Genomic DNA, 72,089 nt, shown 5'->3' with positions numbered 1-72,089 from the left:
GCCATTCAAATAATGCAGGACTTAGTGTCTTCCTTAATTGGCTACGACCTCTCTTTCATTAAGCCAATAGCTGCCTCTTGTGCTTTTATTGCTTTGATCATTGTAGCAGTTTTCCATCTGATTGTCTCATGTTGTCTCATTGATTGAGCCAGGGAAGAATTACTGTTCCCACTGAGCCAAAAGAAAAACAGATGCAAAGAGAAACTGGCAGCTCAAAGTCAGAACCCGGTTAAGCCAACATACTTGGATTTTTAAGTTGATTTGGTCTCATTCAACTTAAATGGGACCAAATCAGCTCAAATCCAATTACTATGGCTGTAACGGATTGTGAACAAGAGATTCTAAAAGTGATTTCAGCATAGTCTCCCTGGATAGCTGTAGCAAAGCAGAAGACAGGGTTTGGTTTAGCATACAGCATGTTAAATCAACAGCCAATCTTCTTGGCCTGGCTCTTTTGGATTTAACTTAGAATCTATATGATCCGGGTGACCTCTGCTTTTCATAATTAAATCCAGGCAAGTACAGCCTGTGTGCTTTGAAGGGATTCTGTAAAGGAATGATAAGGATGCTTATTTATTAGCTTTGGACTGGGACATTTTTCCAGCTGTCAGCTGCATACAAATGGTCTATTTAGCTGGCAAACAAAGGCCAACAAATGAAAGTAGAAAAATCCTTTGGGTAAACACTTTCTCATGAATGACTTTTACAACATAACTGTTAACATTGTGAATCAGTGACACAGTCTATTTGCTTTAGATAGCTAACTCTTCATGTGTACATTAGTCACTTTCAAGCCCATTGATCTGTTAGAAGCTTTGTGAATGTGTCCAACTTAAGCAATAGGAGCCACAGCCTTCATGTTGAACCATCCTCTACTAGTATGTGATTGTGCTTAGAAGGTATATCATCTCTGTTTCCAGAACAAGAAACCAAATCCAACCTGGAATGAAAAGGGCAGCCAACCAAATGAATTCATGAGACCAGAGCTGGCTGCCTGGAGGAGTGTGTTCCTTCTCTTGTCATCCACTGAGAATTATACTGAACATTTTGCAGCCAGAGCAAAGGCAGACAACATTTATAAATTAGGCTACTGGACTCCTGTGGTACAAATGCAAAAGCTGAGCCCTGTGCCCTATATAAACTTCCTGGCTTAAGGGATATTCAGATGACAAGGAGAAAAAAGATTTCTTAAGTTCTTACCATGCTTTTGTCCCAGTTACTTTGGGCAAATCCACACTCACTCATCTTCCGCTTATCTTGCGCTGTCGCGGCAATCGCCTTCATTCTGCTACCAGGCTGTGCATCCTCACATCCACCCTTCTGGTGCGTCTTCATGGCACAATCAGTTCTCCACATGCCACTGAGTAAAGGCGGTTCCTTTGGTGGTTCCATCCTCCACCGTCAGTGGGCGGTTCCATCCTCCACCGTCAGAATTGACGGCGCTTGTCACTTCACGGTTTTTTTTTTTAAAGGGTCAATTATCCGGTATACTGATATCTTGACTCCGGTGACCGTTTCTTCCCGCGCAAACTGCTGCTCACTACGGTTGGTTTACCAGTATACCGACCTTTATGCACTGTGAAAAAAAAGGGGGAAACGGATTTCTGCGAATATCACGTGGTTTGGAGGGAAGGCGCAATAGTGGCACGGTGATGGCAGGGAACACGCGGAATGGGAAAGCGTGTGAGTATCTGCATGAATAGCGCGCCAATTGCGAAAAAGCCGCAGAAACAAATAGGTAGTGTGGATTCGGCCTTTGTCAAAAATTAATTGTGTTTATTGTGGCCACCACAAAAAAAATTGATCAAACCTGGTCAGGGAGTTCCCAGCGTACAGGAGAAGGCCCCATGCAGCTCAGGATCACAGCATGCATCCATTTTCCTGACAGGTAACAACCCCAGGGATCCACTATTTGCCACCACTGAGGAAACTTCTATCAATGGCTACGTGCAAGTTTCTCCAAACAGCAACTCCAGGTGCCTTTTCAGGTTGGGGAAATGGTGCAGAGAGAAAGGCTCAAGCTTCTTCTGCCTGTGTGCCATGATTCCAGTCTGACATGGACCTACAGGGAATGGAGTTCTGAGTGGGGAACTCCCAGACCGTAGATGGGATCCTATGGCTCCTTACCGTTAGGCTGGAATAACTCTCTTTCACCAAGTTTCCCTCCGGCAGAGAAAGACAGCCTTCGACAAACTGAGTTTTCTTCATATAGCAAACCTTTGCCCATCAGAAAAAGCCACCCTCCATCAGAAGAAGTCTATGACTGTTGACAGAAGACTTAGCAGGAGGAGTTACTGAATCCAGCTTCCTGTTTTCCAAGTCTTTGTGGCCACCACAAGTACTTCTTAATGTGCGAATAATGGGGGAGATTTTGTTAAAGTACTTATTCAGCCATGAAGGGCCATTTAATGTATTTCAGTCTAACATCGCCCCCCCCCCCTCAGACGCAAGGATAAATTGGAGAGAAACCAACCAAGCTTGCCATCCATAGCTCCTTGGGAAGGCAAAGATAAAAAATTTTATAAAATGATTTTAGCGCGGCCATGTAGTTCAGCTCTTCTATGAAAGGGTATGTAAACATTGCTCAACATTTAACAGGTCCAGAAAAGGCTCTCATTGCTATGTCCCCTTCCCTACAAGATTCCAGGCAGAAAGAAACCAACTGAGGAGGCAAAATCAAAAAGAGTCCAGTAGCACCTTTAAGACTAACCAATTTTATTTTAGCATAAGCTTTCGAGAATCAAGTTCAGAAGCCTTAGCAGTCGTGGCTGTGAATGGCTCCCACCGTTGGTTTTCTCATTCCCAGGAAGGAATGCTCTCTTTCCCTCTCGTGCCCTGAAAGACTAGTGAAGAAGGGTGTGCATGAGCACTGGGGTCTGATAAAGAACTGCTTTGTTACTAGCCTGGGACAAATGGTTAACTACAAGGCCAATTTAGCCAAGAATTACAGCTGATTTGAGCAAATGAGTCAAGCCGTATGTTTCAGGAGGGAAACAAAACCAATCTGAGGATGACAGCCGGTTAGAGCTGGTGAAAAGTGTATCTTGCCTCCAAGAGACAATTGGCTTCTCTTGTGGTTGTATGAATTTGTGCTGTGTTTTTTCTCTCTCATTTGCAGGGACACTGAATACATTGCCCTATGTACTTCAATAAAAAGTGTTATTTTTAAAAAACAGGAAGAGAAGAAACCACACGAGCTTCATCTCAGTACATTGAGAGGTCTCTGTAAATGGATGTTTGCTTAAAACCTTATGGTTCTCAAACAGCACTAATTATATCTTTGTATTAATTTGCACATTTTCTGTCAAGCACAAGTGAACTGGGAGGAAAAAAAACTGAAAAGAAAAACTTTGCTGGCACTTGCACCTTTCTGTTCTACACGTTAACTTATCCTTGTTTTGTGCTCCTAAAAATCTTCTAAATCATAGAAATGTCAATGGAGACATGTTAGCTGAATGTATGCCCTTGTGATATTCAGGGCTTTTGTGAGGGGCTGGTTACAGATGCTGCTCAAAAACACAGAGTAGTGTGTCCATTAAGACACTTGTGGCATTACCTCCTCTGGGCCTTCCGACTGTGTGTGTAACAGTATAAACAGATAGGTAGGTAGAGTTTTATGTTGTCTGTTTCCTTGAGTTGCCACAATAGTTTCCTACAATTCTCTTTCCCTTTGGAGGAGGAAACTCTGAACATGTATGGTGGTTTCTTTTGTTATAAACTGATTTATTTACAAATGTACTGGCTGAGTATGTAGCTGGTAGCAAGCAAGGAGACATCCAGGCAGTACCTATCCTAAAACAACATGGGTCTACCCACAAAAAGCTCAGATCTCTCTCTCTCTCTCTCTCTCTCTCTCTCTCTCTCTCTCTCTCTCTCTCTCTCTCTCACACACACACACACACACACACACACAAATCCCCCCTCCCATTTCTCCACCCTGCAAGTAGGGTTTGCCAACTTTCAGACTGGTCCCTCTAGCTATAGCTTTAACCTCAGTTTGATTTGCAGGAGGTATTTCAGGTAATGTTATTTAGCTCTGTGAAAAGCTTCAACTTCCCATTTCCACATATTAAAGGGACAAGATGTCCCCGCCCCCCTGGCCAGTTGGCATCCTTACCTGTAAGTTAATGTGGCTTTGGGTTGATTCTACAATGGCTCGATAAAGGTGGCTTATTTGCCATCTCAACAGGAACAAAATGTTCTGCCTCTTTAACAAAGCAGGGGTGCAATGAGTGGAAAGTGGCAGTTGAAGCTTTTTATGACATGAAGTTAAATAACATCAACTGGTCATTGCTTGTGGGTCACACTGATATTAAAGGGACAGCTAGACAGCCCAGTTTAGAAGTTGGCCACAAAAAAAAACCTTTAAAAAGGCATCCATGGTTCACCACTAGCAGAGTTGCTAATTGATTCACATGGCACAACAGAAGGACGTGACTGAAACAATACACACATACCACCCCTTAATGGATCATGCCTGATCATTCTGAAACAACACACACACACACACACACACACATTAATAGCTCAGAGCTCACATCTGATCATGCTTCTCCAAGTCTAATGGTCAGACACAAGGATATAATTCTGTTGCCTACTGCAGAGCATAAAGGATAGCTGTTTAAGGAGACTTACAGTGTTTTAATGTTTATTTATAATGTTTTTATTGTTTTTAAACTGTATGTTACAAATTGTATGCTGTTACACTGCCCTGAGCCCATCTGATGGGGAGGGCAATCTAGAAATGCAATAAATAAATAAATAATAAAATTCTAAGAATACTTTCCTGGGAACAAGCCCTGCTGAACAGACCTGGCTAATATTATTTTCTCTTTAGAGACAGAGTGTACTTACCTTGAATGCTTGAGCGCAAGTTTTCCTTTTTATTAATAAAAAAAAGTTCCTCCTGAGCAAGGATTAAACTAACAAGTGTATAGCCTTAGAATTTTGATTTTTTTTTAGTTCCTTGATTTCACATTTATGATAATAATAACTACTAGACTAACTGGGTTAACTTACAAGGACTGCTAGCCAAGAGTATAAATCAGCCAAACACCACAAAAGACAGAAGCATGTGATGGAGCAACTGTCCGTTTAGAAACAAAGAGGTCTTCAGAGGAGGTAAAGACTTCATTATAGTAACTGACAAACTAAAGATTGTGTTGTGTTAGCACATCTGACTGGGGTCTATAAATCCTACAAACACTTTTGCCTCACATTTCAAATTCCCAAGTTAACACAGCTAGTAAATGTCTGTGGTAAAAAGACCTTTCTTAGGGCTGAAGTCTGACTTAAGAAATTCCTGGATATTTAAACATTGTGTCCGTAGAAGGGTGATGACATAATGAGGAGGTGATGTCATGTCCTGTGATGTCAAAAGGTCAGTTCTTCCAACTCATTCCCTTCCTGTGAGCTCACTGCCTTCCATCATAACATTCAAAGTTTGAATTTTCTGTTTCATATTACTCAATTTAAAAAATCTCTCAAAATTATATTCCAGTTTTTCTTAGTTATTAAGGAGAAAAACCCAGTCTCAACAAGATTGCTAGCCAGCCAGCCCATTCCTCTCTCAACTATCAACCAGTCTCTAGCCATTAGTGTCTTTAAAGAAGATTATCAATTAGTTTCTCCTGGTATGCATGGTATACCATAGAAGAAACAGAAATACTCACTCAAGGACTTCCATTTCTCTTAGACTCTGTGGTTCCTCCAAAGGAACTGATCTCTGGAGATTAATTATAAATCTGGGATAACCCCAGGTCTCAGCTGGAGGTTGGCAACCCTATCTCTACTTCAGATTTTGAAAAGCCGATGCCATTCAGAGTAGATGGTATTGATATTGGTCCCAACCTTTTTGGTATTTTGACCCACAAATCCAAATTAACTTTGTATGATGACCTGTCATCCAGGACTGGTCCAAGAGACCGAGAAAGAGCTGGGAGGGGGGATTTGAGGAACATGTAGGAAGATGGCAGAGGTTAGCAAAGAGGTGGGTGGCAAGTGGTACAGTGCAGTGTATCTCCCACAGCAGTTAGAGGGCAGAGAAGCACTGCAGGGGGGTGAGCAAGAGGTTGGGCTGCTAATAAGCAACATCAAGGCAGAGCTTATGCTCACATGTGCCACTTCTCACTTTTCCATATGATAAACAGTTCCCACTGGCCTTTTTTCCTCTTCTTCCATCTACGATCATAGTGTTAATAGTTGCCAGACAGTTCCCCGCCCCCCTCATTATTGTTGAAAAGGAGAAGGGCAAGGTGAGAATGAAAGGCAGGAGAAGAGAGATTGAGAGAAGGCTGCAAAAGACTGGAGATGTCAGTTTGGATGGTGAACTTACAACCCACCTTCAGAGATTTCATAACCCACTTTTGCATCCCGAGTCCGACCCACAGGCTGGGAAACTCTGAGATAGACCAATATAAGGTGGCTTCTTGTGTTTACAGAAGAATTTCAGGAATTTTTAAAAATTCATGTCCTTCTGTAAGGCTGCCAGCTGGCCAAGAAAAAAAAGTCTTAATCCTTTCGTGAAGGTAGTGAGTGCTTTCCAGTTGTACCTGACTTATGGCAACCTGCTAACCGAGGGTTAATATTCCGAAATGGGCTGTTTAAGCTTTCATGGCATAGAACTAAATAACATCACCTGATAATTGCTGCAGACCAAACTGATGTTAAAGGTACAGCTAGAGGTCCCAGTTTAAAAGCTGGCAAACCCAGCCTTTTGATATTGCCAGAAAATACTATGAAAGCTAGTTCTGTGGAGGTACCATGTGATCTAACATGATACAATATTTCACAAATGTTGAAACTGTATTGTGGCAGTTAAATTTGTCACTAGTAATCACTATGTATTCCTGCTCACTTCTGAAAAGGACTAATGACTTCCTGTCCCCATAATTCAGAATATCTCACTCTTCGCCGCTCTTGAACACTGACAGTTGTATTGGAGTTATAATGACATAATTCACAGCCAAAGCCAGGAAAAGAATAATTTTGGTTTGAAAAAATGAGTGTAGTGAATGGTTTAGCTTTGAAGATTTCCTCACTGATGTGAACATACTCATTTCAGACAATTTGTGACTTTATAAAAAATTTTCTGCTATGTAGGCCCTTCCTTCCTCTTAGCCTTAAGGCCCCTCCAGAGCCTTATGCCAGCCTTGCCTCTGAGCAAAACCATCCCACCACAGCAATAGTGGTCACAGGAAGCTGAGTATTTCTTGGAGAAAGGTGAGTGAATTGGCCACAGGAAAGATTTCCATGAATCATTGCAGTGTCAGACCTTTAGCGAGTTCTGTGACCCAAACTGGAAGCCAAGGAGAATCAAATAATGTTAACCACCATGAAGACAAAATGACAAGAACCAAAAAGGACACACACATTTGTATGTTGTACTATTATATAGCCTCTCTTCCCTCTGCTTCACTTGTTACTGTGAAATTTGTGCATCTCATCTTCTCTTTGATAATAATTCTGCATGATATGTTCAAAAACTGGAGCATAATTTTCCAGGCAGAGCATAAAGCCGGATGCTGGGCATTTATACTGATAGTTGAAAAAGCATTTTCTGCCCATTACAATTCAGGCACCCGACAAGCTCAAAATTCTGAGAGGAAATCACATTATTTCAATTGACATTATTATTAAACTTTAATCACCTTCATTGTCTAATACCCTGATGTTTCTTTAGCTCACATAAAGAGGTTTGAAAGAAAAAAAAATCCCAAACAATTGACTAGATTCTTTAATTCAGCATCTAAAAGTACAACAAAATTAAAGTATGCTGCCAGCAAAGAATTTACAGGAAGAGGCACAGATGGTTATGGAAGATTTCAAAATGTTGTTTAACACCCAAGCAAGTGTTCTGAGCCAACAAGAAATATTTTAGGTGGGGGGGGGGCTAATAGCATAGGAGTCATGTCTCTTCACTGTCACTAGTAGTGCCCGAATTACTTCAGAGAGGAGATGGGAGGCCCACAGCAACTGGTAGTTCCCCCATCAAGAATTCATTCCTATGCCACTGGAAATTTCAGGGCCAATTTATATGTTACACATTACACAAGATGGGTTTAGTATCCCTACCCTGGCTAACTGTCAGACATGAGTTGTGGGTTTTTCCTCAGCTCCTGGGCACATGGTACCTGATTTTGATTGAGAACACAGCACATGTGCAGAAGGGGCTACAGCTTCCCCCTTTGTGCCATTTCCCTGACCTGAAATAGTTCCCAGGAGGTGCTTGTTGGCTGGCTGGGGAAACCCACGGCGTACACATGGGTCCCCTAATGAGCCAAATAATGGTCCCTGGATTATTTTAAGTCAGAAAGGGCCATGGGGTAAAGGCCGAAGCCCCTTTTCCATGCATGCTATGGTTCTACTCAGAATCAGACACCACGCATGCAAAAATTAAGGAGAACCTGCAACACATGTTTGGCTGTTACACAGGACAGGGACCATAATCCATAACGTATTAATCATCTCTAAGACTTGTACATTATGTACATCTGCCCTGGGTGAGAGGAAGTCCCCACTTTCTTTGGACACAAACTTCTAGTGTTACCCAGACCTGATGCTCAGTAACACTGCTTCCAGGGGCAATTCCCCCATGGCTCCTGCAGGTAAAACAGCACCAACAATAAGAAAACTGGGGTAGAATTTTAATTAAGAACCTCGAAGGTTAAATGAATCCAAATTAAAGGGCCCAGTATTAAAATTGATAAATATAGGATATAAATATATATCAACATACAACCCCCACCCCCATGTATTTGTTATAAAGTAGTTTAAAACCAATTACAAGCCCAAATATAGCCTCAATTCAGATTAAAATCATACGGAAATCTCAAAGACCTTATGTGACCCTGACCAATGAGAAATGTCCTGTTCAAGGAAAGGGAGAGGGGGAGGAATTATAGTGATGCTTTGATTGTTGCCCATTTTTTACTATGTAAACCACTTTTTTGCTGAAAAGTGCTACATAAATAGTCAATAAATAGAAGATGTATGAATGGCAATTCCATCCACTCTACTGGAAATGAAACTCATAGCAATTAACTCCACCACACAGTGTTGGATATTGTCCTGTTTTCACTATAGCAATCATTTGGAGCTAGACAGGCATGTCCACACATGAAAATCCATTTGATTGTTGCACTGCCCAGCAATGTGTGAATGTAGCCATTGTACTGCTTTAATGTTATTTCTCTTCTTTCAAATATATTGATTGGTTAGGCAATTTATAATCCATCTAGCTTTTAGACTCTTAAAGGTGTTTCCTGATGACTCCTGAGGTTCACAATCTGCTGTCATTTTCTGAGGCAGTTAGTAACTTACAACTTCTGCATGTTATGCCCTGGTTAGATCCCACCTGCATTCTGTGAATGGAAGCTTGTCTTTCTTGCCTCCTCTTCCCATCCACTGAAGACAAAATTACCCTGGGATCCCCTCTGGAGCAGCAGGAAAAGGGAGCAGAAAGACTTCCATGGCAGGCAGAGAATTAACAAAAACCATCTCCCCCTTGTATTCATGTATTCATGTAACTTTTTCACAGGATCCAGCCCATTGTGTATAAAGACAAGCACACAAATAGACCTACCATGCCTAGCACAGCGCCTCATAGGCACATTAGGATTCAGGGAAAAAATGTTCTGACTCTTTAACAGAAGATTAATGGGATATTGTTTATTATGTGAGGCTATTTACCTTCATGCTCCCAAAAGCTTCTACTGCCCTTTCCCACACATTAAGCCTCTATAAAAGGGGCAATACTTTTTTCCCCTCCAAGTTGCTGGCAACTCTAGGGCACATATGAGCTGAATATATAGGTCATCTCTAAACATGTTTACTATTACCCCACTACTGAAAAACAGCTACCCTACCCTACCTTTTAGGGGCTGAGAATCACAGAAAACTTGTTTGAACTTTCACTCTTGAGGGCCTGATCCAATGTGAGTTGAACTCAGTGAGGAAAATGCCTGCTGCCTTCAGTGGTTACAAAATTAGGCTTGCAATGCCAGAGTTTATGTCAGAATCCATAACAGAGAAGCACAGTTCAAAGTCAAGAAGAGTATTAGAAGTTGATTAAAATCAATAGTTGTGAAATTTCTGTGCTGTCAGGGACTTTTTGATCTTCAAAGTCTGCAGAAACAAGCCCCTGTTTCAAACTTTTCTATTATTTCACAGTAGAGAGATCAAAGTTCAATGCCCATCACGAACATACAACACACACAATTAAAAATGTTCACATCAGTCAAGGTGCCTACCTAGCCTGTGCTGGCAGCAGATTACAAGCAAGCTAATGTGACAAAAAGCAGAACAAAATAACTGTCTGTTTCAATGCTTCACATGTTGTCCTAAATAATTTTCTTGTCCTAGGTTTGCATTCATCAAGTGCACACATTCATTGTGCCATTGTTTAGATTGATTAGGCAAATAATTATTCTCCTTATGGTTACAAATTTGGTTTTCTAGCAAGGGCCCTGTGCCTTTAAGAGCTGTGTGACTGCATGGTCATGGGTGGAGGGACTTTATCTGCTGGATTTTTTCTTGTGGCAGTGCTCTTAAAAGCATAGGAGCCCTACCAAAAAGGTCAGCAACCCCGTTGTTACTTGAATTTGTGTGATATATGCAAATGTGGTGTGAGTTACAGGTGATAGGACAAGATAGCCAGTCAAAGGCTGTTTTTTCCTTTCTTCTGTTCTTATCAGAGCCACTGTAAATTAGTGGCTTTTAAGCTTTCTTTTTCCTAGGTTGACATGCTTGCCATGGAACTTCTGTATGTCAGCTCCACGACTCTGTCATGTATGCTCCCTCCCCCTGCTCAACCCCCACCCCCTCTAATTTGTATGCCAAACTGGAGCAAAAGGTCCATGGGTAAGTAACCCCAGAACATGAAAACTACAGTTCTAAACAATACCAAATTAACATTTCCATGGACTACAAATAATTTTTATCTGTGTGCCCATAATATATCAGGTCTCCCTGCCTCAGGTCTTCCAGCCTTTCCAATTTCCTTTGAACAATTGTTTCTTGTATGTTATATCACAACCTGTTTTCATACTTCTCCATTTTAAAAGTCTTTTGTCACATGGCACATGGGTAGGGGGAGGACTGCTGTTTGAGAAACACAAGCCCAACATTTCCTTGGGAACATGAAATTAGCTGCACAGTTATTTGAGCCACCAGGTTCTCAATCACTAACTCTGAGTTAAAGGAAACTCCTAAGGAATATCTGCACTTTACCAAGAACTACACTCTACTATTTCTAAATTCTAACACATTTTTTAAAATATATGAATAAAAGCAAAGTTCTAATGCGGTAGGAAATGAAATCAGACAACAACGGACTGTGAGCTAGTTTAGAAACCTTTGTTTTTCTGCTCAGTATTGCAATTTGCATTTGCAATTAATCTCTCTCCATGGCCAAACCTAGCTTGTGTACCATATTTTCAATGGAAAAATCAATAAAGGCCCTTAACTGTATTCTCAGTACATTTGAACATTTTTGTTATTATGTGCTTGGTTGGCCAGACACATTAATACCTAGAAGTTCTCTATATTCTATATGCCAGAAGCAACCTGACAGGTCCTGCATTAGTAAACAGGTCCTGCATTAGTAAAGTAAACATTAACAGGTCCTGCATTAGTAAAGGAATTGTGCCTCTCTGATAATAATAAAAGTCAGAGTTTTGTAGAATATGCTGGTGCATATATTTGCTTATGTAATAAATGCTTTGGCAGCTAGGGGAGCTTGCTTTGTGAAATTAGATGGCTCACCAAAAATGTTTGATTTGTGTGTGTGCGCGCGCGCGCGTGTGTGTGTGCATGTGTGTGCGCGCGCGTGCGCCACAAGTTCAGGATGAGGCACAAAATCAACATTTTAGATTTTGCAGCCATCCTTTAAAATGTACAGTATGAAGATTACATGTGGTACACACGGTACTTTATATTTATGATATTAAGTGCTTTGTGTGACTTCCTCTAAGCGATTAGCCATAGGACCATTGATAACAAAAAAGCTTGGGTGAATAAGATAGGTAACAAAGGTGATCATGCTGAAGGAAAGGGGCCTCTACTGCAGGCCACATTTTGGCTGTTTTTTCTGATCAATATGCAAATCAATATGAGTCCATGAAGATGGAGGTCCTGTACTTGGGTCATGGGACATTGGGGTCAGGAATCTGGATTCCGGCCTTCGATGGGGCACCACTTATGCCTGTAACATTGGTCAGGAGTCCGGAGGTGATGTTGGATACCTCCTTACAAATGGAGGCCCAGATCATAGCAGTTGCTCAGTCTGCTTTTTTCCATCTTCGGCAGGCCAGGCAGTTTGCTTCCTACCTTTTGACCCATGACCTAATGTCAGTGATCCATGCAACAGTCATCTGGTTAGACTACTGTAACTTGCTCTATGCTGGGCTTCCCTTGGGTCTGACCTGGAAATTACAGTGGATCTAAAACACTGCTGCATGTTTCCTCACGGGTACACTGTACCCTTCTTCCTTCTTCTCAGCCTATGCAGTGGGTTTAGAATGAGGATGACTTTGAATTCCCTGGATAAGGAGAGGTGTATCAACCCCCAAATCCTCATTTCTATTTCCTTTTCCTTGGTGTGAATTGAATCACTGGCTATTTTTGCTCCATTTTGTTTTCTTACACCAAATTTCCCCCATAAATGTACAATGTACAAAATTATTTGTGCATCAGTAAATCAGCATTATCCATTATGATACACATTGTACTTATAAATATTGTACAACCTGTCCATAAATATATTGTATATATAAATAATACAAATAAACCACACAATCAATAGCAAAAAGCATAGAAGCCGCTGACAAAAATATAAAGAAATATGACAAGGAATGAAACAGAGGGCATTGGCTCATCCAGTTTAGAATTGCTTCTGGAATTCTGGTTAATGGTAGCACATCAAAACTCCTCATCCTCAGTCTCAGAAAATATTGGCAGACTGCATATATTGTCCCCCAAGGCAAAAACATCTCTTGTCTGCAAACACACCTGAACAAACAGAATCTTTCGTAACTTGTATAAGATCATAATAATTAGCCAATAAAACCCCAGAGTTTTTCTCTCCACTCCCATTAGTGCAGTACATTCCTCCATGCTTTGGTCATATTAGGTATGATCCACAGGTTTAATCATTGCTTTCAGACAAGATGGCCTGTTTGAATATTACGGTCTCAGCATGAGCGCTACTGAAAAGAAAATGTTCCCAGGAGCCTGCTGTTGCTTTCTGAATGCTGCATGCATTTAGGTGGACAGCTTTTAGATCAACGTGGTGCCCATGGGTACCATTGTGCCTGCTGATGTGTTTCTTGGCATCCACTTACTTCTTGGCAATGAAATTCAAAGAGCCTTGAGTGGAACACAAGCCAGAGTGCTTTGGGTGGCTCCCTAGCAATGTACTTACTAGCAAAGCATTAAGCTAGTCCTCCTGAGCCAGCCAGGCACTTCACAGCTCTGCTCCTGTAGCTTGGGCATAAACATGGAGTAGCTTGTTCTCCAAGCTTGGAAACCTTTACCTGGATGTAACAGGATTAATCCCTCCTAATTCTTTTGACATTGAAAAGCACTGAGGTCATCCCCCTGTGACAGCCATTTTTTAAATAGACTTTGCCCCCCTCTGTCCCAGAAACCATTTTGTGGTGGCATCTTTCCCAAAATTCCACAAGTGCCTACTGGCGCAATAAGACTGGGGATCCCTGTATAAGATATTACTTATTGCATGTGGAGTAGTGTCATAGGAAAGAGCTATTTAAATGGCATATACATGAGAACAGCAACATTTGAAATGGTCCTGAAGTTTAAATTGTAAAGAAGCCCAGGGTTTGTGCTTTCCCCTCTTGTGTTATAGCAAAACAATGGACTAGAAAAATGATTCAAACACATTTCAGTCACATCTAGAGTGGAAAAGTTAGCATCTTGATTTCAGAAGTTCTTCTGCTGGTCTGCTTAATATAAATCAACAAGGAATCTCATCTTCACTGGCATCTAATGAAAAAAAATTAGCAGAACAAGTAGCATTTTTCATGATACTTAATGCTGCCCCTAATTGTTTGTTATAGAGCAAAAATGGCTTGACACAATTTATGTGTTCTGGGACACTGAGCTGTCTGAAATAGTGTCTGATAAATTGATTCTAATCTCCTCAATAAATTTTGCCTGAAGGAGAGAGGGGGACAGAGTGAGAGAGATAATTCAACTTGCTTCAGTGTAGATTGGTTAGCTCAATATAGCAGTCATTGAAAAAAATACTGTGAAAAGAAACCTATTAAGGGTTCATCTTCACAGAGATTTTGAAAGAACTGCCTATACTGGACATTCAGATCTCCTCCTGAGAACTTTAACAAAATGAAGGTTTATTTGCCTACAACAAATCATGTTTTTGTTTTCAGCTGTCACTAAACAAAGGATGGACCTGCTGGTATAATTTAGAAGTACTCAGGGCTTTTTTTCTGGGAAAAGAGGTGGTGGAACTCAGTGGGTTGCCCTCAGAGAAAATGGTCACATGGCTAGTGGCCCCACCCCCTGATCTCCAGAAAGAGGGGAATTTAGATTGCCCTCCGCGGAGTGGAGGGCAATCTAAACTCCCCTCTGTCTGGAGATCAGGGGGCAGGGCCACCAGCCATGTGACCATTTTCAAGAGGTTCCGGAACTCCGTTCCACTGTGTTCCCACTGAAAAAAAGCCCTGGAAGTACTGAACTGATTTTTTAGAATGTATAACAACAGTCTACATTGTAACATACTAAAGGGTCTAGTTGGAGTGCTGGCTGGCAATGCAACAACAACAACATTTGATTTATATACCACCCTTCAGGACAACTTCATGCCACACTCAGAGCAGTTTACAAAGTGTGCTATTATTATCCTCAGAACAATCACCCTGTGAGGTGGGTGAGACTGAGAGAGCTCTGAGAGAGCTGTGATTGGTTAGCTCAATATAGCAGTCCAATTTCACCCCAAGTACCATTGACTGAATCGCTCATATGCCATAAAAGGGTAGGCTAGGAGAAAAGTAGGAAAGGCCTAAGAAAAGAGGGGGCCGGTGCCCGAAAATGAGTTAGGCAAAGGGGCTTAGAGACACAAGGTAGTGGGATTGGAAAAGCAGTAGTCTAGACAAGGAAGGGAAGAAAAAATGGGACAGAATATACTTTGAAAGGAAACAGTCTTATCATGGACAACCAAATAAGGGAAAGCTGAAGTTCACATACCTGTTTGAAATACTGGGCCAAAATAGGAGTGCATATTTCTTCTCAGGGCTTTTTTTCTGGGAAAAGAGGTGGTGGAACTCAGTGGGTTGCCCTTGGAGAAAATGGTCACATGGCTGGTGGCCCCATCCCCTGATCTCGAGACAGAGGAGAGTTTAGATTGCCCTCGTGGAGGGCAATCTAAACTCCCCTCTGTCTGGAGATCAGGGGGTGGGGCCACCAGCCATGTGACCATTTTCAAGAGGTTCTGGAACTCCGTTCCCCTGCATTCCTGCTGAAAAAAAGCCCTGTTTCTTCTTATGTATTATTACCAATGGATACTAGTTGCATGCTGTCATCACTACTAGTACCCCATAACTATAGATGCATAGTAGGGGACACAAATTATTTTTATCTGTGTACTAAATCGGTATATTTTCATCTTCATTTAGTAGTTGCTGTAGCCCCAGTCTCTGACTCAGTCCCTTCTAGTTGTTTGCATACATTTTCCTGAACAGTTACCGTTAACAGCCTGATGTCCTAACCTAAAAAATGTTATGACCAATTTTTCCTGCAACCATAGAAGCAGAGACTTGAAAGAGAACAGGCAGATTTTTAAAAAAATTTAAAACATTCATTAAAATTGATTTTAACTTCTTATAAATAATGATAACATTAAAGATAAACAACAATAACATTGAAGATAACAATAGAACCAGCTGTTGCAAGGTACCATATTGATATTCCTATGTTATATGTCTGTTGAGTCAATAACTCAGGTTATCTGCATGGATTCTTTCAATGTTACCTGAGACTGAAAGCTTTATTTTGTCATTCAAGAGGATAAGATGTATCATTCATGATGAACCAAACAACTGAATAAGTTGTTTGCGCATGTCATTTGTTGTTGCGTGGGGTCTGATTAAGGATGAGTATTCATAGATTTGAAATTTTCATAATATCCTGGTTTGGTATACTGGATTTTTTTTTGTTGTATGTCGTTCTTGGCTATATGTTCAATGAAGAGGAACCATTTTTCTGTAAAATTCATTGTTCTGGGGTATATTTCAGCTTGAAGCCATCTGTGATTTTCTCTATAATATAGTGGTCCCACAGAGTACCAATTTGCTAGTATAGGTGTGTGATTTCCACTTTGAAGCTATTTCAGTTTTCGCTGCCACCCAGAAGATCCTTATGAGATTGCACCTGGTATGTGAGAACAGGCAGATTATGAATGATGTAAAAGAATCGAAGTTTCATGCACAATCCAGCCCAAATTAAGTCCTCTTGATTTCATGAGAAAATTAAAAATACCTGCTTCAACTGAAATCAGAGGAAGTCTTTTAAAATGCTCGGTATTATTTATTTTTGGGCTGGCTTATGCTCAATATCCAGAAGTTTCCTGGTAAATTCTTATGCATTTTGTTTAGAATGCTACCTTCACTAAAATATATTTGGGATCCAGCCACCTTATCAAATTCTGATGTCTATTTTTCTTTGCCTCAGAGGTAAAGAGATTGCCACTAATATTTAACATTAGCAAATGTAATATCCAGGAACACATTAGCAGAATTATATTTATTTACTGATTTATGAATATTATACTTGAACCAGTAACACAGACCTGGATACTCTCATGTTTTGTTACAAATGCACATCAATATTTATAAAGCCAAGCTTTCTAGCCACAGTTGTCCTAGTGTTATAGAAATCATAAAAACTTTTTAGATTGGTATTTTAATATGCTTTTGGTAACCAATCTAAAAAGTTTGTAAGATCCATACTCTAAGTAATCCAGTGAAATAAATGAATTGTAATTTTACCTCATGAAGGGCATTTTAAAAAATTTGTTCCTGGTCTCTCATGAATGACACAATGCTTGCCTGAATGCTAGTGGCAAACAGTAATAATTGTCTAGTTCACATGGATACTACAAGGCTTGGCTTGCTCAACAAATGGAAGCTCTTCAGAAGTTGCGACAGTTCCTTCCTCTCTCACACACGTCTTGATAGTTAAGTACTCAACAAAGGGGCAATTGGTCCCTGATTTAGGGAACAATCTTTCCAGGTTTAGGATATAATTTGAAGAGAGATGGCAGAACTGAAGAGCAGCAACAGCAGAAGGATTTTAGAGAAAAACAGCCTAAAGCAACCTGTCTCCACTGCAAAAGGTAGGCAGGAAGTGCAGTTGATTTCCACAGTTGGCCAAAAAGAGAAAGAGTGGAGCTGAAGTGAAATTTTTAATACATTCAAAACTACAACATTTTAGAATTTGTCTTTAATGTCCAAGTCCTTTCAGATTTTGCTTCTGAAATGTGACTTAAATTCAGAATTAAATTAAAATTTGAGCTGATTGTGTAAACACTTCACCCTCCAGCTCTTTTTTGACAGATTTAAAATATTAACTCTGTGCTGAATTCAATTCTGCTGTGATTTGCTTTATCCACTGCCCCTAAATCCAGCAAAACCCAACAAAAATGTGTGGCTACAACAGAATAGCATTAATGCCTGGGAATAAGGCTAGCAACTGATTTTGATGGAAATATTAAATTCTGTCAATTAGAGTCTTTAGCTTAGTAGGGAAATTGGGAATTGTTTATGGATAGCATGGAGATGTATTTGATAGGAATGAACTGAGGAGATGATGCTCAACATTTCTTCCATGGTCACCTCACCTCCACCCCTGTTTGCCAGAAGTGGGGCGATTCAGAAACTGCAGTTTTGCACTCCTGGGCAACCAGGGCTCATTCAGAAGTGCTCAGTCTATTTGGGACAAATGAGATGGCCTTTTTGCCACAAACAGGAACATTCAGCTTATAAAGCAGATGCTGTTAACACTATGAACATCATCTCTAGGATTTAAACCATTCCTGGATTTAAACCATTCCTGTTATAGCATCATAGAAAGAATGTGATGCTGCACAGGACTGTGTGATACAGCAGCACGTGTGATCTCCACTTAATTTTATCCTGAGCCAAGAAGCAATTCTTCTATGCACAGGGATTTTATTTTATTTTATTGCTGGGCATTCCATTTACATGGAAGGCACATACTTACTCTAGCAAGAGTTCTAAAAATAAGACTAATTATCAGGCTTTGATGCATTAGGAAGACATGATGGATAAATTATTTCCAGTAATGTGGTATTTTTAAAAGGGTTTAGAATAGCTGTTCTGGAGATTCGGTCCCATTTGTCTTGAGTGCCGAGGGGTGATTTTCTTCCCTTGAGAATTCAGAAATGGTCCCAAGTGTTGGTGGGCCCCTCTATCAGATGTGTTGGAGCTAAAGTGCTACAAGTAATTATCTTTAAGACATGAATGAATGGCTTTTTTCATGCCAGTCATTTCTATTTTACTCTAGACTAGATTGACAACAGTGGTGGCTTTTCATCAATGACATAATGTATGGGTTTCAACCACCTGAGTTTTATCAAGCATTTGTTTGCCTTTAAACAAACAAAACAAAATGTTTCTTCATACAATGCAAAACTGAAGTAGGGCATTTAGTTCTGTGGGTAGTTGCTGGCAGAAAGGCAAGTCTGTCAGGGGGCATAATTAAAAACAGTGGTAACTGCAACACATAGTTTGAAGGGATACAGATGCTAGAGGTTTAGCAGTGTTTGTATTAGGAAAATGGCTGGTGCAAAAATCAGCTGACAAAACTGTCCACAGTATGCAAATAGACATTCAGCTCATAGCTGAAAAACATGCCATTTTTAGAAGCAGAGCCATTGGGCCAGTTCTAAAGTCAGCACTGCTTTCTGTCTGGTCTGACCCTCTGCATTAAGGCAAACTGTCCTTTGTTGTGCAATACAGTGACTTAGGAGTCAGGGAAATTCTGAGTTCAAATTTTACCTCAGCTAATAGATGGTCTTTAGCAAGTCACTACTACCTCTTCACCTCAGCTTCCACACATAGTGGCAATAACAGTGATACTGTTTGCAGAGACGTTGTAAAGATTACTGAGATAAATGTAGTGCTTTGAATACTATGTAAATTAGATGTGAGGCAGGTGGTTATTATAGACAAAGTCCTTTCTGTGCTCATGGAATTCCTTTGAATGAATGTGGCTTATATTGAGTCAGACCGCTGGTCAATCTACCATAGTAGGTTCAGCTTTTACTTACAACAGCTTTCCCGGGTCGGTCTTAGACAGGGAAAGGTCTTCTTCCCCCATCTCCTACTCCCTGCGCTCTTTTAACTTGCAAAATGCTGAAAAGGTCTGACACTTTTTCGTTTCACAGCATTTAGTTCCATAGAACCAAAGCCCGTCCCCTATCAAAGGATGCTTGCTGAGGCCGGTCTTTGCAATCTTTTTTTCTGACGGGCAAAATCTATCCTGCTTACCTGAGCTTTGATGGTTCAGTTCTTTGGCATTGTCTTTTATTAGTTTAATTTTAATTGTTGTTCCTGTTTTAATGCTGTTGCTTTTATTTCTGATTCTGCTTAATGTGATTTTGTATTATTGTTTTTATGTACTGTATTAGGACAGAAAGGCAGCAGATTTTTTAAAAATGTACTATCATGTTTTCAAGAAAAAAAAATTAAGTTATTAGAGGATGCTTTGCCCCAGTTCAAGAAAGTCTAGGAATAAATGTTAGCATTTGATTGATCTCTTTGAACTTTAATAGAACTATATATTCATACAATTAAAATTACGAATGTGCCTAAGTGCTCATTTGGATTGAGAACTTTGTCAGCAATTCTCTTGCCTCCTTTTTTTTCTCCCTGAGAGACCTGTGCATCAACAGAGCTTCAATTTTTTCCATAATATTCGTATTCACAATCAAAGTTGTTCCTGCCAAGCTAATTTCCAGCAAAGTTGAGGAAGAGATGATGCTGATTACAAAAAGAAGTGATTGCTTTGAAATGTCAAGATGATGCTTGCAAAGAAAGAATTGCTGTCTGGTGACTTGTAACCTGAGAAATGAAGCCCAAGAGTCAGTTTCCATAGGGCTCTCAAGTTGAAACATGAATTCCTCTGTGAGAGATCTCAACTGTCAGACACTGAATGGAGATTAACACCAGCTGTCCAAAGCACCTGAGCAACATATGCTTCACATTTAGGCCCTGATTCAGGGACACATCTCTGTTCCACAAGTGTGCTTTAAACTCTTACTCAGTCACGCTGTAAAAGAGGAAATGGAGTGGCTATAAAATCCAATGATCTCAGCAACAAAAAAAGGCATCTAATGATATTATTTTTATTATTTATCTTTATTTCATTTATCCTCGGTCTGTAATACCAAAAACAACTCACAACATTCTCCTCTCCTCTGTTTTAAATTCACAACAATCATGTGAAGCAAATGAAGCTGAGCAAAGTTCCATGACAGAGTGGGGGTTCAAACCTGGTCCCCCAGATTTTTGTCTGATGCACCACACTGGCTCATTTAGTTAAAATGTTTTTTACTCAGCGCTCACAACCAAAGGTTTCTCCAGACGATTTACAATCTAGAAGAAAAGGAAAACAACACACAAGACATATTCAGCAACAAAAAAGCATAGTTTGTCCATATTAAACTTACAGCTGTTGATTAGAGAGAGCCATAAGAACAATATAACAGCACTGGAATAGCAGCAATGGCAAAAATAAATGATATCAAGTAAAAATATTTGCCCACCATAGTAATGATATATCATTAAACAGGTCTCTTCAAAACCTCTAACAAATAGAACTAATTTATAGAATGAAATGAAATGCATTCTGTCATCCAACAGGATTGAACGGATATATTCCAGCTCACTGCATGAGTGAGTTGCATGTTGCCTCTGACCTCAGAGACCCAGGGATGAAAAGTCTAAGCTTGCCCTTCTTGCTAAATAATTAACTTATAGAAGAAGCTGCCACATGTTTGGAAGGCCTGGCCTCTTAAAAGAAAACTGGAAAAGGCATGGGGGGAAATGAAATGGTCACAAAAGCAACCTGTACTTCAAGGCAAGAGTCAGCAACACATCTCACAAGGCCAGGCCGAAGCCTGTTCTGCTGCCTTACGCTGCTGAGCGCTTCTTAGAAACTGCTGTCTGGATGGCTATAAATGTCAGTGTTTTGCCTGGAATTTGGAACCATGCCCAGAAAACTGTACTAACGTGTCTGATCTACATTTAATGTATAACATTATTATCAGAGATGGCATCTAAAATAACACAGAAATTCAGTTATCAAGGAACATGTGAAGGTTTGCCATGGAGACTGTGAAGCAGTGACCTGAGTAACTGAAAAGTTTGATGTATGCACCTGTCTTTATTAATGTACCTTGGGGTACAATCTAGCAAAGCTGAGAACTTTAGTGTTGCGTTGATTTTTTGACACTGATCTGCATAGACCTTGTAGCAAAAACAAAAAAAACCCCAAATAAATAAACTGAATTTTCCTTAATGAGAATGAATTCATAGATGCTAGCTATCCCAGTCTGAGTCTTCAAAAAGCAAGCTCAAAAACAGTAGCCATTAATGACGGTTTGCTAAAGCAAAGAACTCCATAAGTATAGAATAAATTTAGCTGGGCACCATTTTTAAAAGTATTGTTAGCATTTCCATCTTCTAACATTCCAGGTCCAAGAATACCTAAAAGGCAGAATGGCAAAGTGATTCAGAGATAATACCTAGTGGTGCCCCAAAGACATTTTCTCTTGCATCTTTCTCTTCCTTATACATACACATATATACTTTAAACACCTCTGCATTAAGAGTAAAGAGATAGACTCACAGTGGTAAAAGGTAAAGGTGCAAGCTGTGCAAGCACCCCGAGTCATTACTGACCCATGGGGGGGATGTCGCATCACGACATTTTCTTGGCAGCCTTTTTTTGGGGTGGTTTGCCATTGCCTTCCCCAGTCATCTACACTTTACTCCCAGGAAACTGGGTACTCATTTTACCGACCTCGGAAGAATGGAAGGCTGAGTCAACCTTGAGCCGGCTACCTGAACCCAACTTTTGCCGGGATCAAACTCAGGTCGTGAGCAGAGCTTGGACTGCAGTACTGCAGCTTACCACTCTGCGCCACAGGACTCACAGTGGTATGAGTAAATTGTATGATCGATGCAGAGGCTTTTGTTGTGGCAACAGGGCATCCACACAGCAGTTTTTGCCACACTTTCCTTGTCTCAGCCTCCCACAGTCACCACTAGTTTCAACTAGAAACCACTAGGTGGTTTTAAGCAAGTCACTCTTTCTCAGCCTCAGACCCAAGTTTTATTGAGGGAAAAAAACAGAAATGGTGGGATAGAAATGTGGAAGATAGGTATGCAATGTTGGACTAACATGGCTGGTCTACCTTACAGGTTTGTTGTGAGGATTCCAGAAATAATGGCTGTGAATTTGGGAAATAAATTTAAGACAGAAAAATATAGATAAGTTGCTTAAAATGAATATTATTGCTTGAAAAGGCAGTACTGAAACTGATAAAGCGTGGAATTGTTGTCAGGTGATTCACGGACTACCAAGACACTTGGAGGTAACCAAAATCTTCCACTTAGCTAATGTTATGGTTATTGCAAACCTCTAGGACTGGGCTGTAAGTCATGTTCATCCTTTCCCATTTTGGAGCCTGGATCAAAAGCTCAGGGACAAGAGAAATGTGAACAACTGCAGTTTGTCAGAGATATGCAAGTGCGGGGATAGCCACAGAATGTGTGGCTGCATTTTAGACAGTACAGCCTTAGGTTAAAGATGACTCCCCTTTGCCCGCTGGCTTATCAGAATCAGACAGATAACCAACTCTGAAGTCAGCAGCCAGCTAAAGCTGTTGCTATTCCTCATCACCCTGACCAGTCACAAAAGAGTGCCACAAAACATTGTGAATGAGGTTGGATTCTGATGACTGCAGGTCATTCATCCTAGCTGACCAAACCAATAGACTATAAGGACTTCAGCTCTTTGAGATAAACCTTCCATGTTGGGAAATGACGCTAGCCCTGTGCCCACCAAGGTTTGAAAAAGGTGAACTGCCTTCCAGCCAAAGGGAGGATAACAGGTGGGTGTCTGTGTGGAGAGAGAGCACAGTTTAGGATCTGGAAGACAGAAAAACAGACAGACCCTTCTTGTGAGTTTTCTGAAGCACCCTGGGAGTACAGGATATCTGTCTTTCTCAGGAGATCTAATGTGGAAGGAGTGGCTCTGCTGTCTTGTAGGAATGCCTCTTGGCCTCTGTGCCATACTTGCTTATTTGTAAATAAAGCAAATACTACAATACCATAAAACTATAATGTTCTCTTCTCCATAGGGAACCACCAGGTAGTGCAGCCCAAGGAACATCTTGCTGCTTGGATAAGCAAGGCATGCATAACAGTATTAATTATGATAAAAAACCCAGGTCTCGGGCAGAGAGTCTTAAGTACCTTTCCGCTGTCATGCAGAGAGAAACCAGAGAAGGGTAATAATTAGATTTTTAAGGATCTGCTTTATTAAAATTTTGTTGTAACTAACTGCTAAATGGCAAAACATAGCCACTCTCAGATTAAAACCAAGCACTGAGTCACACTTTGACAATTTTTTCTTTAAAGATGCCTCCCGGAAATCTTTAATATCACTTATAGTGAGTGTCATGGGCTCCTCATGAAGCCTGGGAGGGGGTCAAAAACAATCTGAACTCCAACGTCTTAGCACTTGTAGCTGAAGGTCCGAAAGGTCCAGGAACAAAATGGCTTGGAGCTGACACCTAAACCGATTGCCAGTTTGAGAACAAAGATTAATCTGAAGAGTCTTTCTTTGTCCCTTGTCGCCTGCAACATGGTTTGATCTACTGATCCAATCAGAGTGTTGCTAAGACACATGACTCCCCCCCCATCCCTCCGCAGCTGAAATGTGTTCACAATCAGAGCAACTTGCCCTTCCAGGGTCCTAAGTGCTCGTGCGATGGAAGGCAAGAGACGAGCCTCCCTCTTGTTCCTGGCCTTGAAGGCCTCCGAGCTCATCCGCACATGAGTGCTGTCCCATCTCCAAGCTTACCTCTCTGGGAACAGCTAGCTCAAAGTTACAGTAAGTTTCCAGAGATTTCTTTTTTTCACCTAAATAGGCCCAAAGCTCTGAACCAAAGTTTTGAATGTCAAGAAATAGACCAAGAGAGGCCACTGCATGACAGTGAAGAGGACTAATACTTCTGCTTCTTGGTTTGCATACAAGAGTCAGCATGGTGTAGTGGTTAGAGCATGAGGCTGTGATCTTGGAGACCTGCGTTTGATCCCAACTCTGGCTAGGTGACCTTGAGCCAGTCGTTCTCTTCCAGCCTCCCCCACTTCTCACGGTAAAGATAAAATGCAAGTGGGAGAACAATGTCACGAGTGGCTTTGGCTCCCCAGAGGAGAAAAGCAGTGTATAAATAAATAAAAGTAGATGGTCAGTCCCTACAGGAAATAGTTGTTGTCTTCAACATTCTAACATTCCTAAATGTTATGTCATTAACAAGAAGTCCTTTGAAACTGATTTAATCAGCTGATATATTCCTCAAATATTTATTAGTGTCCCATAGTACAGGTGTGTCAGTGTGCACATTCGTATTTTTAAGTTTTCAGTTATGCTTCACTAAGATGTTCTTCCCTGTTAAAACAAAGTTATTTATGAATATACATGTTGACCTGCTCCTAAACAAAAATACTTCCCCTTCCCAACTGCAGGTCAAGCTATCCTTAGAACAAGGATTATTTTCATCCCATTAATGACATTTCTCAAACTGCCATCGCACATCTTGAGCTTTTCCAACTATAAACCGCGTACGGAAGTTTCCTGAAGGATTTGTTGTTGCCCAAGCAGGACGCAGAGTTTTCCGAACCCAGAAGCTGCCAAAGAACCCCCCGGCCCTTCAGAGACCTGCATCGTCCCTCGAAGGGGAAGCCGTTGCTACGTTGAGCAAAAAGAAAAAAAAACCCTTGAGAGCCTGGCCCCCTCGCTTGCTGGTTAGGGGCTCCCAGCTGGCCGGGAAAGCGCCACGCCTCGCAAGGGCCGCAGGCAGCGCGTCTCTACTCTTGATTGGCGCAACGAGGAGAAGGCCCTCGTGGAAGCAACAGCTGGAGAGAAGCGAGGAATGGCCCGGCCGAGCGGGGGTCAACCTGACGCTCACCCGCGGGGCAGGCGCGCTTGTGGGCTGAAAGCCACAGCAAAACTCGCCCCGGCCTGCTCTCCCCCGCAGCTCAGTGGGAGAAGGGCGGCCATATGGAAGCCGGCTGCCCCCCAGCCCCAAGCATGGGGCAGATCTCCATGGCGATCCCCCCCACCCTTCGGGAGCGCAGCACATCAGCAGCGGTTGCCACGGGAGCTGCCTGCCGCATGCGGGAAGCCGCCCGCAAGCTCCAACTGGCCGCTCTCAACAGTCGCGGGCGGCTTGAAAGTAATCACAGCGCACGGCCAGGAGGCGCGGGCAGCGCCCGCTGATTGGAGGCGGCTTATATAGGCTGAGCCGGGGCGCGGGGCTGCGTTCGAACCCTCGCCTGGTTCCTCTCGGCTTGCGGCTGGGGAGGGAAGGCAGAAGAGAAGCCCCGGCTCGTGTGATTCGGGCAAAAGTGCCTCTGCGGGCTGCGAAGGGTAGACCGGGGCTCTGCCGGAGCCCGCAGTAAGCTTTGGGGTGATTGTTTGTGGAGTGGGAAGCGTCGTCTTCAGGGACGGAGGCTGGGCTTTGCTGGTGGCCTCTCGGGGACGAGCCACAGCCTTCTCTGACTCCCGAGTAGTACCATTGGAGCGATTGGCAGTTGCCCCCTTTTTGTAATTGAGCGTGGCTTGTTGGTGCCTCATCGCCCCCTCCTGGTTAGGACTGAGCTCTCCTGGGGTTCGTGGCTATGAGATTTCGCCTTTTCGGAGTCTGAGCTCGCCGGCTGCTGCCTCTAGCTCGCAGCGCAGGGGGAGGCTCTCACGTTTGCCCGCCGGACGACTTCGGAGAGGGGTCCTGCGGCTTCTTGACAACTACGTGTTGTGAATTGTGTTCTCCTTCATTGGGCCCCCAATTCCGGTACCATCCTAGACAGGGTTCCCCATTCTCAAATTCAGTGAAACACTGGGGTTAGAAGGGTGTAAGTATGCTTAGGATGGCCCTGTCAGATTATTAGTTTTCAAGGCTGTTCTTCTTCATTCATTTCTGTTCATTAAAATATTTATAGCCCACCGTTTCTCATGGCTCAAGCTTGTCTTCACTCCTCTGGTTTTCTTCTCTTGATCACTTATTCCAGAATATCTCTGGTGACTTAAATGGGTTTGCATGGAAGCAAATTTAAACCCTTAAATCTTTTGTATCAAGATCCGCTGAGATCTGTATCTGAAGAAGAGAGCTTTGACTCTGGAAGGCTCCTACCCTGAAAATCTTGCTGGTCTCTGAGGTGCCACTGGACTCAAATTTTGCTGAGATGAGTAAGGCATACTTCTGGATGAGCTGATGCTAAACCCATTTATCTGGATCTACATTCTGTATCTGTCTAGGGAGCTTACTTCCAGATGCAGCTTTGGGATTGAATTCTTCAACTGTGTGCTCCTGTGCCAGTTTTGCCTTGTTGGATTCCTATGTATGACAATGGTTTGGGACAAAGATGGTGGTCTAAGCTATGTGTGGATGTCACTGCTTTCTTAGGCTCTTTATTTTGATTGAATTTCTAGTCCTAATATTTGCAGTGTCTCTGGTCTTCAGTATGTTGCGTACCTTGAACGTTTGCCATAGATTGGGCTATTGGATGTTCTGATACAGCACAAGGCCAAGGTCTACAAATTCACTCACCTCCCATTAAGCAAGCTATGTTCTTTACTCTTCAGCCCCCCATTGGCAATATAAAGTTAATAATTCAGACCTACTTTGCAGGCCTGTTGTAGGATTATTGCGACTGATGCATGTGAAGTGCTTTGAAGTATTGCATAAATGCATAATGCTGTTGACTCATACATTAAGTGCGGTGCCTCACTGGAGCTGTGTTCGCCATAGATCTGTTTATTTTGCAGAGCATGAATGAACGCACTAACGATAGCAAGATTTTTTTAAAAAAAGCCATCCTGTTTGCAGTAACCCCTTTCAAGTGTGCAGCCAGAGGCAGGAGACCTGATGCTCTTGGAAAGAGTAAATTTGTGCACAACTTCAGAAATTAATGTGTTTCTTCCTTCTTTCTCTATCACCAGTTGCTAGCCCTGAAGAAATGCGGCGTGGCAACAAGGGGGATGAGAAAGCAGCACAAGCTGGGGAACGGGAGGCTCTTCAGATTGCTATGGAGTCTCGTCCCAATCAAAATCCCCGTCAGAGGGCTGTTCTTGGGGTGCTGACTGAAAATGGACAATGCCTGAGATCCTGTGGACAGGTAAATCTAGGGGGAAATCGGGCCTCTTTGCCAACATTTGTTCAAAACTACCAGTGTTTGGTAGTGTTATGGGAAGGAGTGATAGCCCGGAACACATACCGTGCAAGCAGATGGCCTCTGGTTTAATCTCTGGTAGCAGGGCTGGGAAAGCCCAAGTGTTTGGATGGCCTTTTCTAGTTACAGTAGACATTACTGGCCATAAGACAATTTCATATGTTCATTAATGTGAATTTTTCTCTGTTTCTATTCTCAGGATTGTTATTAACCAAATAATTCTCTAAAAATGGCTGGGCCGATAAAACTTATATTGTAGAAAAGTCCCTCTCAAAAACAGGCCAAGTCCTAAAAGTGAAACCAGTTTCTACTCTAAATAAAACATGTGACAATGGATTGCAAATCCCTTTGAATTTCCCAAACCCTTTTGAATTACTAGACAATTGTCCATGGAGCACTGGGCTCAACAGATACTTTTGGTGCTGCTTGGCTTTAATGTGTCTTTATCCACCTCTGCCCCTTTACGGCTTAGCAGACTGAACATCTTGCGGACTGCAGGACTGAGGGAGTGCTTTGCTAAAACACCCATTTTCAAATCGTTTCTGCTGTTGTGCTTCAAGTACAATTGAGACCATAGATCATCTTACTTTATATTGTGATCGGCGGGTTTTATGTTGAGATTTCTGGGTCATGCCTATTCTGGCCAAATATCAACTTTGTGTTGAGGCTTGGGTGGGTATCCTTTTTGCTGGCAGAAGTCAATCCATTCATAACTCACTCTGTTGTCAAATTTTTAGCAATAGTGGTTTCTTTAAGGTGTTCCTATGATGGGTTTTAGTTTATTTTATTCTTAATAAAATTTGATACATATCCAATGTTTAATTTTATTGTATAGTCTATTATTATTTGGTTTGGCTTTGGTTTATTGGTTTGGCTTTGGTTAAAGGAGACCTTTGGTCAAAGGAGATTATTAATAAAGGAAAGACTGTTTTTGTTTAGACTTTTAAGGGAATAACTAATTGCCCCCCATTGCCCTACAAATTCCAGAGCATTTATAACCGACCACTTGAAAGCCACTTCCATAACTGAGCATCTCTTGTTGAACAAGAGAACAAGCTTAGTGTATATTGTTAATCTGGTGGTGGTGTCATATGCATGTTTTCGGCTTACTCATGGCTATGTCCTGGGTGCTGTGGGGAAGGTAACTGTAGCTTGGAAATGGTGGTGGATGTTCCAAGTGGTGGAGCATTGTATTGGTTGTAGAATTGGCCCAGTCTGAGAGTCTTCAGCTGCTGATAAACAGGGTTTTTTGAATAGGTAAATGAGAGCACTAGAAAATAATGTTTAATAGTCATTCCCATAATAGAGGCCCTGACCTGGATAGCCCAGGTGAGCCTGATCTCATCAGATCTCAGAAGCTGATCAGGGTCGGCCTTGGTTCATAATTGGATGGGAGACCTCCAACGACCAGGGTTGCAGAGGTAGGCAACGGCAAACCACCTCTGTTAGTCTCTTGCCATGAAAACCCCACCAGGGGTTGCCTTAAGTCAACTCTAACTTGAGGGCACTCTCCACCACCACCACCACCCATAATAGAGATTTGGCCCTTTTGCACAAAGAACTGGGGGACTGTTGGGCCTTGTTCATGCTGTGAGCTATGGAATGTCGAGGTCAGTGGCAATATGTAGGTCCTTTAACTGCCACGGATCAACTACTGTTGAAAGGTTCCGTCTCTTAACCTCCTGTTTCTCAAAAACTGGATGAAGAAAAACTATAAAACTATTTACTGCATTCTCAGTGGCCAAATGTTTTAATCAGGCTTCAGGCTTCAATGTTTGTCTGCTGTAGCCTTGGTATGCCGCTGTGGATGTGCCGCTGCGGACGTAGATTGTGCTGCTAAAAAAAATCCTAATGTTTGCATATCAAATACTACCTGGATTTCTAACTCTAGGCTACCCAAGATGGAGAGTTTAATCAGTTTAAATGACAATAAATGTTGTGTTTCTGGCTCTCTATATGTAGTTTGGAAAATGTGGCATTTCGATATGGAGAAGTTCTAGATGCTGAGTTTTCTTCTGCATCCTGAACAAGGGGTGCCTCCTGTATGGGGTGCTGCATTCTGATATGAACAGGTGCTGGTGATGGCAATAGCTTTAAAGCCACTTTTTTCAGCTTTGGCTCCTCCTGACTCCTCAAGGTTCACTTTGAATACTGATTTGGGCTACTTCATGGAACTTTTGCCCTGAGGGGTTTTGTGTCCTCAGATTCATTTGCAACCTTCAGCTTGGGACTCTGTCCATCTTCTTATGTATCTTTTTGTTCCTGGATGTGTTTTTATTTATTTATTTGTAGCATTTTAATACCGCCATTCCACCCAAATAGAGTCCCCAAGATTATGAACATTAAAATGTTAAAACAGCATTTTTAAAAATGTAGTAAAACTCAATAGAAGCATACAAAACTACAACCCCAAAACCCGGGAGGAGGGCCAGTAACAGTTATTGGGTGTATGCCAAACAAAACAAAAGCAGTCTTCACCTGCTGACAGATGACAATGATAGAAGGCGACAGACGAACCTCCTGAGGAGCGAGTTTGAAAGTTTTGGCGCCATGATCAAAAAAGCCCTTTCTTGGGTTGCTACCCACCTAGCCTCCGATCCAGGGGCACCTGAAGCAGGGCCTCCAAAGATGACTGGAATGGACAGATAGGTGTTGAGATGCCTTTTAAAATGTCTATTTACCCTTAAGTGTGAACAAGCTACATTGTAATGAACACAGTTTGTTTATAGGTAACATTTGAATGGCTGTTCGGTTGACCAGTACTCCAGTAATGTACTCATATTGCTCATTATTACCATTGGGTGTACTCACCTCGGACCAGTTGAATGCTCAGCTTGGTATCTGACAATTCTAAGGATGAAAAATTCATCTGTTTCTAGGAGATCTTTCTTGGTTTGTATGTGTGTACAGTTCCCTGCACAAGCCGTGGCTGAGATCTACTTGGAAATTCTGTCTCTGTCCTCTTCCCTGCCCTTTCCTAGCCCAAGCAAGATTATTTGACTTTCAGAGCTAGATGGGAGACATCAGTCACATCATGTTTGCAAGAATGAATCAAAATAATTGACCCCAATAGAGAGAAGATTATTCTTCAAATGAGCAGGTATTGATCAAGTGAGCCAGCCATACAATACACAGCAATCCATCGAAAGTAAGGGACTAATGTTGAAAAACTTTGCTTGAATGGTTACTTGAATACAGAAGCTCATCTTACATTCCAGCCAGAAAAGAACTTTTGGGGGAAATGACATATTCTTTGTAAGGTTTATCAACATTTGAGCATATCGCATATAGATTGCAATTATGTATGGACTTATTTTTAGATTAGGAGATATTTTATATAAGGTTATGTATAGAGTTGCAACCATTGTTTTTTCTTTTTTTTCTTTTCTGCTTTGCACAAATAATTTTTTTAAAAATGCTCTTTGTAAGGCATCTGAGCATTAACAGGCAGCAAAACTTATATTCCAGTCTGAACTTCGGAAACATCACAACACACTGGTTATTAGAAATAAGTAGTAGTTAAATGCTGTCAGTAATTACAAGCTTTTTCCAGGGACGGAAAGACTGCATTCTTGCCCTAGATAGTGATCAGTGTCCAATATAATGGTTTTAAGCAACTTCTCTGCATTGGTCCACCTATGTTAATACTGTGTGTGCTCTGACAGTAGCTCTACAAGACTGCAGGCAGAATCTCCCAGCCCTGGGTGGAAGTCCTCCAGGAGCAACACTTCAGGGGGCATTTTTGGCTGCATCAGGAACGTAGAGTGAAGAAGTCTCACTTCATGGGCGGAAATCAGTCCACCCACGCCACGTGTAGGCTTGGATCCAGCCCAGTGTTCAATTTTATTCTCCTTTTCCTTTTCCTTAAGTAGAAGCAAGAGTGTGCATGCATGGTTTAAAGTGAGGCTTCTTAAACAATTGTAGACAACCACACCTTCCTATGTTAGCCACTCACTGCGTGCATAAGCTACTAAAATTCTTGTCTTCTGCACTCTTAATAGCTTATAATAAACTGGCACAGAGAGTATGTGTGCCAGTCTACCATTGTCTGCCTTTCCCTGTATCCTTGCAAGTTCATTACAAGTTAAAACTCTATTGGAATACTGAAGAAATTTCAATTGGACATCTAACTGCTTGATCTAGAGAAGTCCTTGAGCATTTTTCTTTATTTTCATTGTTATTTCATTGGACACCTATTAGAGCAGCATTCCTAGTGGAGTGGCATAGGTTCCAAGATCACAGTTGGAAAAACGGTTGGCTTTAAATTGTACAGATGGGCTTATCTACTTCTGGACTCTGGTAATTAAAAACTACTTTACCTACCATCTGCTCACAGCCTTCTGGACAAAGTAGAGAGATTTTTAATGGATTTTGAAGGCAATGCTGGAAAAATCCTGGACAACAATGTCTAAAATTTGGTACTGCTACCTAGAGTTCAGGGTACGGTTTTTGCATTCTTTCTTAAATACTTGATGTTAGTTTCATTTACTGGAAACCATGTTCCCATCTTGATTGACATATAACTAGATGGTTTTTCACAACAAGCTAGTTTCTCTCTCTGTTTCTCTTTCAGGGAGCTACCATGGCGAGATGCTTCTCTGGATCTGAAAATGTCTTTCCTGTTGCTGGAAAGAATGTGTTGCCCACTTGCATATCCTCCAAGCAGGGCTTCACTGTTTACATAGATGAACTAGAGCAAAAAAATACCATCAACAGTGTGGCTATAGAAGAGGTGGAACCAAGCATGTGTGAAGGTGATACCAGCACATTGAAACCCAGAGTTCACCTGCTGTTGGACTTAAGTACAGGTACCATTCATTCATTCATTCATTCATTCATTCATTCATTCATTCATTCATTCATTCATTCATTCATTCATTCAACTTCTAGCCTGCCCTCCCCACAAGCAGGCTCAGAGCGGATTACAAACAGTTTCAATAGACTTTAAAATTACAATAAAACAGCAGCAACATCAATTTTCATAAATCCCAACAGCATTTAGTGCAGCCTACCTCTGCTAACAGTGCACAGGGAGGGGCGGGGGAGGGTTTCATACCATTGAGATTAACTTGTACTGTGTATGTGATGTTTATTAGGAGAAATATAAGAAGTAATGGCTCCTAATGAGGAAAGAGTAAATTGAAAGGGACAGTTTGTTTAAATTCTTTCTTTAACTAGCTTTTCCTGAATATGTTTGTGCCTTAGTGTCTCCAATGTTGGTGGATACATCGCTGCGGTCACAAAATGAAGATCCCTATGATCACATAATAGATGTCATGGGTATTGTAGAATATGCTGAAGATATTCATTGCTACCTGAGAGAGGCTGAAGTGAGTGGTACTTTGAACACGCTTGTTAGAATGTTGACCTTTATTTAGTAGTGGCTATAGTGTATAAACTTGGATTCTCACTGTTTAAAAGGAAAATGGAGGACAAAGGGGGATGTTGCTACGAAGTTTAATTTATTATTTTTGCTTTTATGGTTCCTGGCCTGCAGCAATGTGAAACTTGATTGACTTTTGCCTGCCAAAAGATTCAGAATATACTGGCATGACAGAGTCTTAACAAATTATGACCTGAAAAATATTTGTAACATCTGGATGAAGATGTTTTGGTGAACTTGAAAATGTGTAGACTGTTGTGTCATTGGGTTGCTCCTAATAAATGGTATTATGTGGATTATGTTCTTGGATTTTATTTTGGGGCCAATGCAGCTGTAAACAACCTGCATACATACTATGCTTGGTGCTATGTAGAAAATTGTTGTTCAACAAAGTACTTTCCATGGCCCATCCTGGCAGCTGTACATTTTCTGTAGTATGCTTTCTTCTTCACCTTGCTAGGAGGGTCACACTGGGCGTGCTGAGTGGAAGATAAGGTTGAACTATTTTAAGTGCTGATCTACACTATTGATCTTGTTATGCCTATTCATCACCAATGGCTTCCAGCCAGGAGTGAATTATGCACATGCTGATTGGCTGTTGTATTTGGGCACAGGATGGGGGTCCGCCTGCTGTCTCTAACATTGCTTGACCTTTTTGGTCTCTGTGTGTGGATGACTCAATGCATCTAAAATGGGCTTTGACTCATGGAGCTTGTGCTACAACCTGAACTGTGAAATCCTAAGCAGAGTTACTAGGACTGCTTAGGATTTCATTGTTAGTCTTTTTGTTGTTGTTGTTGTTGTTGTTGTTAGAGTTGTTTGAAGGATGTCTTCAAAGCCTTGTTGTTTCTGTTCATTCCTTTCCTTTTTCTTCCCAATTGCTGTGTATCTTGTTTTGCTTTCATCAGAGCTTTCTGAATTGAAATGGCAGAAATAGATGTCTTCTGTTCAAGCTGGAAGGGCTCAGGCACGTTATCATGTATACTTTGTTCAAAACCATTCTTGATAAAGACTTGCTTTAGGAGGGCCTGCCTGGTTACCCCAGATCTGTCTTACAAACAAACCCAAATCAAATTTAATTGTATTTGACAATAGAAGTCAGTATGCGTCTCTGTACGCCATTCACATGTCCTACAATCAAACACTCACTATTATATCTTGTATTCTATGTAGGCACACTCAGCAACTAATGACAGTTGTGTTCTTTTCCATAAAAATGTAAAAGTTCTGTTAAGAAAAGGAACAAACAACTTGAGTAAAGCTACTGGTAACACTTAACTGAGATAACTTTGTAATCCTGTATTGAGCATGTGCTGTAATACAAAGAAACTCCTCTGGGAAAATCCATTTTTCCCCCTGGGGTGTAAAGCAAACAATCAATGATAATTTTCCCTTTGATATTGAGCAACAGATTGCTGGTGGCAATGTTAAAGGAAAAGCAGCAGAGCCACTAGCTTCTGACTTTTTGCAAGAAGAGTGTGCCTGGGTGGGTAGTTAACATTGATGTCCAGGACAAAGTATTAAGAGAGTCTCCTGACAAATCTTCATTGTGGTTGAATCTGCCAAGTAGTTAAGAAAATCCTTGTCAGACAAGACTTTTGTGACAGAGAATCTTCTGCAGGCATCAGGTTTAGAGGTCTGCTAATTTTATATCATACATTCTCTAGCTTTCAGTTTCTTTTTTTTAATTTTAATTACTAACATCAAAACTACAAACAGAAAAAGGGAAAAGGAAACAAGGGGGAGGGAAAAAACAACATAAGAACACAAACTACAACTACAAGTATTGAATTCCCTTCATAATACAATTATTTAAAGTTAAACTTTCTAATATGCTATTAGGTTGGTAGATCTTATAAGATACGAACTACAGTCAGGATCAGGAAAGCTCTAGCTTTCAGTTTCTCATGCATACTGGTCCCTCTGTTCCATGTCTAACTTTATTTTTTGGCAGGATTTGTTTCTGAAACAGTCATGCATATGATTTTCCACCAAACTATATAGGTTTTTAGAAAAGATTTTGCACCAAGTCCCCTTTCACTGGTCTCTCTTCAGCCTAGAGAAGTTCCTGTGTCTTTCCTCCCGCCCTATTCTTCAGATTTCTCTTCTTCTTGCTCTTACAATTCTTCCCAGCTTTCCTGCACGTCAAGTGCAGTAACCAGAGCTGAACACAGTCCTGCACAAAGGCATAACTGAAGCAGTGAGTGACAAGGGCCTTATGTGACTTGCTTCTAAAACGTCAGTGTGGTGTTTGTACCACTGCAACAAAGTCCCCAATCTGTATTCAGCTGCTTGTCAACTATGATCCTTGGTTCTTATCAGTACTGCTACTTGCTAGACAGATATTCCTCAAGTGGTAACTGGTTTTTGTTCCTGTTCTTACCAAAGTGCAGACCTGTCATGTGAGTTATAACAACATACCTAATTATATTTCTTTCCAGTTGAGATCATTTTTACAATTCTTTCTTATTTTACATTGTCCGCACGTCCGCATGTTTTGGAAGTGTACCAATTCCCCCTCATAGTAATTAGTGGATCTATTTAATTAGCACTGGGCCCAGGATAAGTTGTCATGCTTAATTTTTTTTTACATTCTTCAAAAAGATGCTGAGCCATTCACAACTGCTCCTCTTGTAAGGCAAGCCATTCTAAATGGGACTGTAGGTCCCATACAGTTTGATGTAGTGGTTAAGAGCGTGGGACTCTAATCTGGAGAACTGGGTTTGATTCCCTACTCCACTTGAAGCCAGCTGAGTGACCTTGGGTCAGTCACAGCTTCTAGGAGCTCTCTTAGCCCCACCCACTTCTCAGGGTGATTGTTGTGGGGATAATAATAACATCCTTTGTAAACTGCTCTGAGTGGGCATTAAATTGTCCTGAAGGGTGGTATATAAATTGAATGTTGTTGTTGTTGTATCATTACAGCCTTGCATAACAACAACATCAAGCGTGTATACTGTCTGATTTGGTTTATTCACTTATTTAGAGGCTAAATTATCTTCCATACAGGTCAGGTACAGGCCAAAGCCCTGCTACATGAGGAAGCAGCCAGATATCACCACCTGTATGCGCACAATTTTGGTGGACTGGTTGGTGGAAGTTGGCGAAGAATACAAGCTTCACACAGAGACCCTGTACCTTGCTGTAAACTATTTGGACCGCTTTCTCTCTTGTATGTCTGTCCTTCGAGGAAAACTGCAGCTTGTAGGAACTGCAGCAATTCTTTTAGCTGCGTAAGTAGCCACACCTGAATGATCAAACCTTTGGTGGATGATGGTAGCTTTGGGCCCCTTAATGTAGTTATAAATATCTGTTTTGAATACTCATGAGCCAAAAAGGGAAATTTCCAGCATGGGCCCACTCACCACTTCTATGGAATCTGGTACAATGTTGTAAAATGGCATTTCCTTCCCAAGTTCACCCTTTTGAGATGTAAAGATGAAAAAAGAGGATATATTTTCGTTCTGAAGTGTGATGAATGGCCCTTTTTGTGGTGATAGGCTTTCAGCCTGAACTATCCCCTCTGCTCCCCCTGTTACACTAGGCTACATAAGGTGGACCTTAAGATGGGCTTTCCTCCTTTGGAGGTTCTTAAGCAGAGGCTAGATGGTCATCTGTCAGCAATGCTGATTCTGTGACTCAGTATGAACTTGGGCAGATCATGGCAGGGAGAGCAGGAAGCAGTGAGAGAGGGCAGTGAAAGAGATGATCCTCAGCTCGGCTCTGTGGTGCTTTATGTGCCCAGGGCAATTTTTTTTTACATTCTTCAAAAGAAAATGCTGAGCCCAGGGCACTTTGGTGTCAGGAAGAAATTTTCCTTTAGGCTAGGTTGGTCAGGGATCTTGGAGATTTTTTTGCCTTCCTCTGGGCAGTGAGCAGAGGGTTTATTGGGGTGGTGGGGGTAGGTACTTTGTGCAGAGGGTTGGAAAAGATTCTAAGACCTGTTTCCCTCCCCCTTGCCCACCATGCCTAGGTCCTGTCTTTAGCACAGAATGGATCTGAATGGCTTGATGATTCTACAAAAATTTTGTTTAGCTGGCTGAGGTGCTGATTGAACTCAGCTTCTTTGGGGTGCATTGTGTTAGTTTTGGAATAAACTCTTCAAAGGACACTCAGTACATTTTTCAGGCTTAGACAAGGATACAGCATGGTGACCTGTAGAATTGCTGTCTGAGACACTGATAGTTTCCCGTAAAGTGAAAATCAGCATGAAATATTTTATCTAATTTGTGGAAGTGTGTTTTGCTGACATTCTGAGGCTGTCATGATATTTTGGGGGACTTTAAAAGCTGAACAGCTGAATGTATATGTAATGATTTCAAGAAATGGGTGCATGTGTCTTTAAATGTTTGGTGAGATAGGTGAAGAGTGGGGGGGTGAAAGAGAGAGATGAGTGTGTGATAGGATTGGTTGATGACAGAGAGTGGGCGGAGTGAAGGCAGTTTTCAGTTATTGAGGGAGAGAAACAGATTCAGTTAGGGCAAGAGAGGCGAGCTGTGTGCAGCCTGAGGGTGTTCATGTATTTGTGAAGGAAGGGCAACCTGAGTGGAAGCCTGAACTGAGTGTGTCTGTGAGACTATATATTCATTCTATTTGAAGCAGGCAAACTGTGTGTGCACCTGAGAGAGAGAAAGGATTGAGAGTGAAAAGAAAACAGGCTAGCTGTGTGCTGTCTGAGAAGTTCTCTCTTATAAATCCTACTAGTTCTTCTGTGTCTTTCCTTTATAACAGTTCTATATTCCTCATAGGATTTAACTGAACACTCTGTCTCCTTGGCTATCTGTCCCTTCAGAATGCCTTTCTCTCAGAATGCTCCTTCCTCTCAGGCTATTATATCCCCCTTAAAATCTTTTCTTCTCCTCAGGATGTTTGGATCCCACCGCTATGCCTCTCCACTTGTTATGATCTTCACTTTCTTTAGGGTGGATTTTGCTTTAATCTTTCCCTTCACACCCTCTGGGTAGTTAGCTGCCACCAGGAATATTAAATTCCAATATATTTTATTTAAGTTTTCCCTTTGGTAACGTGTTTATGTGTCTGGCTCCTTCGTGGTTCTATGTGGCCCTGAGGATAGGAATGGGAGATAACAATGACTGCTACTCTGGGATATAACAAATAGCAATGAGTGGATCTGCAAGGGAAGACATTCAGGGTGTATGTTTCAGCAAACGAGCTAATGTTCAAGTCTAGAGAAGAATTAGAAGTGCTATATTCAATACTTTCATTGATAAGAGGTTACATACTAATATTTTAATAGAGAAAAAGGAGTAAGATGCATTCTTAGTCTAAGCCAGTGGCAGCACTCCTGTAAAGATTCTGCCTGATAAAAAAATATAAAGATACTGGTGGTTGAGGAGCAAGATCTGCTCAGCAGTAGAACTGTTCATTAAGTCTCTCATTATAATGTTAGCAAAATTGCTGGTTATAAGTTTCTATACCCCTTTCCCCCCAGGAAATATGAGGAAATCTATCCACCAGAAGTAGAAGAATTTGTGTATATAACAGATGATACCTACACCAAAAAACAGTTACTGAGAATGGAACACTTGCTTCTCAAAGTCCTGGCTTTTGACTTGACAGTACCAACGATCAACCAGTTTCTTCTTCAGTATTTACAGATGCATGGGGTCTGTCTTAAGACTGAGAATTTTGCAAAGGTAGGCTGTTGTTCAGCAAGAAAATAAAATGATTTGGCACTGACCACAGAAGTTGGACTGTTAATGGAGACATCTTGAGGACAGCATGAGATTTGTCACTCAAAAATAACAAACTCTATGCTCCAACAGCTGATATCTTTTGAGGCACATCACTTCGAAGTGTATTGTAGCCAAAACTGGGGTACAGTTATGAAATAGGACTACTTAACAAACGTTGGTTCCACACACATATTTATCCATTTATGTTTAAATTATAAACACTGAGATTCTCAAAATAGCAGGCAACGGTAAGTCAATTCATAGCGAATAAAAGCAGTAGTAACATCAAAACATGTTAATGTAAAAGCAGGTTAAAATTAAGCATTAAAATGTTGCATGGGTTCTATCATGACAAAATATATGAGGATGCAATACCATGTGCCTCCTAACCATTGCCTTCAACTCACGTGTCAGGACTAGACATGGGCACGAACAGGAAAAAAAACCCCGAACATGGTGTTCGTTGTTCATTGCCATCCACGAACAACGAACACTGACGATCATGATCCTGTCATGAACGTGTTCGTTGTTTGTTGTTCATGGGGGCCAGCAGGCTCTCCTCCAGCCAACAAGATCCCTACTGCACCTCTCCTAGAAACCTGACCTGAGCAGGCACCAGGAAAGGTACCAATAATAAATAATAGCTTGGCCCCAGAGCCTGGCAGCAGCCCTGGAAACTGGAGGGGTAGATCCCTATCCCACCACACACAAAGAAAATTCAAGCCCCAGTGCACTCACCCTGTCTCTCTAACAGCAGCTGTCTCTCCCTGAAAGCCAGAGCTGGGAGCCCCCCTCCCCCCTGGTCTTTTCCTCTTGTAACAAATTTGGAGCTCCAGTCCACACTTGGAAGGAAGACCTGCCTATCAAGCTAAATTGGACTTAGATTGAGGTTTCCAGGGCAACAGCAGGAGTTCAGACAATCCCTGCCTACATTGCCAAGGGAATTGATTGCAGGTGCCAGACTGTCTGGCTTGACGAACAGCAACAAACAAGGCCTGCAACGACCACCTGTCCGTTTAGAATGGGGCCTCACGAACAGCTTGTTCACAAACAGCAGATTGGGTTGTTCATGGGTTTTTTTAGTTCGTATTGCTGTTCATGCCCATCTCTAGTCAGGACCCTCAGGTGGGTCACTGGAACCTCACCTGCCTGGTCACAAATCCCTGTAAAGCTGCCCATTTTCCTTCTATTTGTGTGCATTCATAGAGAATGAGGGTGGCACATGCTGAGAATTACAGCAGGACAATGAGGTGAGGCCATTCAACAGTGGGAAGTATTCTTTTGGGGAGCAGGTTCACAGATGCCCCTTCCCACGAAAACTCTTTCTCACAGACACCATTATTTTGCCATTTGATCTTTCAACACTTTGCATGCACTCGCAGAGCCCCTAGCCCTTCATCACCTGTAAGGTCATCATGCCATCCTCTCCTCTCCCTGCCATGTGATTTTGATGTCCCATGGTTACAGCTCAGTGGGCCCTATGCTACCTCTAAGGGTGGGACCCAAGTCCTGTCAGGCTGAAGACCACTTTTTTTGAAGCCTGGAAAAATCGGTGGAAATTGTTTCAGTTAGCAGAAAAAATGTCCAGCCTACTTCCTCTATTTATGATGTAGGAAAAATGAACTTATTAAAGCTCATATTAAGTTAGAATACAAGAGGCACTTAGCTGAGTGGATGTTTAATAAGTCTAAACAGAGATGAGCATACTGCAAGTGTACAGATACTGAGTGCTATGCTGTTTGAATCTCTGCATCAGTAAAGTTGTCTCAGAGGTCAAAGTAGTATACCACTTTCCTCTTGTAGTATGTAGCAGAATTGAGCCTACTTGAAGCCGATCCATTCCTGAAGTATCTTCCCTCACAAATGGCAGCAGCTGCTTACTGTCTAGCAAACTATACTGTGAACAGGCATTTCTGGGTAAGTCTGTTTTTGGCATACTCATTTTTCCCCCCTTTCCAGCTTAATTTGGGCATAAGGCCCTCAAGAACAATATAGAATTCAAGGCAAGAGGTGGGGGCACGTCTGTTACTGACTCACTTAGCAACAGACTTCAGAGTTGGTCAATATAATCAAAATGGCCCAAGTATACAAAAAAAAAAAATACTTGCAAACCCTCACACACAAGATTCCATGCATGGGTAGGGGGCATGGCTTAGTGGCAGAGCATCTGCCTTGTATACAGAAGGTCCTCGGTTCATTCCCTTGCGTCTCCAGATACAAGAGTTATGCAGTAGGTGATGTGAAAGATCTCTGGGGTTTTGGAGAGCCATATCAGAGTAGATAATACTGACCCTCATAGGCCAAGGGAGTGACTCAGTATAAGGCAGCTTCAAGTGTGTGTGTGTGTGTGTGTGTGTGTGTGTGTGTGTGTGTGTGTGTGTGTGTGTGTGTGTGTGTGTGTGTGTGTTCACAGGGCTGGCCATGGTTGGTGGTCTATGACTGCAAACCAGAAAGGAATTTGCCATCTTTTATTTATTTATTTATTTAGGATTTTTATTCCGCCCTCCCCATGAAGGGCTCAGCGCAGATTTTTAAATTTAAATTTTAAATGTTACAGAATTCTGTAGCAAGAACTTCCATGGACTGGAGCTCGTTCTATCAGATGAACAAAATTGTGTGGGTGATATTTGACAGAGGAGTGTGTGCATGGTGTCCTAAAGTTGCAGCCAACTTATGACAACCTCATAGGGTTTTCAACCCAAAGATTAACTCAGGTGGCTTACCATTCCCTGCCTCTGCATAGCAACCCTGGACTTCCTTGGTGGTCTCCCATCCAAGTACTAACCTCGACCGACCCTGTTTAGCAGGGAGTATAGAGAAACTGTTAATAGGGATCAAAAGATAAAAATGATTAGTAAAGTCTGGTTTCCATGTTTAACTGTTCAACATAAGCACAGGGACTATTTATAGTTAAATAATCTTAGTCTTCAAAGTACCCATAACACTTTTGTTCAGCACTGAGGAGTCATCAATAGACAATTAAGCACTAACAGGGTCACCTACCATGTTAAAAACAATCTTCTATTAATGTAGTTAAGTTGACCTTAATGAGTATTTGTTGTAGTTTGAACTTTTTTGATATCACAGCTGTATTCCCTCAAACTAAAAACTTCTATATGTCTGGAAAGTGGTAACGGTGTCTTGATGGGAATCAGAAATTCTCAATGGCTCTTTTAACACCTCTAATTCTGCATCTAGAGGTATTGAAAAGAAAAAGGGTTGCTGAAAGCAGTCTCTTGTCAGAGGTTGGTGAAGGCCTCTCACAAGCAGGGTACGTGATGCCTTGGATCTGTCTGAATGAACTTCTATAGCTGTAAGTACTCTGTTCTTTTGATCAGCCGGAAACTCTCGCTGCTTTCACCGGATATTCACTAAGTGAGATAGTGCCTTGTCTGAGTGATCTGCACAAAGCGTGCCTCGAAGCTCCTCACCGGCCACAGCAAGCAGTAAGGGAAAAGTACAAGATGACCAAGTAAGTATCTTCTCCTGTGTTTTGTACCCTTCTGGGCTCTATGTTACGACAGAGACTAACAGTGAAATCCTAAGCAGAGTTGCTCCAGTCAAAGTTCATTGATTTCAGTGGACTTACACTGGAGTTACTCTGCTTAGGATTTCACTGTTCAAATATAGAGGAGGAGAGGAGAGGGGAGGGGGGGAGGAGGAGAGAGAGGATGCAAACAACTCCTTTGAAATGGAGATGCAGACAGCTCCTTTTGGTGTGGGGATCAGTTTGCTTGTGTAAAGGTTCAAAGGAGTTTGCCGTGTTAGTCTGTAGTAGCAAAATGCATCTGACGAAGAGAACATGATTCTCGAAAGCTTATGCTACAATAAAATTGGTTAGTCTTAAAGGTGCTACTGGACTCTTTTTTATTTTGCTACTACAGACTAACACGGCTAACTCCTCTGGATCTAGGATTTCACTGTAAGTCTTTCCACACAGGTTATCTGCTATGGGTTCAATGCTTTTGGGAAGTGGGGGTTTTCCCTGCTTTTCCCTTAACATCATGGCACATTTGTGTATCTCTTGCGGGTTCCCTAGATTTTCTACAGTTTTTCTCAAACCTAGTATGCTCCAACATTTTAGGAAAGATAATAGTAAAATCTGGATGGCTGTCATGTGGGCATAAACATTCAGATTTTCCGATGCACAAGGTTTCCATTTTTCCTAACCCTCTCCCTGCAGTGGTCATTTGCTCCCCCCACCTCTGGGAGGCTTTTAATTAAAAAAAAACCAATTGGTAATATCGTTATATTGATACAACATTATACCAATAGGTGTACCAGGTTCTCTGAACTCCCAGCTATCATTTAAAAAGTTAGTCTTTAGCCCCTTCCATTGCAGAGATATATGCAGAAAGACATAAATGCAATGAAAGAGGCAAAAGACTCACTTTAAAAAAAAAAGAAAGCTGGTACACATCTTGGTTTGACGTCATATTGATATAACTATATTCTAGTAGATATTTTTTTTAAAAAAAAAAACTGCACAAGCCCTGGTGGCCCAGGGGAGGGAGATAGCTGTTGCTGGGGGACTAGGACAGGGAACTTGAGGGAAACCTGCCACATGGAAGCCATTAGGGGTGTGAGATTCAGGCCCAGGATTCGGTGAGAGAGCCAATTTTTTGCCAATTTGGCAAAATTTGACTTTCCCAGATCACATTGGAGAATCCCAGATCTGACTTGGGTATCTGCATTTTTAACCCTGATAAATTTAGGTTAATTTGGGTATATTTGGGGATCACTAATGGACTGTTTCCTCTCCCCAGCCACTCCCCATTATTCCCTATAGGGAAAATTATCTGGAGGATATCCAGTTGTTCTTATCCATGTGGAAATTCAGCTGATGTTAGGTCTTCTAACAACCTGGAGAAAAACATCTTGCCCTCTTAAGAGGCTGAAGGGGATGTTTGTTTACCTCCATGCCATGAAAAACATTGGCTGTCCATTTCTACAAATCAAGCCTCTTTTATGAAGACAGGATGTTTTTTCTCCAGGCCGTTCACTAGTTGTATGTAAATTTTAGGTGGTTTTTGTAGCAGACTGGCAATCAGAGAAACCTGAATTATGTGGTATGTGAGAAACATACAAATAAGACATTTGTTGTTTTGCTGAAATTCCTTCTTTCTTCATGAAGAAGGGCAAGGATGTAGAACAGCAAAGACCACCCATGACATGAAACCCTGTTTGGAGTCTGACCCCCCCCCCTTAATGGAGATCTTACGTAGGATAGCCTATAGTGGGTGGAGTATGCTTTGCATGCTTCAGGTTGTTCAAGCATTATGCCATGTCTCTGTGCTTGCTTTGGGACGTTTTAATTAAAAATATGCTATCACAAGGACTGGAAACCTTCTTTTTAAATGCCAGGGAGCATTCCTGAGATGAGGAATTCTGCATCTTGCTGGTGTGTAGACTAGGAATTGCTGAATAACAGCCATGAATCCTCAAAGGCTTGTTCCAGTGCAGAGTTCCAAGTCACAGTCCACTGATCTGAAGCTCTCAAATTTCACATTAACTGAGGTTCTTAACAAGAGGGATCCATAATTTTGTAATCTACAATTTCCCTGTATTGTAGGTACATGCAAGTCTCTCTCCTGGAGCCACCAGCTATCCTACCTCTGCAGTGAATTGTGGAATGCCAGTGAACTGCACCAAGGCTGAAGCACTTATTTCCTGATCAATAGAATTGATCATTCAGGTTTTTATAGGGCACTGCAGGTCACGTGTCGATATGTTGCTGAAAGTATTTTTAGTTGCCATTTTAGCATATAGCTGTACCTCATTACAAAGACGCAGGACTGTAGTTTTAACCTAAACTAAAAGCACTTTTAATAAACATCTCCTTCGCTAAAAACACATCAATGGTTCTGCATGTCTTTCTGAGCAGGAAATTCTGAATGAGGCAGGTTGGAACATTAAGAGGAAATTGGCCAACAATATAAAAATAGGTGGAACTTTAGAGAATCACTTCTTAGGGCATCCCAATCTAATGGACTTTAATTTGGCTAGACAGTGATTTCCTTGCCTCAGGAAACTGGCAAAGAGCCACACAAGAAGAATCTAGGTTTAGGTTCCAAACCATAATGCCAGCAGACACTTAGAGGAAAAAACATTTATCGATACTCTGGCTCTGGCTGTTTATATTGATATAATTTTTCAAGCAGTTTCTAACACATACATAATAAACAAGTCATTATAACTGCATTAGGATAAAAAATAAAGAATAAACCTGCTTGAAACAAGTCCATAAAATCTAAATGAAGAGAAAGTATGGTGAGTTGAAAGTAGGGTTATGGCAAGACAGCTTGGGAGGGGGGTGGGGCGTACAATTTGATAGTCTGTTTGCCATAATGGGAAAATCTTGTTCCTAGAACCCATCCATTTTAATTCAGATGGTAACAAGAGATGCATTGGTTGTGTAGTTGATTTGTATATGTGCCAAAGGTCCTCTAAATACACTGTTGTTCTAAACTGACAAGAGTTGGAGAAGAGAGATTCCAGACATAGAGGGATGGTGTGAGAGTGTGTAGTAAATCTGTAAAGGAGAGGTGGTTGATCAGTTGGGAGGAGTAAAGTGCATAGGATACAAGAACAGGAATGGCTATGGATAGCTGTTAACATAAAGACAAAGCTACCCCCACACCTTCCTCTTTGAGTGGCATCCTGTGTGGAATGGGGGAAGGGGCAATTGAAATTTAATTGGAGGCAGAACTGATCATTTGGTGAGTGGCTGCAGGTCACGGGTGGAACATGCAGACTTTCCCAAGTCCCATGCCTGGCATTTGTAGCTGAAAGGATCAGGTAGTAGGTGTTGCCAAAAATCCTCAGCCTGTGATCTTGGAGAACCACTGCGAGTCTCAGTAGGCAATGGTGGAAAATGCCATCAAGTCATAGCTGAATTATGGCATTCCCTGCTGAGATTTTCATGGCAAGAGACTAACAGAGGTGGTTGGCCATTGCCTGCCTCTGCAACCTGGGTCTATATTGGAGGTTTCCCATCCAATTACTAATACTAACCAAGGCCAAACCTGCTTAGCTTCGGCTTGCTCGGGGATCCAGGTCAGGGTAATCCTGTTCTGAAATGACCTGTGGTCGATGATTCAGTATAAGGCCACTTCATTTCTATTCACGTGGAAAGCTCTGACAGTGTGCTAAATGTATTGTCGAAGGCTTTCACGGCCGGAGAACGATGGTTGTTGTGGGTTTTCCGGGCTGTATTGCCGTGGTCTTGGCATTGTAGTTCCTGACGTTTTGCCAGCAGCTGTGGCTGGCATCTTCAGAGGTGTAGCACCAAAAGCAGTTTCTAACACATACATAATAAACAAGTCATTATAACTTTATATAAGACTTTATATAAAGTCTTTATATAAGACTTTATATAAAGTCTTTTGGTGCTACACCTCTGAAGATGCCAGCCACAGCTGCTGGCGAAACGTCAGGAACTACAATGCCAAGACCACGGCAACACAGCCCGGAAAACCCACAACAACCATAGTGTGCTAAATATTAATAGCAAAGTACTTAGGCTCACTTTCTTGATGATCTTGGAAGCAGTACTGTAAAGGAGGAAAGGCCACTGCTTGAGCTGAAAATGAGCAATGGCTCGGAAAAGAAGGCTTCTTCAAAGGAGGAAAAGTAATTGAGGTAAGATGTTGAAGTCTGAACATGTTCCTTTTCTCAGTGAAGCAGCTCAAGATAAGCCTGGTGTCCGGCTGCGCAGTCTATTGAGTAGTGGTCACATAGCACACTACCATTTAATTACTGTCCCATCTTGTTAGTGAATTGTGAACTTCATTTTAAAATTCTAATCATGTTTCACCATTAATACTTGGGAATAGACAAACTCAATTTAAGTCTTAACAGAATTTTGTTCAAGGTGCTTGCTCATTTCACATCTATTATTTCCTTTCTTGGTTCATGTGAACTGAATGGAATACTTTAAGCCTACACAAAGCATCGACTCAGAAGGGCCCTTGGTTCTCATTTCAACGGCATCTGGTCAAAGGGAAGCCTCAGTTTTATGCAAGGAAGATTTACTGCCCCTAAAGGGATATACTGTGAACTATCAGCCCCTGCCAGAAATGTTTGCTGAAAGGCTTGTTGTAAGTAAATAAATATTTATAGAAGTCAGCTAAGGCTCCCTAAGGCTACTGGGTTGAGATTTGAATTGAAGGTTCTTGGTTTATGTTTCTAACCCCAAGAATCTCTCAAGAATCCCGATTCCCTAGCATGTTTGCCCTTCTGTGGATCCCTGAAAAGATCTTTGCTTGTTGGAATGATACAGTTGTGTGTTGCATTCACAAAAAGCAGCAGTGTGCAAAACTACTATGCAGGTAAATGTTAGTATCTAAAACATATTTCTTAAACCTTAGATATTTTTTCTTAAACCTAAATGAGCAAGGAAAGGTACTTTGTGCATGCTCAGTGGCAATCCTATCCTTATGGTTCAGTTCTAGGAAAAGGGCCTTTAGAGCTAAGCCTGAGTAAACTAAAAGTTGCTCTGTTGTCCATAATGGTACCCAGTTGTGTGTTGTAAATGTTCTCTTAACAGTGGTGGTATACTAATGTTCTGCATCCTTGGTTTCCTGAATGATATTCTAGAATTCACTAGGCAAAGCTGTAGAATCATAGAAAAAATAGTTCAGGGTTTAGGTGTGTCTTCATAATGCTCAAGATATGAAAAACATGCTATTATTGACCTATAGGATGTTTTCGAGGACAAGATAACTGAAGGATTTCAGTCAACAACTGTCTGGTCTTCAGAGTAATCAATGAACATATCTTTGATTTTTTTTTCTCATATGGTTCACAAGAAAAGCTAAAACAGAAACCGTACAGGTAGTCAATAAGCCAAAGAACAAGTGGTTTGGCTGGTCCAAGCGAGAGAAACACCCCATCAGTTGCCTCTCTTGGCCATTACTTCATGCCTCATGCGATTGTCCATGAAATCTGTGCCTTTCTGAATGTCTTTCAGGAATGTTGCCTCTACTTCTTCAGCCCCAGCCTTGCTGCATTATTCTGTTTTACTTGGAATCTTTGCTGTTAGATTCAAATGTTACATAATTTGTAATTTGCTTGCTGATTGACTGAATAGTTACCATATTTGTAATCCACATCGACTCCCTTATGAGAAAGCAGACTGTAAATGAAGCTGGTGTTGGTTTTGGTTCCAGGTTCTGTCAGAGTGTAACCACATTAAACAGATCCTTCCGTCTCTTACTGGATTGTGTGGAGGTCAATGTATGATTTTATAATTGTCTGTATTGCTAGAAGTCCAGTATTTTGAATTTTCCTCATGGAATAGCAGCTTCTGGGTTTTATGGTTCCTAGCCTCAAACCAACTAAGGTCACAGAAGAATACAGAAGTTTGACTGTTGGCAGATCAATGCCCTTGTTGCTGTCCTGGTAAATATTGCTTGCACTAAAATGGTTCAGGGTATTCTCTCCTTTAAATTTTAATTAAGGGTTTTTAGGATAAAATCAAGATTTTACAATCATTTTCTAACAGAATCAAACTTATTTTTCTACATATATACTTTTATTTATTATTTATTTGTTTGTTTAAATTTATATTCCGCCCTCCCTGCACTGGCAGGCTCAGGGCGGATCACATTTGTATACATTTAAGATTACAACCACAGTTAAAAACATAATAGATAAAAACATAATAGATAATGGTTGTTGTGGGTTTTCTGGGCTGTATTGCCGTGGTCTTGGCATTGTAGTTCCTGTCGTTTCACCAGCAGCTGTGGCTGGCATCTTCAGAGATGTGCTACATCTCTGAAGATGCCAGCCACAGCTGCTGGCGAAACGTCAGGAACTACAATGCCAAGACCACAGCAATACAGCCCGGAAAACCCACAACAACCATCATTCTCCGGCCATGAAAGCCTTCGACAATACATAATAGATAATATTTAAAAACCAACACAAGCATCACAAAACAGTACTTTGATCCATTCCCAACCGTCACTGAGAAAACTAAGAAGGAAACTTCTTTTTTGAAGGTAGATGTTCTAATAGGGAGGCCCCTGTTCTACCCTATTTCAGCCAGTGGGGGCCCTACTCAGCATCAACCAAATGCCTGGCGGAACAACTCTGTCTTACAGGCCTGGCAGAATGATAGCAAAACCCAGGACCAAAAAGGTCCAAGCTCTGGTCGACACTAGGCTGGCCTCCCTGGGGCCAGGGACCATTAGTAGCTGTTTATGACTAGTTCGAAGCACCCTCTGGGGCATATTTAATTTATTATATTTATATTCCGCCCTCCCCGCTTTCGCAGGCTCAGGGCGGATAACAAAATACAAATATCACATACCATTAAAAACATTTAAAAGCACTAAATGGTACATTTAAAAACATTTAAAATATATGGGGAGAGGTGGTCCCCAAACAGGTGTGCGCTGAATGTTTGTACATTTGCTTTGGCGAGTGAAAAGAATGCTTGGGACCAATGCTTCCCAGTCTACCATTTTAAAGCTCTGGCTCCCCTGCGAGCAGTGCTGTCAGCCAACTGGGCATCATGCACTGCAAATGACAGTGCCACAGCACTTTATAGCCAATCAGATTTAGAAACCTGACGCTCTCTCTATGCCAATGCAAGATAAGAGTAATGCTGAGCCAAAAGGCACATCCCTCCATTTTGTCCCTTTTCAGAGCAATCCTTGAAAAATGTGGTGCTGAGATTTTCCAGCTATGTTTAAGAAGCCGCAGGGGAGAGCTCCGAAACAATAGCAGCAAAACCGTCCCAGTAATAGCTCATTTTTGTCCCATTTCCCTCCAACTCTCACCAAAACACCCACCCTTTATAAGGCTCATGTAGGTTCAATTTATTCCATGTTGAGTGTAACCAACCCTCTTGCACAACAACTTATAAAACACATTTAAGCTATAGATTGTATAATGATTGGGAAAATGTTGTACTAAAAATGCTGGATATGTGCAACTTTGGGGCTATAGGGGTATTGTGGCTGAATTAAACATGTCTACAGACAGGCCTCTTAGCAATATATGATAGAAATGAATTTCTAATTCCATGGATATGTAAGAGTTCATCTCTGTGGCATTCTAATCATACTTGTACAGTATTTCTACCATTATGGGATAGTTCTGGAAGTACCAGCTCAAAGACAGTGGGTTGGTTCATTACACCACTTCACCAAGTTCTTCAACAAATAAAAACTTAAGCAGAGGAAGTCTTTTTTCATTCTAGGAAGTCTTTCTCTTTGGAAAGAAGGCTTAGTGGAAGAGTATCAGAGGATACAAACCAATAGTATCGTACCCATTCCACCTGTGTGTATGAAGCTGTCCCAGTCGCAGCAAAGATTCTTTTAACCAGCAAAAGAAAGGGATAGCAAAAAATGGAAAGTAAGCTGAAGAAGCCCTATGGCCCTGTTTGCAGCCAGAGTCCAAAGGCTCTGACTGGGTGCTTGCCAAACTCCAGACTGCCTTGTTACTGGTCAGTTTTGGTTCTTATATGGATCCCCTCTTGTAAAGTGAGTCTGGGTGTTGGGGGGTGAAAATGGGATACAAATTTTGTGAGGAAGATAGGAGTTACATCTCTGATCGTTTCTGTCATGGGAACTATCCATTAGGAACCCATGAGAGCCACACAACCACATTCTTGATATTGCTCCAAAATGCAATGAGTGAGTTAGCATCAGTTGTTGTCTGACCACAGGGAAAGTAATAGTCCCTAAATAAAAGCACTTTATTCAGGGAAGATATTTGGCTCTGCCACAACATGTGAACTGCAACTGTACATTTGTACTATAAACTGATCATCAGGAAAAGTTTATAATGTGAGAACTGGCTTTCATGCAAAATATATATTAAATTTCATGCAAAATATATATTAAATCCACCCTGAGCCTGCTGGTATGGGAAGGGTGGAATATAAATCAAAAACAAATAAAATTACAATGTCATGTTGTACTCACATCTGTGAGGTAACATTTGGTATAATGGTTAAGAGTGGCAGGACTCTAATCTGGAGAGCTGGGTTTGATTCCTCACTCCTCTGCTTGAAGCCAGCAGGGTGACCTTGGGCCAGTCACAGCTCTCTCAGCACCACCCACCTCACAGGGTGATTGTTATGGGGATAATAATAAACCTCTCTGAGTGGGTATTAAGTTGTCCTGAAGGCCAGTATATGAATCAAATGTTGTTATTACTGTGTTATTGTAATTCAGTTATAATATGTTTTTGCACATAAATTTTTCACAAAGGTGACCTTTTCTTTCTTTGGCCAATATAATGTTTGGCAATTGAGAGAAACGGGTTATGTTTTCATTTGATAGTTTTCTATGATAGTGTGAATCACTTACATGTTTGGATAATATCAGGGAGAGAGCAAGCCAGAACACATCAGACTTCTCTGTTGTCAATGTCCTTAATTTTATTTCTTTTAACTGTTTCCCAGTTTATGTCCTTTGGATTAAATGTGATACTATAGCATTTACAGTATTTATAAGTGCTGCACACTTTTCCTGTATTATGTGAGGAAATGTTTTATAATTAACTACATAGTAGAAATTTTTTAGCCTGTTTTTCCCCCTTAAGATGTTATAGAGCTCTTTTGCAAAATGTTCAGGTTTTAGTTGACTGAGTGTCAATATATTTCTCCTGCTGCAATAATCCAGATGCTGAATTGCATAACAAAGACTGTATACTGCTCTGTCCTGTGGGTCCAAAATCTAATGTTGATGTGCAGGTTTTATAACAGCCTCTTCATGAGTTCCTTGGAGGTATTTGTGAAGAAGCTAGATGGCCACCTGACAGTAATGATGATTCTGTGACTCAATATGACTGTTTGCAGATCAGAAGAGGGAGGGTATGAAGGTATTAGCCAGTGCTAGGCTCTCATGGCCTTTTCTAATGTGCTCTGGGTAATGCCAATTGCCATTTTGGAGTCAGGAAGGAATTTTCCTCCAGACCAGATTGGCCTGGACTTCTGGAGATTTTTTACCTTCCTCTGGGCATAGCACAGCAGTTATGGGCATAGGTAAGGTAGTGTTAGGCTTCAGCATGGACGCGGCGGCACAAAGCACCAGTGGGCCTGAACTACAGCTCCCAGGCGCGGACATGGACAGCACAGGTTCTAGCTCTGTGGAAGGAGGGGAGATATGCATCACCCTTGCTCCCTCTCTACCCCTCGCAGGCCTGTTCAACCTGTCAGAGTCCCTGCAGCCTCCTCTTACTCCCAGCCTTCCAAGGCTTCCACCGTCATTGCCTCCTCCTTGCTCGGTCTTCCTTCTCTCCTTCATCTTGTTAGCTCTTCCTCCATCCATCCTCTCACTCTCCTACCCTCCTCCTTGCTCCTACACAATCCACCCTGGGTGGACTTCCCTTATATCCCTTCACCCATTCCTGGCTCCACCTGCCAGCCACACCCCCAGCACTCTAGCCAGGGCCCAGGCTGTCCTAGGCAGCCACACCTGGGGTTGCTCTGCTGGCTGCTCTGGCCAGCCACACCTGTGCCTCCTTTGCTGGTTGCCCCAGGCAGCCCCACCTGAGGTTGCCTTGCTCCCAGCCTCACCTGGTCCTTGCTACTGCTTTCTAGCCTGCTTGAAGGTTGGGGTGTGGCCCTGTGCTGCCCTTCCTCCTCTGCTGATAAGGTTGCTGGATGGCTGTCCAGCTATCCATCTCTTCTTCCTGTGCCTTTTCCCTCTGGTCTGGTCCCCTCCTGGCTGTTCTCACTCTCCCTGCCTGGGCTCTTAGCCTCCCACTGGAGGGTGGGGCTAGCTGGCTTCCACCTGCCCCATCTGATCCTCTGCGGCTTGGGTGCTTCTCCCCCCCCTGTTGCTGGCCTGTTTGGGACCTGGGTGACTGTCAGGGTGGCTGGGTAGCTGTCTCCTGGCTGCCTCCCATCCCCTCCTCCTGGTAAGTCTGGAGGCTGAGCCTCAGACCCTGGACAGGTAGCTATGAATTTCCTGCATTGTGACCCTTGGGCTCACTTCCAGCTCTTTTGTTTCCAGGTTCCTAGTCCTAGTGCACTGTTAACTGGAAGCCTCTCCTGTCTGTTTTGTATTCTGTAATACATATGCAGAAGACAGTAGAGGTAGGAATGATCTGTCTGTGAGTTGAGCTCCACTCGTGCTTCTGTGGATCCAACCAAAGATTAAAAAAAAAACAACTGGTGATCAACTCAATTGTCAAGGAGATAGTGAGGATATGAACAGTCCTCTCCCAGTTGCTCCATTTTCTGCTTTTCCAGTTGCTGCTTTTTAAGGTTCCACCGTGGAAAGAGCTCCTCCCAAAAGCATGCTACCCCCTAACACACAGGGTGATGAAGCCCTTTGATCTTCTTGCTGGGTAGTTAAAGAATTGGTGGCACCTGCCTCTTCGTGACCAATAAAAATATCAGGAAGCTGATGACTAGCAGCTCTAGTTCTCCTTTTTGGTGAGACAGAGGATACTTTGAACCATCCTGAGCTAGGGATAGGCTGGATGAGGAGTACTACTGAGAAGCTCAGACCAGACAATACTGTGGTGCTGTTGCTTGATAACGCCATCGACTACGGATAAAAGAATTAGCCTGGACGTGGCTGCATGCTGATTGGTGCCTCTAGGTAGGGACTTTGCTCAGTTTCAGTATGTTTACCAGTGAAGCCTTTCCTGGATAGGAAGGATTTGGCTGTGATTTTCCATGCTGTGTTCTCTTGCAAATTAAACTACCGCAACCCTTGAAGACTGTTCAGAAGCTGCAATTGGTACCAAGTATAAGCTTTCAGGAACATGACTTTGAAAGAGCTACATGGATGGATTTCCACGCACCCTTCAAGAGGGCTGGTTTATTAACTCTCAAGTCCTAAGCTAATAAATAAGGTGGAAATCCATCTGTAAGTATGTCTAGACCAGCATCACTTAATAACTGCTTTGTTCACCAGAAATGTCTACCTTCCTACGATCCTCCTGGGTCACATCTTTGTTGGGTCATATCCATAGAAGAACTGAGAGAAACCAGCTGGGGAATTCAAGTTTCTAATGGGGAAAAAAGAAAGTTTTGCTGAGGTCTGAACTGGAGTATCTATTCATACAGACCCCAGAATCTAAGTTATGGAATGACTTGCACATTATTGCAAGCTGAAAGCAGGTCAAACTTGTAATACAATCAAAGATGAGAGAAATCAAATTAAGCATGGTGGGAAGCACCCGTCAAAACCACCAATCAAACATGCAGTGTCAAGTAAGTCATTTTAACTACAACATGCTTTTTGCAATGAGCTTTAATCTATTAGATAACAATGAGAGAGAGAAGCAGCAGCTAATCATATTTACACACCAAATGGACAAGGTTCACTTGCAGAGACATGATGTGGCATTGCTTATCGGAACAGTACTTTGTCATCTAAAATTCAGCTGTGGGCATCTGCAACAGTTTTACAGTAATAATTTGTAGTGTTACGAGACATCTGACCATGCGGCTCACATTTCCACCACCCCCTAAACACATACTTTTTAAAAGATTTTTTTTGTTCTTGCATTTGCTAAACTAGAGAAACAATTGATTTGAAGAAGCTGTCCCCATCTCTTCTCAAATACTTACAAAGTATGCAGTTCAGAGAGCCAAGAGAACATTAGCACTTCATTTGCTAAGCAGATTATCAACCACAGAGGGGAAAGGAGTGAGTCACGCTTATAGTGAGGAGGGAGAGAATTCATGGATCTTTGGAGAGGGGGGCAAACCATTTGCTCTAGTCAGACTGCTAAAAATAAGGAATTTATGTAACTTGCAGTAGAACCTGATGCCTGAACATGGAAATCTATACATAGAAACCCCTACCAGAAAGCTGCTGTGGTGCAGTGGTTAGAATGTTGGCCTAGGCTATTAGGTTCAAATCCCCATTTGTCATGAAACTTTCTGAGTGATCTTGGTCCATCCATACCGTCTCAGCCTAATCAACCTCTCAAGGTTCTTGTGAGGATAAAATGGAGAAAGGGAAAGCTATGGGTTGGCTCTAGCCACTTTTCACTTTGATGAATAAGGGAGGAAGGGATCCACTTTGGTCTCCAAAAAGGCTCTGTTGGAGATTAGGATATCAGTATGGATGTGGGATGGGACTGTTATGAGGAGGAGGATTGGTCGATAGTGAGCAAAGAAGCTGGCTAGATCCAGCTCTACTCCTTGGAGGACAGGTATGATAAAAATTATGTTAAATAATTACATTTCCATCTTTTGCTAGATTAGGGCTACATTTTAAAATCTGCACACAGAACTAGGCAATGATCCATTAAACAGTGAATCTGCTTGCTGTTACTATTAATAGAGAAAACTTTTGAATTTTAATTGTAGCAAAAGGCAAAGGATCTTTTATCTGTATTCCCAGTAAAGTGAGCCAACAATGTCCATCTCATCATTCCTTCATTACTGCACAGCAGTGAACTCATCCTTTAATTGAATTCTTATCTACCAACTTCCTTCCTTTAGGCAAGCATTATCGGGGAGTTTCACAGTTATTGTCTGGTAATTACAGCAAGGTGCTCTGCTATTTATCTAAGGCTCTTGTTCCTTAGCTTTGTTTTTGTTTTATTAACCAAAAAACCCACCATCTACCTTGGAAGGCAGAAAGAGGAGATATTTTCCATTTTAGGCCCTCTTTGGAGATTTCAAGTTGAGTCTTACCAACAGCAAACAGTGGCCAAGTCTGGAGCTTTTCTGGAGGGAGGGAGATGAGTCATTTGTGGCAAATGGTGTCCCTTTGAGAGATCATAAAAAATACAGGACGTAGATCGAACACTCCCAGTTGAATGAGCTGTAACATTTCACTGGTTCAATAGTCAGCCATGATGTCGCCTTCAGCTATGGTTTAGCATTTGAAGCTTCCCTGAGATGGGCCCAGTAACTGGAAAGAACATAATGTAAGCATTCATGAGGGATTAATTTCATTCCTTTCCTCAGCTGCCGCTGTTCTCCTGTGCTCTGTTCTGGGCCCTTTATTTCATGTTCTCTACACACCAGATGTGTCAAGTGTGAGAACCATACCGGCTTTTCTCACAGGAAATGTCAGTGAACTGCCTGGCATCTTGAGCCTTCATGTTTATATATTACTTTAGTAGTGGCACTTCCTCCAAACTTCATATCATTTGTTTTCCTGAAAAAAGGCTCTGTGGAATGGAGCAGCAGTAGCAGCAGCAAAAAAGCAGGGCATAAGTGAGGCAATACCTTGACTGAAATAAGTAATGTTCAAAGTACTGGAAGAAATTTTTGGAGATCTATAGAGCCTCCATTCAAGCATAGATGTTCTCAGCAAAAAATCAATACTAAATATGCTGTTACATATTCCAGCACTGTGACAGGCAACATACTCATAGCAAGTGTGTGATGCCTCCACCTGGTTTGGTGTTTTCAAACAGGTACCCCAAAAGAGGTGTTTTATTAAATCTCTGGCAATGAGTAATGCATGATTCATACCAGAAGTTGAAAGGGTGCTGATGCTGAAAATATTTTCATTGGCAGTTCTGCAGGGCTGCCTTATAATAGCAGAAAGCGGATTGGGAGGGGGATACACAGGTAAGAGAGCTATATTGGTAGTGCACCAAAATGGTGCAGAAAGATGCTGGCAAAAGGGCAGTAAACCATACTGTTGTAAACCTACTGAATGGTTTCTGTGTTATTTAATGTCATGTTAACTTATGCTTTATTTCAGCACTGTATTAGATTCTGTATTTAAATTTCTGCAATCCATACCCTATTGCAGTCTTTTAAAAAAATATTTGATCATATTGACCTACACTGTGTAATTCACCTTGAGTCTTAGTGAGATGGGTAGACTAAAAAAACCCCAACTAAATAAAAATAGACACGATTTATGCAGGTCACAGAATTCAACTTTCTTTGATGCGTGAAAGATTTTCTCTATCACACACTCCCTTTTTGGCATCCAGCAGGATAACACATTCTGGAGAACCTGAAAGACAATGTGTTGTTTTGGTTAGTGTCATAAGTAGGTAAAAATAGGTATCATAAGGCTTATATTTTTAAAGAGGAGCGGAGGCAAATCTCTGTCCATGGTTCTGAAAGGGTAGCCTGGTGCTCCACTTGCCCTACCCTTGCAACCCTGTAAGCTCAATCACCAGTGGACATCAGTGGTCTTGAAGCTCTGTGATTTATCGAACTTCTCCAGTTTCTTAAATATTACTTTGCATACCACTTAACGAGCACAACTGGGGCAATATAATGCCCTTTGGTAAACATATAAGATTAACCTATACCTAATTTGGGGCAGTGAACTTCAATTAAACTCTACAGTGTAAATGCATGGATTATGGGCTAGCACATTTTTTATTATCCTTTAGTGAACATAGGTCTTCTCAGTCTTTTCTACTTATACAAGTCTTCTAGGATTATCTGCCTTGAGCATCCAACTGAAATGAATGGACCATGCACATCACAGTGAATTGAGCATACATTGTATCTAGATTTAAAATAATGGTTTGAGAAAAACTTTTTAAAAAGAGAAGTAGCTGTAAAAAATAACAGGTCACATTTCAGAGGTGTACATCTCTGCAAGTGGAAGGCACAGATGTGTTGTTTTGGTTAATGTTATAAGTAGATAAAAATAAATATTCAGCAGAATTCTTCATGCATTTTTTGCATGCACAACTGAAGATGTGGGAGATGAATCCATTCCCCCCCCCTCATGATCCTGAGAATGTTTGGCAAACTGGCTAGTGACCATAACAAATGGCATACAGAGAAAAATTTACTTATTCCTCTTAAGGAATATAATACCCTTTTCTGTTAAGTGTGGTTTAACTGAAGATTCCTATTTTTAAAAGGAATTCTGAGTAGCCTACGTTATTGCAGATATGCAAGTAGTACTCACATTGATTGTCTGATTTCTACACATTCATACTTTTTTCTCCCCTAAGATATTAGTTTTAATATGTATAATGATTATGTTTTAATTTCCAGAGCAGTATATACTGATTAAAAGGGCTGTAGGAGGGCAGTTGTTCACATTTTAAAAACCAGAAGCATAATAAAATAGAAAACTCAGAGAAACTGATCTGCTAAATTTCAGCTAGCAGATTCATTTACTTTTTTTTTTTTACAGAATTTACAACGTACTCTTCTTCCCTCATCACAGCCTCTAAGGAGGTTAACAGATTAAAAATATACATAGTAAAAACATTAAAGCCAAACAAAATACATCATTCAAACAAGACCAAGTTAAAATGTTCATACAATACAACAAAATGCGCACACATAAAAACAGCAATTGAAAATAGGACAGGAAGGAAGGATCACTGAGGGACCACAAGATGAAACAAAAAGTATTCACAGGCTGGTGGAAGATAGCAACAGAAGGTGACAGGTGAATCTTTTGGGGGAGAGAGTTCCAGGGTTTTAGTGCCACAGGTAAGAAGGCAGTCTCCCAGGTTGCTAGCTGCCAAAACTCAGAAAATGGAGGTTCATCTTCATCTGTGCAGTCACACATTGGGACTGCGCATGCGCAGACCTGCTGACCAGAGAAGTCTCTATTGCTTCCATAAAACTCCCAGTCATGTCTCAGCCCGTTTTTCTGCCTAAACAGTCATGTGACTATGTGGGAGGAGTAACCCCTTCCCCTCAGTTCTCTCTTAGCTGCCACAATGAGAAGAACCTCATTCAAGAGCTCCATTAATTTCTAATATCAAACGTTTTATTTGAAGAGAAATGTAATAAATTTTGGATGATCTTCACTCCTCTTTACATCTTGTGTATTTTGAGAAGGTTTTGAACTGGGTAGTTTGACTTTGCATATCATAACTGCTGCCCCTCAGATTACCTCAGAATGTACTGTTTCATGGATATGGTATTAAGAAGGCCTATACTGAGGAATATTTCCAACTTGCTCAAGAATAGAACTTTTGAGGTTGGTCAACAGTTACTGAAATCTCCTGGGTCCAGGGTAAGCTTCTTTAATAGTATATGCACCAAGACTGGGTGACCATCCCCTCTCTCAAGAAGGCATTAACTGCTTCTCAGCTTCAGTCAGCCAGCCCCACCCCAGCAGATATGAGTAGCCAGCAAGGGCAAGGGTCATGCAAGTAGGTGGTAGGCCTCAAACCTCCAAGCATCTTCTGTACATCCTCAGAATACTACATAAATCATGCTCCTTCGAGGAAGGGTGAGATAAAAACATCAATTCCTGGTCAGCGACATCATTGACTGGCAGTATTACATGTGAGTTTGGACTGAGATTCAATTTATTGACCCCTCAAAGACCTCATCCTCATTCACAAACACCTATTCAGAACATCCATTGTGTCACCTGAGAGATAAAAAAGAGACGTAGGGTTGGATCCAGCCAGAATTATCACTCAATCTTGTCCAATTCCCTTATGTAGTACAGCCCCCATCCTACATAGCTTTTGTCTATGCAGGCCTCATGATCCCCAGCATAAACTTTTTGGTGATCAAACAGGACCTACCTCTTTCCTCATTTTTTCAGCAGCGAAAAACTGGATCCAACCCCAGTGTTGGGTGGAATTGGCAAACTAGTGACATTTCACTCCACTCTCCAAACAACCTTTCTACACTGTTTCATGTGGATGTTTAGTAGCATGGGACAGAAGGATGGAATCTTATGGAACCTCATGACACAAGTGCCAAGTAACTGAGCATTAGTCTCTAAACATTACTTCCTGGAACTGACCTGCCAGCATGGAACCTTCATAGTTTGGTGCCCCCAATACTCATCACAGACTTCCGGTCAGGAAGATTACTTTGCAAGGATGCTATTGCAAGCTATTCAGAGGTCCCGCTGTGGTCAGTTGGGTGTTCTTAAACCTGTAGCAGTTACTTTACAGCAGCAATAACAGGGAGTCGTATGGTATCTTAAAGAGTAACAAATTTATTGTAGCATGATTTTTCCATAGGCAAGAGCCTACTTTATGCATTCCAGGTGCACCTTTAAAATGCTACTCAAAGTTCAGAGGAATAAGAGTCCAGCTGAAGCTTTTGTGTGAGAGGCTAGAGTGCTTGAAAAAATATTGCAGGGTAAAGAACTATGTTGAGTAGATTCGTATAAAAATGAAGCTCTTGGAGAAACAAATGTGCTTGGAAGTGTCGATATTTGGTCTCTGTGAAACATTGTGCAACCTCTAATGGGGAAAAGAGTGATCATGCTGAGTGCTAAAATCAAAGTCCAATGAAAAAATGAAGAATGGGAACATAATACATCCAACCTACAGCACTGTTAACACACACCCCTCTGCAGTGCAGGGTGGCCCATTCATCTATCTTTGAGTAATTTGCAGGCAAGATGGATGAGACTGTACTGCAGAGAAGCTGCTTTGTATGCCTTCTCCTTGGTTCCCTCTCCGCAGCTGTGCACTTACCTTGAAATGTAGATTTCAAAGGACATTTCCAGGATCAGTGCATCCAATTCAATTCTAACACTAGCCCCCTGGATGAAATTACTGAACTGTCAAGGTATCTAATATGGGGCTTTGTTCTTTGAAATAAAGATGCTTCAAATGAATGTTGATGTCAAAGCATAGGCTGCCTCGAGGGGCAGGCAATTGATTTGAAATTTCAAAGTTATGGAGACCAGAATGGGAATAATAGCTGCTAAACTGCATTGATAATGTCACCTTTGGTGGACTTCAATTTGCCTCTTGACACTTGATTATATATAGGAAAATGAGGGTAGGAGAGCTAATAGGGAACCGCTGTTCATTTCTCAGGTGATTCTGGGCTGATTCACAGTGCAATAGCACATGTTAGAAGTTGGGCAAGTGTTTTTAACCTAAATGTACCATATCCATTTTTTGTCTCCTGTGGAAGTAAAAGACAAGGGGCAGTCCTTTCAAAGGTGCCATTTCCCATTTAAAGGGGCAGGAGAACAAGAATTGTACAATTGCTGTTAGCCTAGGTATATTCAAGATTAAATTGCTAAAAAAAAGCAGTTTATGAATTTGTACTGAATTGGGCTATTTGTAATTCTGTACAGTGGCCTGTACCTTGCCACTCCATTTCTTCATCTGGTCTTAAGGAGCCTTCCTCCAACTTAAGTGGATTTTCCTGCAATGGAAGACTTGTTCACTTTGAAGGAACTTCCTCCAACCGAAGGTAGGATATATGTCATTGAATACTAGTGAAATATATGATATATATGTCATTGAATACTAGTGAAAACTTTGCCACCCCACTTCTAAGCAAAAAAAGAGTTGCATCTGTGACAAATATCCTGTAAATAAGTCATTTTAATTGTTTCTAACAGTATTTGATTTCTTCTAACAGCATTCATTGAAAGGAAACACTGAGACGTTCAAAAATATAAAATCTCTGAGGAATTTGGTCTGACAAACTCTCCAACCTCCCTAAACAGTGCTCCTGCATACAGACAAACCATTATCCACGTGGAGGGATAAGGTGATTCCCAGAGTGCCAGTCAGGTTGGGCCTTGTAGGCCACTTAGTTTGCCTGTAAGGCGAACTTGATCATATGACAGAAAGTTGTGCGGTTACTGCCTCTCCCCCACCTCCACGTGGCCTCTTCTGTCAGAGCCAGGATCCGCCATTCCCACAGAATTCTCCAGGGCCTCAACGACAGTCTTTCCCCTCACAGACATGATGAAGTACAAGAATGTTCCCCAGCATCAGGTGCCCTTCCTACTTCCTTCAGAAGCTGAAAACCTGTGTAGGTATATATTGCTCGATGAAATAGTAGAAATATTAAAGCATCATCTGGTTTTAAGTGGTGGAGCTTTAAGCTTCAATGCTATTTAATCAAACACTGCATTTTTAATACATGTTTTATACCCATTATTATAAAGACAATAAAATCTCTGAATGAGAACTAGATATTACCTCACAGCTCTAATATAAATTTAAGGTAGCAGGAAAGATAGAGTTATAAGTTATATCTCTATAAAACTGAACGTGAAAAAGAAAAGTAAGTCTTGGGCATCGTCATGGAGAGCCTTAGAGCAGCCTGTCCTTTTGTTGATTACAATAGGAGTGGATTGGCCATTCAGGCCCAGTGGACTGATGACCTGGGTGCTTTCACGTACTGAGGTTGCCCTAGCCCTGGGGAAGCTCCGTGCAAAGTGGGTGAGAGCCTCCATTAAGGGGCAAGTGCCTCTGCAAGCCTGGCAGCACCCCTCCCTTAGTTCATTCAGAAGGCTGGGGCAGAGGAAGGTGAAGTTAATATACTTACCAATATATATATCCTGCGTTATTGCAAATTTGCATGTGTCACCTTTGAGAGTAACTCAACCATTTGCTTCATGAGTCATAAAATGTGTAATGGCTGTCTTTGGATCCACAGGTCATAATGTGTGCAATATTATTTTATCTGGGCAATCTTGCAACAGTTGTACAAACCAAGTGATCCCACCTCCAAACTCCTAGCTTCTGATTTCCTGTATTCCTATAAAGCTGCTTGATTTTCAATTATTATCTGAAAGTTATGTTGAATGAAGTTTGTGACAGCAACAGGTTGATTTTTATTTATTTATTTATTTTTTCAATTTATATACCGCCCATCCCCAAGGGCTCTGGGCGGTGAACAGTTAAAATCGATAAAAACAGGAACTAAAATCAATATACAAATAATAAAACAAATTAACAAAGTGCAGTGGTGGGGAGAACCCTCCCCCACCCCAAAGGTGGGAGGCCGACATGGCACCGCCCCCTTCAATCACCGAATGCCTGGCAGAACAGCTCTGTCTTACAGGCCCGGCGGAACGATAATATGTTCCGCTGGGCCCGGGTTTCCATTGACAGAGCGTTCCACCAGGCTGGGGCCAGGACTGAAAAGGCCCTGGCCCTGGTTGAAGCGAGGCGGGTTTCCTTAGGGCCGGGGACCACAAGTAAATATTTATTCGCTGATCGAAGCGATCTCTGGGGAACGTACAGGGAGAGGCGGTCCCGAAGATAGGCCGGTCCCAACCCGCTCAGGGCTTTAAAGGTAAGAACCAACACTTTGAACCTGATTCGGAATTCAACCGGAAGCCAGTGCAGCTGGCGCAGGACAGGTGTGATGTGTGACTGGTAAGGTATACCAGTCAGGACCTGTGCCGCCGCATTCAGGCCCAGGGGTAGCCCAGCGTAGAGTGAGTTACAGTAATCTAGCCTGGAGGTGACCGTTGCATGGATCACTGTAGTCAGGTCCTGGGGCGTCAGGTAGGGGGCAAGTTGCCTGATCTGACGAAGATGGAAAAATGCAGACTTGGCAACTGCCGTGACCTGGGCCTCCATCGATAGGGAGGCATCCAGGAGCACACCCAGACTCTTTACCACTGGCAAAGTTGCCAGTGGTGTCCCATCCAGGGCAGGGAGCTGGATCCCAACATCTGGCAGCCCCCGTCCCAGCTGCAGGACCTCCATCTTCACTGGGTTCAATTTCAGCCTGCTCTGTTTCAACCATGCTGTCACAGCCTCCAAAGCTCTGGCCAGATTGTCTGGGGCCGTGTCTGGCCGGCCGTCCATCAACAGAAAAAGTTGGGTGTCATCCGCGTATTGATGACAACCCAGCCCAAACCTCCGCACCAACTGGGTGAGGGGGCGCATATAGATGTTAAATAACATCGGGGAGAGTATCGCCCCTTGGGGAACCCCGCACACCAAAGGGTGACGGGGCGATAGATCTCCCCCGAGCGCCACCCTCTGTCCCCGACCCTGGAGAAAGGAGACCAGCCACTGTAAGGCTGTCCCCCTAATCCCCACGTCGGCAAGGCGGCTGGCCAACAAATCATAGTCAACCGTGTCAAACGCTGCTGTGAGATCAAGTAACACAAGCAGCACTGACCTGCCTCGATCCAGATGCCTGCGAAGGTCGTCTGTGAGGGCAACCAAGGTTGTCTCCGTCCCATGGCCAGGACGGAAGCCACAGTGGAATGGGTCCAGGACTAGAGCATCATTCAGGAGCATCATTCAGGAGCATCATTTATTTAGTAGTATAACACAACGGGTTGCATTCAGACTAAAGTTTTGAACAACCAAAGAAAACAATTTTCACCAAATTTATTGTTGCGGTAATCTAATTTGTAAATAGTCCCAAATATGAAATCTGTGGGACAATGACTGTGTTCTATGAAATGTTGTACTGAAGTGGTATCTGTTTTCTTGCAGATATGTTCAGAGATGTGTGTTCTTAGTTTCTTTGATGTTTTACCAACACAAATCTTATCACAAGGGCATGTGATAAGAAAGATTGTTCAGAAAATATTGTTTATTATAGTAGGGATTAATGAAACTTTTCATACTACTGGTTAGTTTGCAAACAAACAAACACCCAAAACAGATTTTTTTATGAAGATGATTTCTCACAGCCAATCCTACTCCCATTATTGGTCGGACTTTGTGTCTTATAGTCACTTTGTAAACTGGTGTGAATTAAGTATAAAATTGTAAAAATATTTATTGTCTTATATGCACTGCGCCACTTTAAGAATATTTCACATAATATAATTTTGAATAGAGTCTTTAATGGTATATATTGTTTGTTCCCTTAGACATGGTTATCACCAGAAATGTGTCATTAGCATAACTGATTTGCATGTGCCACACCCCTGACATCACCTATCGTAGCTGTTTTGGACCCAATCCTGGCCATTCAGGACCGAAATTGGGCCCAAAATGGCAAAAGGGGGCTGAAAATGGCCAAAAAGGGGACCAAAAAGGTCAGGATCGGGCCACTGCAGAACAGGAGAGTGATCCACCACCCGTCAGAGACCCAATCCGGGCAGTTTTGGCCCCAATCCAGGATGAAACGGGCCCAAAATGGCCAAGTGTCTGGTGGACAGGGCCACCTCACATGTGACCTCTTTGGGGAACTGCTGGAACTGCATTCCTGCACGTTCCCCCTTGAAATGAGCCCTGCTCACAACCATACCCCATCATGCTTACCATAATATATTCAAATGAGAAATACTCCTAAACTTACTGCCAGTATAGAATTCAGATGATTTTTATTCAGGCCAAAACTCTTTTAAAAGAGTTAAAGACAAATCCAAGCACAGCATTGATTGGTGGTGTGAAAAGTCCACTAGGGATGAGTAAATTCTCAAGTGGAAGCTCTCCAGTCTTACACCTACATTAATAAACATTAAGAAATGCCTTAGAGTGTCTTAAATGTCCCCTGTTAGAGTGAGTTAGTGATGCAGATATTCCCAGCTTTAATGAATTAGAAGACACTGTAGTATGAGAACCCCTGAGATGTTACAATGAAGGCATTTTTGCCATTGACACAAATGAATCGGACTTCCTCTGTGCTTTATCTCATATTTTCTCTATACCTCATGGGTGCAGTTCACACAGGATAAAGATAGAGCAGTATGTTCAACAGCAGTATCCACGGATTAGTTCATTTTTTAATTTCTTTTGCCAAAGGCTTATCTTCTTTCTTAGATAAAAAAATTCAGCATTGGGTGTTTTGCATTCTACCTGCATTCCTGCCAGAGACTGATGTTATTCATTATGTAAAGAAAAGTGAAAATATTTTCTTTCCTTTCCTCTCACAGCTTCTCCCCTTTCCCTGCTTCCTTCCCCCCTCGATTTCCTCCTATGTTTCTTTCTTCCCTCCCTCCACTTTGAATTTCTTTGCTTTCTTCATTCATATCTTTATATCTTCCCTACCCCACTCCCCCTTTCCATCTTCCAACTCAGATCATATTTCAAAATGAACTGTAGCAACCATTTTTGATTACCTAGGCAATGGTATTTGCACTTGCCTTGGCAATCCAAAATGGCCACTAAGATCTCATATGGTAATCTTTCCCCACATTTGTAGAAACATCTCTCCTTTTTATGGCTAGCCTCACTACATGGATTTTTAAATGTGTACTCTGAGGCCATATTCAGAATTAGATACATAAATGGATAAAGATACCACAAAAGATTCTCTAGAGAGGATTTTAACACACATTACCAAGCTGAGGAGAGCACTTGGGAATCTAGGGTCCCCTTACCAAAAAACAGAGATTGTTGTCTCCAGTGGCAGAATGAGAGTACCGTAGGACAGCCAATAGCTAGTTCTTTGTTTTGTGTAAGGAAAGTGCTATTTGTATTTTCCTGCTTAGGCACATAAATAACATTGATAGAAATAAATTTCTATAAGGCTGGGTGGGTTGCCTGAAGCCCTCCTGATTGTCTACCAACCCACCTAATGTGTATGCCATCACCATCCTATGGGATGTACTAGTTGGGTTTGGTATATGGGTTGTTGTGAAGAACTGCTGCCTTCTTGCATTGATTTTTATGTTTTAATGTATTTAAATGTGCTTAACATATTTTACTGTGATTTTATTGATTGGTGTTACCCGCTCTGAGCCCGCTTACGCAAAAAGCAGGTTATAAATTTAATAAATAAATAAATAAATAAATAAAATTTATCAGTCTTTGGCTGCCAGCCCACCAATTTTTTCTTAGGTTCAATAATCTGAGTCTCGGGAGTTCCCTGGAGAGGAAAAGGAAGAGATAAAAGTCCAGGCTACTTAAAAAACAAAGTTCCAGCTTTATTGATTACGAAATATAGTTCATTAGCAAGCTTGCATTTGCACTTACCCAAACTGGCTAACCAGGCCAGGAAATCCCAGTGCTGATCAATCAGAAGAAAGCCAGTTGACCCAGAGAGAGCGTCTAGAGAAGTCTCTGATTAAAATCCAAATGGCTGGCTAAGCTTTTCAGTACTTATCATGCAAGATAAACCTGTCAAGGGAGATTTTTGCACCAGCTTTTTTGAATCCTGCTTTTCTACTCATCCCTACCTGGAATTCCTGCCCATATATGGTAACTTTGGCACCTTTGGCAGGGAATCAAAATTTGATTGGGCATTGACCCTGTCCCATTTCTTAATTACATGTCCTGGGTAGGTACTTTCTGGAACTGATTTTAGCATACCCTTCATTGCAACTGATCCTATGTGACTTCCCCCTCTTGGTTTAATGGAGTCCTAGGGCCTTCCCAACCCTTTACAGTGGGGCCTTTGACCTTTGCTATTTAGCCTTAATCAAGTCTGGCCAAAGTTCCCATAGTTTTAGCTATGTGTGTTTTATTATATGCTCTTATGAAGGCAGGAACAATTTTACCAATAAGATACAGATTAACATTAAATCAAAACACTTGGTAAAGCAGCTTTACAGATTTATATCTTTACAATAGCTAGAAACCAGGAACTTGAATAAGGGCAAGATTGTGGTCAGGCAGCTGGCATTCAGTGGAGATCTTGTTTTTGTTTTGTCCCAGAATACTTCTCCTTTTGTGATTAATCTCTGCTATGCAATTTAGACTCCCAAACAACAAAACCATTAACCGGAGGTATAACACATGTATCCACACATTTATAAATAATTTAAATATATTTTATTTGGAAAGTGCAATGTGCTAAAGTGCTAAACTCAGAATTAAAGGTATATAATGCATCACAATAATCCTAAAATCCACTGTCTACTGTGGCTCCAAGTTGTTTCATACCAATCAATAAATATCACAATAAATACAATGCAATAAGTTACATTCAATAAATATATACAATTTTCTCATGAAGAATCCTACAGTATCAAAAAGCCCAACTGGTGAAAAACAATCCTGCAAAGGAGGACTACGGTCCACACACCATCCTGGATCAATCAAGGTAAATATTGATAGGAGAAATGTCTCAAAAGAATTTTTTTTGTATCACATCTTATCTGTTTTTCAGGTGGAGTTCCTCCCAATATGAAGAAATTCTTTGTAAAGAAGGCAAGGAGCAGGATATCATGCCGGGATGTAGTTGAAGAGCCTAACGGGTTTTGCCAGCAAACTTGAAACCTCCCATTTTGCAATAAAACTTTTTCAAAGGCTCATTAAATTATTCAAATCCATAAGAAATTCTGTCCTATCACCAGGTTGGTGTGAATATGATGGTCACATGCCATACAGGGCATTACTTGAAGTGAATTTTAAAGCAGCCATAAACCCTACAAACTAAACCCTGCAAACTCTGACAGCCATTAGTAGGAGAGTCTTCTGGACTTTTTCTAGGATCCAGTGGCTCTCCTCCTTGAACTGAAATAGATCCTCTGTGCTCTTTGTCAGTTCTGTCAGTTTCTTGGGTCCAGATCTGTTGAGATTGAGCTTCTCCATGCCACCTTCTCTCCAGTTCACAGGGTTACTCAATGCAAAATTACCAATTTCTCTGTCAGGGGAAGATTTAGTGAAAAGGAGTCTTTGGATCCAGCAAAGTGGAAAGGAGTTAATAAATTCAACCTAATGTAGTTTGTTACTACACATCTCTAATTTTACATTCTCAGCAACCAAAGCAAACTAACATTGATTAGTGTTGGTTAGCAATCTGCATTCAATGATCTGTTAATTTTGGGATTAAGTGGTAAACAAATGAACACATGAAATTGTCTTATACTCAGGGCTTTTCTTCTGGGAAAAGAGGTGGTGGAACTCAGTGGGTTGCCCTCGTGGAAAATAGTCACATGGCTGGTGGCCCTGCCCCCTGATCTCCAGACAGAGGGGAGTTTAGATTGCGGCACGGAGGGCAATCTAAACTCCCCTCTGTCTGGAGATCAGGGGGTGGGGCCACCAGCCATGTGACCATTTTCAAGAGGTTCCAGAACTCCGTTCCACCGCGTTCCTGCTGAAAAAAAGCCCTGCTTATACTTAATAAGGCCATAGGTCCATCAAGTTCAGTATTGTCTTATCTGACTGGCAACAGGTCTCTGGCACCTCAGGCAGAGGTCTTTCATATCATACCAACAGATCCTTTTAACTGGAGAGACCAGGGGTTGAACCTGGAATCTTCTGCATGACAATCACATGATCTACCCCTGAGTCATGGTCCTTCTCCCTTTTTGAAAATCAGCTCTTGGCAGTGCTGTTCTATAGCAAACATAAGGTGAAGAAGTACGGCAGACACAATTCTACGCCTTGTTGATGCTGTCTTGAAATGTCTGGATTATTCCAGAGTTGTGCAGTGTGTGAAAGACAATAGAAAAAAAATGAGAAAGAATTTGGGAAGGAAAGTGAGGACATGACATAAATAATAGGGAAGAAGCAATAAATTAATGGAGTTCTTATTTCTATGGCATTATGACTTACGGATCCCAGAGAGAGCCTGCTATGGTAGAATAAGCAACTAATGTGAAAATAATCAAGGCCTTAGAGAGCTTGCACCTTAGGATTTACACAGTACATAAAAGGGGCATATGCAGATAAACAAAGGAGGCAAGAATGAGGTATCATTAGAGACAGGTGTGTTTGCATAAATTAAGCCAGAACAATGGGTTCTCCAGTCACAAGGGTGTGACAACCTAAGCTCTGCCAGGTGATGAATTAAAGGTACAAGGAAGCATAGTGCTATAGAGGGAATCAGGGAGAACAAAAAGTGCAGTCAGGAAAAAAAAAACAGCAAAGAAGATAAACAGGAGAGAGTTGAGGGGAGATGAGAGCAAACAAGGATACGGAGCCCGGCTAATGTATTATTAATTTTAATATACATTGAAATAACAAAATGTAACATTGCAATAAACTTGAGAATTGGACAATATTCATTTTCTTCCACATTCAAAAATAACGGAAGTTTCAGCTGAAGTATAAATTTTCTGCTTAGCAACAGTGTCCTCTTTTAGCCCTCTTTTCTGTCTACATTGGCAATGTTAGTCCATTGTAATGGTTTATTTTGGGAGTTTGGCCATAGGCCTGTCAGTTGGGTGTGGGCTTTTCATAGATCCCTATTAGCTAACTCATTGGGTTAGTTAAGCTCTGGTGGTGGCAATTCAGTCCTTGGTCAGATCAGTTAATTGAATGACGCTGGGTGGGATGGATTTATAACTACCATAAATCTGAGTAAAAATGCTCACGACTGAACTAACCTTGACAACAGGGGCTTAGACAAGCACCAAAAGGTATTTTTTTTCAAAAACAGTGTATGCTTACATTGATTAACTGACAGTAAAATACTAAGCAATTACAAAGCTTGTAAGGCCATTGAAATCAAGAAGAACTGCACTGTGACTGGTTTTCTTGCTCTTCATTTAAATGATTAGCTGCCAAGCAGCATGCAGCAACAACAGTTTGGTGTAGAGCTAGTTTGCTGTAGTGGTTAAGAGCAATAATGCGGAGAACCGGTTTGATTTCCCACTCCTCCACTTGAAGCCAGCTGGGTGACTGTGGGTCAGTCACAGTTTCTAGCTCTCTCAGCCCCACCCACCTCACAGGATAATTGTTGTGGGGATAATAATAATATACTTTGTAAACCACTCTTGAGTGGGTGTTAAGACATCATGAAGGTGGTATATAAATCAAATGTTGTTGTTAGGTGTGTGAAGGGGGAAATTAGGGCTGTCACTGGGCTGTGTGAGAATGCATGCCTGTGAAATGTTCTCCATTGCACAGTTCTATGCTGTTTGAATACATTAGCCCACTGAATAGGATCAAGCTGCTGCTTGTCTTGAACTGCTTGATGAAAAATTGTTTGGTAGGGAAGGGGTAGGCATTCTGTCCATCATATGGCCTCCTTCCACTTTGGGTTGGGGAAGGGTCAGGCCATGTGCCTCTCTGAGGGTCTTTCTTCCCTGTCTGCTGGCACTCCATGGATGGAAGGGGGGAGTGGCACTGAGTGGCAGAGGCCAGAATGGCAGGAGGTAATTTGAACCACCTGTGTGTGCCACTCAGAGGGATGTCATTGGATGCCACTGCCTAGCTGATGGTTGCTCCTGGGATAGTTATGGACTCAGCACACTTGCTAGGTCATCTGTACCTTGCAATAACTTTGGAAGTTATTAATGGGCCAGCAGCATCTCAGATGCACTGGCAGCCAGCCACCTCCCCACTGCAGCTCTCAGGATTGAGCTGTAAGTGATGCTTTTTATAGTTGTTATATTTTTATTGTTTTAATTGTGCTGTAGTTTACTTGTAAGCTGCTTTGAGAACCAACTTTATGCTTAGACTTATGAGAACATAATCCAAAGTATAAAGAAGTTGTTTACAGCCTTGTTGGTCCAAAGGCAAAATTCAAAACCAAGAATGCAATCACATAATACTTTTTATTAGGATTAACAAAATGACATATAATAGTGTGCAAGCTTTTAAATTCTCTAGAACTCTTCTTCACACTGGATGTTACAAAACTAAAAGTCTTGCTCTATGGCTATATCTACATGGCTCCATGTGTTAAATTGGTTCAGAGATTAGGTTAGTTGTCATGGCTTCTCTGGGAAATGTAAATTAGCAAGTGTGCTAATAATTCTTTATAAGCAATCTCATTCTCTAGTTTTTTTGTTGAGCTATAATTTCCAGGTTTCCTTTAGTTGAGAGTTACGATCTTTAAACAGGCATAAAGCTGATTCTAAGAACTCCTGTAAACACATTAGAATGACACACTTTGACATGACACAATGTCCTCTTGCAGTGGGAAAAATTGTCCTGGTGAACCTACCCCCATGATATCTTCCCAGAGTGAGTGCCTTTATTAGAAAATATCTTACCCATCATATGTTGACACAAGTGTCCTAAACAGGTGAATTAATGGATGTTTGTTTATTCAGTACCCCACAGACTCTAAGTAAGTTGCTCTCATCAGTCTATGTTGGCTGTTTAACAGCTGCAATGGAAATCCACAGAGGAGTCTGGTAGGCTCTGTAAGGACTGCAATAGGGACCCAGTGTCATGATTCATTACCTTGACTGATTGTGAAGACAGAGGGGTGTTTCCACTTCTATTTGTCTCAGCGGGATGAGAATTTTAATGAGTCCTTAATTGGTAATTGCATGATGTGACTGAGTAGGGGGCATTGCACAATAATCAAAGAATTAAATTCAGACCTCCTCCCAAAGAGGTGTGCTTCTTTAAGAAATGAAATAATTTCAGGATGCAACTGAGATACACAGAAATTATTTCATCCCCGCTGAATTACTCATATTTCCACAAAGCATAATACATGTCTTATTTGCACACTCATAGTTTTGATGCAAGTTGTTGTTAGCAGGTTTTTTAGATGGAGATATGAACTTCTAAATATAAAGCCTCATCCATATAAATTGAGATATGGTCTCTCCTCAAATTCATCAGGTCTAAAGATTGCTCCTTTTCTGATATAGGGAGAGCAAGATTATTCATCAATGCCAACATTGGAATGTTTTATTTATTTAGCACATTTTTATGCCATCTCTCCAGAGCTGTCTATGGTAGCTCACAACCCAAGTAGATAAAAGCACAATAAAACAATCAATAATAATTAAAATAACTGAACAGCAGTCACTTTTTAAAGCTGTATTTATGATATGCTTCTAGCCTTAGGTCCATTTTATGGTTATCATTTTAGGCTATTTTGTTTATGGCTTTCTTAATATTGGTAATTTTTATGGATATTTTCATGAAGTTTTTGTTTATGAGCTGTCTTGAGCAGGTCTCTAGAGAGGTAGTATATACATTTTCTAAACAAATAAATGATAAACAAAACAAAAAAAACCAGACCAGCAGTAGTAAAACTAGTAAGCAGGAAAACAACAAATCGCCAACACATCAATAACACATACAAGGGTCAGCAGCATACAACTATCATCTAATAAAGCA

General features: G+C 41.5%; 1 protein-coding gene across 1 annotated transcript; it reads left to right on the top strand.

The window, feature by feature from the left end:
- The first annotated feature begins 17,217 nt into the window (after positions 1 to 17,217).
- On the top strand, positions 17,218 to 44,447 carry CCNA1 (cyclin A1). The gene is made up of 9 exons (XM_054974248.1): positions 17,218 to 17,368; positions 27,286 to 27,461; positions 32,089 to 32,323; positions 32,721 to 32,845; positions 35,908 to 36,131; positions 38,351 to 38,555; positions 40,398 to 40,511; positions 41,933 to 42,066; positions 44,167 to 44,447. The coding sequence occupies exons 1-9, from the start codon at positions 17,290 to 17,292 to the stop codon at positions 44,216 to 44,218; spliced, it is 1,344 nt and encodes a 447-aa protein (XP_054830223.1). The 5' UTR covers positions 17,218 to 17,289; the 3' UTR covers positions 44,219 to 44,447.
- The last annotated feature ends 27,642 nt before the right edge of the window (positions 44,448 to 72,089 follow it).

The sequence above is a fragment of the Eublepharis macularius genome, chromosome 3 (genome assembly GCF_028583425.1).
Source record: "Eublepharis macularius isolate TG4126 chromosome 3, MPM_Emac_v1.0, whole genome shotgun sequence".
NCBI lineage: Eukaryota > Metazoa > Chordata > Lepidosauria > Squamata > Eublepharidae > Eublepharis > Eublepharis macularius.
This window is presented reverse-complemented; position numbering and strand designations above follow the sequence as displayed.

What these genes read in the sequence shown, in the direction of transcription:
- CCNA1 (XM_054974248.1), top strand. Translation starts at nt 17,290, where the DNA reads ATGGCAGAACTGAAGAGCAGCAACAGCAGAAGGATTTTAGAGAAAAAC. An exon ending in GCAGCAATTCTTTTAGCTGC is followed by an intron (nt 36,132 to 38,350) that starts GTAAGTAGCCAC and finishes CTTTCCCCCCAG; the next exon opens with GAAATATGAGGAAATCTATC. An exon ending in AGACTGAGAATTTTGCAAAG is followed by an intron (nt 38,556 to 40,397) that starts GTAGGCTGTTGT and finishes TTCCTCTTGTAG; the next exon opens with TATGTAGCAGAATTGAGCCT.